General features: G+C 38.9%; 1 protein-coding gene across 2 annotated transcripts; it reads left to right on the top strand.

Moving 5' to 3' along the window:
• Positions 1–22627: 22627 nt before the first annotated feature.
• LOC104107066 (rRNA (cytosine-C(5))-methyltransferase NOP2C) lies at positions 22628–65978 on the top strand. Of its 2 annotated transcripts, XM_009615766.4 has the most exons (13): positions 22628–22783; positions 22863–22981; positions 23432–23792; positions 35480–35627; positions 36477–36614; positions 37983–38045; positions 39721–39842; positions 40533–40743; positions 41240–41451; positions 42607–42707; positions 64771–64852; positions 65041–65102; positions 65623–65978. In XM_009615766.4, the coding sequence occupies exons 1-13, from the start codon at positions 22721–22723 to the stop codon at positions 65738–65740; spliced, it is 1800 nt and encodes a 599-aa protein (XP_009614061.1). In that variant the 5' UTR covers positions 22628–22720; the 3' UTR covers positions 65741–65978. The 2 variants fall into 2 exon arrangements, with proteins under 2 accessions (XP_009614061.1, XP_070037379.1); XM_070181278.1 differs by lacking the exons at positions 64771–64852; positions 65041–65102; positions 65623–65978 and adding an exon at positions 57160–57495.
• The last annotated feature ends 6111 nt before the right edge of the window (positions 65979–72089 follow it).

The following is a 72089-nucleotide window of genomic DNA, read 5'->3' as shown; positions in this document are numbered from 1 at the left end:
CTGTTTAAATTCTCAATTGTGAGAAAAATTAAATTTGTACAATAGTACTAATAGGGAGTCATGTCTGCTAGGCTTATTTAAAAAATAAATAAGTAAATAAATTGTATGAAATTCTCTGTGCATACTTGCCAAATTCGTGTTGTAATTATTGAGTTTTAACCTACGAGATAGGTGCTCGCCCAGGTGATGTTAAATGTGACTCGTTAATTCGGGTAAATAATTACGAGGTCTTCATGCCTCGCATCTCGTTATTAGTATTGTGAAGGTTTGAAATGAGATTTTTGTTAACATGAAGTTAATTGACGATTCTGTAATTGATTATGAACAACTATTAAGACTAGATTTACCCAGAAGGGTCCCCCATTTAGATGGTCAGACGAGTGTGAGTTGAGCTTTCAGAAGCTCAAGACCGCTTTGACTACAACGCTAGTGTTGGTATTACCCACAGGTTCAGGATCGTATATGGTATATTGTGACGCCTCACACATTGGGCTTGGTGCACTATTAATGCAATATGGCAAGATAATTGCATATGCGTCGCGGCAATTGAAAGTTCACGAAAAGAATTATCATGTTCATGACTTAGAATTGGCAGCCATTGTTCATGCGCTAAAGATTTGGAGGCATGACCTCTACGGTGTCTCATGTGAGGTATTTACTGATCATCGTAGCCTTCAGTATCTGTTCAAACAAAAGGATCTTAATTGGAGGTATAAAAGATGGTTGGAGTTGTTGAAAGACTATGATATCACCATTTTGTATCACCCTAGAAAGGCCAATGTGGTGGCCGATGCTTTGAGTAGAAAGGCTGTGAGTATGGGCAGTCTTGCGTATATTCCAGTTGGTGAGAGGCCATTAGCTACAGATGTTCAGACTTTGGCTAATCAGTTCGTGAGGTTATATGTTTCAGAATTCAGTCGGGTTCTAGCTTACATAGTGCGGCACGATGGTGCCAAGCAGGTTACTATTGGAGATGATGGAGTTTTGAGGATGTAGGGTCGTATTTGTGTGCCTAATGTGGATGGAATTTGTGAGTTGATTCTTGAGGAGGCCCACAGTTCCCAGTATTCTGTTCATCCGGGCGCCGCCAAGATATATCAGGACTTGCGGCAGCATTATTGGTGGAGAAGAATGAAAAAGGATATAGTTGCATATGTAGCTCGGTGTCTGAATTGTCAGCAAGTTAAGTACGAGCATCAGAGACCTGGCGGTTTGCTTCAGAAATTAGAAATTCCTGAGTGGTAGTGGGAGCGTATCACTATGGATTTTATTGTTGGGCTCCCACGGACTCATAGAAAATTTGACGCAGTTTGAGTCATTGTGGACAAGTTGATCAAGTCAGCACATTTCATTCCAGTGGCAGTTACCTATTTTTTAGAGAGGTTAGCTGAAATTTACATTTGTGAGATTGTCCGCCTTCACGGGGTGCCCGTGTCTATTATTTCAGATCGAGGTACGCAGTTTAACTCACATTTCTAGAGGGTTGTACAGCATGAGTTAGGCACGCGGGTGGAGTTGAGTACAACATTTCATCCACAGACAGACGGACAGTCAGAGCGCATTATTCAGATATTGAAAGATATGCTTCGCGCTTGTGTTATAGACTTTGGAGGTTCTTGGGATCATTTCTTGCCACTTGCGGAGTTTGCCCATAATAATAGCTACCGGTCGAGCATTCAGATGGCTCCATATGAGGCATTATACGGAAGGCGATGCCGATCGCCAGTTGGTTGGTTTGAACTGGGATAGGCTCGGTAGTTGGGTACCGATTTGGTACATGATGCCTTGGATAAGGTCAAGATTATTCAGGATCGACTTCGCACAGCTCAGTCTAGGCAAAAGAGTTATGCCGACTGTAAAGTTTGTGATATTGCATTTATGGTTGGAGAAAGAATATTGCTCCGGGTTTCACCTATAAAAGGTGTAATGAGGTTCGGAAAGAAGGGCAAGTTGAGCCCTAGATATATCAAACCCTTTGAAATTCTTGGAAGGGTGGGTGGAGTAGCCTACAGGCTTGCATTACCACTTAGTTTATCAGCGGTTCATCCGGTGTTCTATGTGTCTATGCTCCGGAAATATCATGGTGATCCATCCCATGTGTTAGATTTCAGCTCTGTCCAGCTGGATAAGGATTTGACTTACGAGGAGGAGCCGGTGGCAATTCTAGCCCGGCAAGTTCGCCAGTTGAGATCAAAGAGTTACCCTTCAGTTCGAGTGGAGTGGAGAGGTCAGCCTATTGAGGCAGCTACTTGGGAGTCCTAGTCCGATATGCGGAGTAGATATCCTCACTGTTTTACCAGCCCAAGTACTTTTCTATGTCCGTTCAAGGACGAACGATTGTTTTAGATATGGAGAATGTGATGACCCAAAAGGTCATCTTATGTTTTAGAACTCAAATCTGCGCTCTTAAGCCTTAAAATCTCATTTTTACCCTCCTCAATTTGCGTGTACAGTCCGAGCATGTTTCTGGAAAGCTTTTATGTTGAAAATTAATGAAAAAAAGATTTTATGCCTTAAAAGTTAATTTTAATTGACTTCGGTCAACATTTTTGGTAAACGGGTCCGAATCCATATTTTGACGATTCCGGTGGGCCCGTATCGAATTATGGGACCTGGGCGTATGCCCGAAATCGAATTCGGAGGTCCCTAGCTCAAGTTATGAATTTTTTATAAAAATTAAAAGTTTGGAAATTATTTATTTTTAAGAATTGATTGATATTTGAAAATGTTAGTATCGGGTCCGTATTTTAGTTCCGGAGCCCGGTAATGGTTCATTATGATATTTAAGACCTGTCTGTGAAATTTGGTGAGAAACGGAGTTGATTTGACGTGATTTTGACGTCCAGTTGAGAAAATAGAAATTTTAAAGTGTTCTTGAAAATTTTATTCGATTTGGTGCTAAATTCGGAGTTCTAGGTGTTATTTTGGCGATTTGATCACGCGAGCAGGTCTGTATGATGTTTTTAGACTTGTGTGCATGTTTGGTTTGGAGCCTCGAGGGCTCGGATGAGTTTCGGATAGGCTACGGGGTGATTTGCACTTAGAAAATTTGAGATTTGTGCTGCAGCAGCTGTTCTGGTGTGCCCTTCTTCGCGCTTGCGTAGGTAGTGGTCACGACCCAAACTAACCCCTGTCGTGATGACGCCTATCGTGGAACTAGCCAAGCCGACTCATTTCCAAAACAAACTGATATTTTCATTTCAAAGATAATTTCAATGTCATTTAACATAAAAACTTTCATAAAGGAGTTCAAATCAAAATAAAAGTGCGGAAGGAAAAGCCCAACATCGGGGTGTCACTAGTCAGGAGCATCTACTACAATCTGTCTAGCAATATCAAGGCTAACTCGCCGCTACCGTGTCCAGCTACACCTGAATCTGCACATAAGGTGCGGGGAGTAACGTGAGTACGCCAACTCAGTAAGTAACAACAATAAATAAAGACTGAGCAGTAGTGACGAGCAATAAATCATATAACGTTCATATCATGAAATCTCAGTAAAATACCTTGTGCTTTATAAAATCAGGATTTGAATCAAAATATCTCGTTTAAACCCAGTTCCAGTAAAAATAATCATTTAAGGATATTTTTCAACAGATTTTAAACAGAGGAAAAATGCAAAGGTGAGCAAAATGATGAAATCATAAACAGCCCCTCGGGCAAAACATCACTCATATACAGCCCCTCGGGCATACCTCACAATCACTCTTGCCACTCAGGCATACCTCACAATCACTCATGCCTCCTAGTCACTCAGCACTCAGCACTCGGCACTCGGCACTCGGCACTCGGCACTTGCACTCAGTAGGTACCTGCGCTCACTGGGGGTGTGTACAGACTCCGGAGGGGCTCCTTCAGCCCAAGCGCTATAATCTGCACGGACAACTCACGTGCTATAATAATAAAATATGTTGCGGGCGGGCAGCCCCGATCCACACTCATCCTCACAATCAGGCCCTCGGTCGATATCAACATGCTGCGGCGTGCAGCCTAATCCCATAAATATCCTCACAAATCAGGCCCTCGGCCTTACTCAGTCATAAACCTCTCAAGCCACTCGGGCATTTCAGTAAAATAAGGCATTCGGCCCAAAACATTTATATGCATCAAAATAGAGTCATAAAAGTGAGTTATGCGGTAAACAAGTATAAACATGACTGAGTAAAAATTTTCAATCGAAAACAATGAGAGGATAGTAAGAAAAAGTCCCTAAGGGTCCAAATAGTACTGGCGCAAGGCCCAAACATGGCATTCAGTCCAATTTATAGAAACTCTTCTAAAACATATAAGTATCATATAGTTTCAACAAAGTATGCAACTTTACAGTTGCTACGGGACGGACCAAGTCACAATCCCCAACAGTGCATGCCCACACGCCCGTCACCTATCATGTGCGTCACTAAAAATAGTAGAATGATATAAAAAATACGGGGTTTCGTACCCTCAGGACTAGATTTACAATCGTTACTTACTTCAAGCCGCGAAATTCTTATTCTGCAATGTCCTTTCCTCGTGAATTGGTCTCCAAACGCCTCGAATCTGGTCATAAATAATTCGTTTCAGTCAATAAAATTCATTGAAATTAATTCCATAAGATAATAATGATTTTCCATAAAAATCCGAAAATTAGCTCAAAAATCGCCCGTGGGGCCAACGTCTCGGAACTCGACAAAAGTGACAAAATCTGGAAACCCATTCAACCACTAGTCTAACCGTACCAATTTTACCAAAATCCGACCCCAACTCGACCCTCAAATCTTCAATTTAAACCATGAGGGTTTTCAAATTTTTCCCAACTCAATTCACCAATTAAATGATAAAAACAACCATGGATTCGGGTAATTTAACCAATATTGAGTTAAGAACACTTACCATGTTGTTTCCTCTTAAAAGCACCCAAAATCGCCTCAAATCCGAGCTCCAAATCGTCAAAAACTGAAAATGGGAACTCACTGCCGAGGCTTTTCTTATTCGCGAACGCGGTCAGTGCCTCGCGTTCGCGAAGCACAAAATAGCTCCCGTCCAAATTCCTTCTTCTAAGCGAACTCGTTCAACCTATCACGAACACGATGCTTCGTTCCCCCTCACTACGCGAACGTGACACCCCCCTACGCGAACGCGTAGACCAATTGCCTGGGGTCTTCGGCTGCTTCCTCTCTTCTTCGCGAATGCGTAACACCTCTCGCGTTCGCGATGCACACCCAGTCCACCCTTCGCGAACGCGTGCTTCTCTTCGCGATCGCGAAGAGCAAATATTGCCAGCCTCTCAGTTCCTGTTCGCGAACGCGAAGCTCCACTCGCGAAAGCAATGAAGGAAACCAGATGGTGCATCAGAAAACTTCCAGCAGAGTTCCAAGTCCAAAATTCAACCCGTTAACCATCCGAAACTCACCCGAGCCCCTCGGGACCTCAACCAAATATACAAACAAGTCCTAAAACATCATACGGACTTAGTCGAACCCTCAAATCACCTCAAACAACGCTAAAACCATGAATTACACCCCAATTCAAGCCTAATGAACTTTTAAATTTCTAATTTCTACAAACGACTCCGGAACCTATCAAATCACGTCCAATTGACCTCAAATTTTGCACACATGTCATAAATGACATAACAGATGTATTCCAATTTTCAGAATCTGATTCCGATCCCCGATATCAAAAAGTCAACCCCCTGTCAAACCTCTCAAAAAAGTAAACTTTCGGCATTTCAAGCCTAATTCGTCTACGGACTTCCAAATAATATTTCGGACACGCTCCTAAGCCCAAAATGACCATAAGGAGTTATTGGAATCATCAAAATTCAAATCTCAGATCGTTTACACATAGGTCAACATCCGATTGACTTTTCCAACTAAAGTTTCTACTTAAGAGATTAAGTGTCTCAATTCACTCTGAAACCACTCTGGTCCCGAACCAACTAACCCGATATAATATAATATAGCTGAATAACACAAAAAGAAGTAGAAATGGGGAAAACGGGGCTATAACTCTTGAAACGACCGACCGGGTCATTACATCCTCCCCCTCTTAAATATCCGTTCGTCCTCGAACGGGTCTAGAAATATACCTGGAGTCTCGAATAGGCGTGGATATCTGCTCCGTATCTCTCGCTCGGTCCAGGGGGCCTCTTCCACAGGCTGACCTCTCCATTGTACCTTCACTAAAGCTATATCCTTTGACCTCAACCTTCGAACATGCCGATCCAAAATAGCCACCTGCTCCACATCATAAGTCATATCACCCTACAACTGAACCGTGCTGAAATCCAAAATATGGGACGGATCTCTAATATATTTCCGGAGCATGGAAACATGAAACACTGGATGCACACTCGACAAGCTGGGTGGCAAGGCAAGCTTATAAGCCACCTCCCCTATTCTCTGAAGCACCTCAAAAGGCCCAATGAACCGGGGGCTCAACTTGCCCCTCTTCCCAAACCTCATAACACCCTTCATGGGTGATACCTTCAGCAAAACCTTCTCCCTAACCATAAAAGACACATCACAGACTTTCCTATCAGTGTAGCTTTTCTGCCTAGACTGCGCCATGCGAAGCCGCTCCTGAATCAATTTCACCTTATCTAATACGTCCTGGACCAAGTCTGTACCTAAGAGCCTAGCCTCACCCGGCTCAAACCATCCAACCGGAGATCTACACCTCCTCACATACAAAACCTTGTACGGAGCCATCTGAATACTCGACTGATAACTGTTGCTATATACAAACTCCGCGAGTGGCAGAAACTGGTCCCATGACCCCCCAAAGTCAATGACACAAGCACGCAACATGTCCTCCAATATCTGAATAGTGTGCTCGAATTGCCCGTCCGTTAGAGGGTGAAAAGTTATGCTCAACTCAACCTGAGTACCCAACTCTCGCTGCACGGCCCTCCAAAATTGCGATGTGAACTGAGTACCCCTATCTGAAATGATGGAAACTGGGACACCATGCAGGCGAACGATCTCTCGGATGTAAATCTCAGCCAACTGCTCTGAAGAGTAAATAGTACCAACTGGAATGAAGTGCGCGGACTTGGTCAGCCGATCCACAATAACCCAAATAGCATTGAACTTCCTCGAAGTTCGTGGGAGCCCAACTACAAAGTCCATGGTGATTTGCTCCCACTTCCACTCTAGGATCTCTAATCTCTGAAGCAAGCCACCCAGTCTCTGATGCTCATACTTAACCTGCTGACAGTTGAGACACCGAGCCACAAAGCCAACTGTATCATTCTTCATCCGCCTCCACCAGTAGTGCTGCCTAAAATCTTGGTACATCTTCGCAGCACCCGGATGGATGGAATACCGCGACTTGTGGGCCTCCTCAAGAATCAACTCTCGAAGTCCATCTACATTAGGCACACATATCCGGCCCTGCATTCTCAGCACGCCGTCGTCACCAATAGTCACATCCCTAGCATCACCTCTCTGAACCCTATCCTGAAGAACGAGCAAGTGTGGGTCATCATACTGACGCCCCCTGATACGGTCATAAAGAGAAGACCTGGAGACCACACAAGCCAATACCTGACTAGGCTCCGAAATATCCAATCTGACAAGCTAGCCCACTAAGGCCTGAACATCCAATGCCAAAGGTCTCTCTGCTGCTGGAAGATATGCTAAACTCCCTAAACTCTCTGCCCGACGACTCAAAGCATAGGCCACCACATTGGCCTTCCCCGGATGGTACAAAATAGTGATATCATAGTCCTTAAGAAGCTCCAACCATCTCCGCTGACGCAAATTAAGATCCTTCTGCTTTAACATATACTGCAGACTCTGGTGATCAGTATAGATCTCACAATGAACCCCATACAAATAATGATGCCAAATCTTCAAGGCGTGAACAATGGCTGCTAACTCAAGATCATGGACATGATAGTTCTTCTCATGGGTCTTCAACTGGCGCGAGGCATAGGCGATCACTCTACCCTCCTGCATCAAAACACAACCAATGCCTATCCTCGAGGCATCACAATACACGGTGTAAGAACCTGAAGCTGATGGCAGAACTAACACTGGAGTTGTGGTCAAAGCAGTCTTGAGCTTCTGAAAGCTCTTCTCACACTCATCCAACCACCTGAATGGAGCACCCTTTTGGGTCAATTTGGTCAAGGGAGATGCAATAGATGAAAATTTCTCCACAAAGCGACGGTAGTAACCCGCCAAACCAAGAAAGCTCCTAATCTCCGTGGCTGAGGACGGTCTAGGCCAACTCTGCACCGCCTCTATCTTCTTTGGATCCACCTGAATACCCTCGCTGGACACCACATGTCCCAAGAATGCTACTAAATTGAGCCAAAACTCACACTTGGAGAACTTTGCATAAAATTTCTCCTCCCTCAATCTCTGTAATACAATCCTCAAATGCTGAGCGTCCTTCTCCTGGCTACGAAAGTACACCAGGATGTCATCAATGAATACAATGATGAAAGAGTCCAAATAAGGCTGGAATACACTGTTCATCAAATGCATGAACGCTGCTGGGGCATTGGTCAGCCCAAAAGACATCACCAAGAACTCATAATGGCCATATCGGGTCCTGAAAGATGTCTTAAGAATATCTGAATCCCGAATCTTCAGCTGATGATAACCGGACCTCAAATCAATCTTAGAGAACACCCTCGCTCCCTGAAGCTGGTCGAATAAATCATCAATACGAGGCAAAGGATACTTGTTCTTGACTGTGACATTGTTCAACTGCCTGTAATCAATACACATTCTCATGGAACCATCCTTCTTTTTCATAAATAGAACCTGTGCACCCCAAGGTGACACACTAGGCCGAATAAACCCCTTATAAAGGAGTTCCTGAAGCTGTTCTTTCAATTCCTTCAACTCTGCCGGTGCCATACGATACGGTAGAATAGAAATAGGCTGAGTGCCCGGCACCAAATCAATACCAAAGTCAATATCCCTGTTAGGCGGCATGCCTGACAGGTCTGCAGGAAACACATCCGGAAAATCGCGTACCACCGGAACAGAATCAATGAAAGGAGTCTCTGCACTAACATCTCTCACAAAAGCCAAATAGGATAGGCAACCCTTCTCAACCATACGCTCAGCCTTCAAATATGAAACCACCCTACTTGGTACATAATCTACAGAACCGCTCCACTCAACCCTCGGAATTCCCGGCATAGCCAACGTCATCGTCTTAGCGTGACAATCTAGAACAACATGACATGGAGATAACCAATCCATACCCAATATCACATCAAAGTCGACCATACTAAGCAGTAAAAGGTCCACTTGGGTCTCCAGACCCCCAATAGTCACCACACATGACCGGTATACGTGGTCCATAATAATAGTATCGCCCACAGGAGTAGATATATGTACAGATGAAACTAAAGACTCACGAGGCATATCTAGAAAATGGGCAAAATACAAGGAAACATATGAATATGTGGAACCAGGGTCAAATAATACTAAGGCATCTCTGTGGCAAACTGAGACAATACTTGTAATCACAGCACCTGAAGCAATAGCATCTGGTCTAGCAGGGAGAGCATAGAAACGGGCCTGACCACACCCTGATATGCCTCCCCCTCTAGGGCGACCCCTAGCTGACTCACCTCCACCTCGAGCTGACAGGGCGGGTGGTGAGGTAACTGGTGTTGTAGTCGGAGGCTGACTCCTCTATTGAGATAGACCTCCATGATGATGAGGACACTGCCTCCACATATGCCCAAGCTCCCCACACTCAAAACAACTCCCTGGTGCTGGCGGCGAAAACTGAAGGGAACCCTTAGCACCGGATGACTAGTAGAAGAACCTGGCATGGAAGAGCCCTGAACAGGTGGAGCATGTGACGAACTCTGAACTGGAAGGGCACTAAGTGATGAGTGGCCCTGATGAGAACTGTGAGAACCATGGACAGATGATGCACCCCGATGAAATGGACGAGCTGACTGAGCCTGCCTGAAATGACGACCTCTACCGTGTTGGAACTGACCCCCAAAAGGAGCACCACTGAATCCACCCTGACCACGAGGCCTCTTGGCCTCCCTCTCAAACTTTCCTGACTGCGAACTATCTCAATCTGCCGAGAAATGTCGACAACCTCATCAAAGGTAACACTCGAAAGCCGCTCCCTGGTCATGAGCAATTGTAGCTGATAAGTAAGGCCATTAATAAACCTCATGATCCTCTCTTTGTCCGTGGGAACCAACCAGATAGCATGACAGGCCAACTTAGAGAATCGCATCTCATACTGTGTCACAGACATATCACCCTAGTGAAGCCGCTCAGACTGTCTGCGCAGCTCCTCTCTGAGGGATAGAGGCACAAACTTCTCCAAAAAGACCACGGAGAACTGTTGCCAAGTAAGGAGTGCTACGCCAATAGGCCTACGCCTCTCGTAAGTCTCCCACAATCTGAGTGCAGCCCCCCAAAAAACTGAAAGGTAGTGAATAAGACCCCACAAGTCTTCAAAATACTAGTAGTACGGAGTATCCCCTGACACCTGTCTAAAATGTCCTGAGCATCCTCTCTCTCTGTGCCACTGAAAGGTGGTGGCTGAAGTCTTCCAAACCTCTCCAACCTACGCTGACCATCCTCAGGCATAACAGGAACCACATAATCCTGAGCAACAGTAACCGGCTAGGCTGGTGGTGCCTCCGGTGTCTGAAGTCCCTGAATAACCTGCTCAAATGTGCGAGCGATGGGAGTCTGAGTGCTTCCCCTGGCCTGAGAAGTGGTTGCGGCCGTCGAAATAGAGACCGCATGAGCAAGGCCGGTACATGCTGTCAGAATCTGAGCTAGGGCCTCCTGAAGGTCTGGAATCACAATAGGCACAGGTGGTGCCTAAGCTGGTGCATCAACAACTGGAACCTGGTCCTGATCTGGGACAACCGGTGGATCAGCAGGTACTGCCCCAGCTGTTGTACGGGCTGCACCTCTGCCCCTACCACGGCCTCTACCGCGGCCTTGGCCTCTAGCGGCCCTGGCTGGTGGTACTGGTGGCTAGCCATCCTGACCGGTAGTACGAGTCCTCACCATTTGTGAGAGAATGAAACAACAAATGTTTAGTTACTAGAATCAACAGATTCGCACGACAAGAATTCAAGAATGTGGAAATTTTTCCTAAAGGTTCTGTAGCCTCTCGAAGATAAGTACATGCGTCTCCATATCGATCCGCAAGACTCTACTAAACCCGCTTATGACTCATGAGACCTATGTAACCTAGGCTCTGATACCAATCTGTCATGACCCAAACTAACGCCTGTCATGATAGCGCCTATCGTGGAACTAGTCAAGCCGACTCATTTACAAAGCAAACCGATATTTTCATTTCAAAGATAATTTCAATGTCATTTAACATAAAAACCTTCGTAAAGGAGTTCAAATCAAAATAAAAGTGCGGAAGGAAAGGCCCGACATCGGGGTGTCACTAGTCATGAGCATCTACTACAATCTGTCTAACAATATCAAGGCTAACATAGCCTGGAAAATAGCTAAATACAACTAGAGGAAGATAAGAGGGAGAAGAACAGGGGCCGCGATCGCCAAACAGCTACCTTGCTATCTCCAAGAAAATCTGAAACCAGAACACTCAGTAATCGCTACCATGTCCAGCTACACCTGAATCTGCACACAAGGTGTAGGGAGTAATGTGAGTACGCCAACTCAGTAAGTAACAACAATAAATAAAGATTGAGCAGTAGTGACGAGCAATAAAGAGTATAGCATTCATATTATGAAATCTAAGTAAAATACCTCGTGCTTTTTAAAATCAGGATTTGAATCAAAATATCTCGTTTAAACCCAGTTCTAGTAAAAATAAAAATTTAAGGATATTTTTCAACAGATTTCAAACAGAGGAAAAATGCAAAGGTGAGCAAAATGATGAAATCATAAACAGCCCCTCAGGCAAAACATCAATCATATACAGCTCCTCGGGCAAACCTCATAGTCACCCGTGCCACTCGGGCATACCTCACAATCACTCTTGCCACTCGGGCATACCTCACAATCACTCATGCCTCCTAGTCACTCAGCACTCGGCACTCGCACTCACTAGGTACCTGCGCTCATTGGGGGTGTGCACAGACTCCGGAGGGGCTCCTTCAGCCCAAGCGCTATAATCTGCAAGGACAACTCACGTGTTGCACGGACAACTCACGTGCTATAATAATAAAGTATGTTGTGGGCGGGCAGCCCCGATCCACACTCATCCTCACAATCAGGCCCTCGGCCGATATCAACATGTTGCGGCGTGTAGCCCGATCCCATAAATATCCTCACAAATCAGGCCCTCGGCCTCACTCAATCATAAACCTCTCAAGCCACTCGAGCATTTCAGTAAAACAGGGCATTCGGACCAAAATATTTATATGCATCAAAATAGAGTCATAAAACTGAGTTATGCGGTAAACAAGTATAAACATGACCGAGTATAAATTTTCAATCGAAAACAATGAGAGGATAGTAAGAAAAATCCCCTAAGGGTCCAAACAGTACTGGCGCAAGGCCCAAACATGGCATTCATCCCAATTTACAGAAACTCTTCTAAAACATATAAGTATCATATAGTTTCAACAAAGTATGCAACTTTACAGTTGCTACGAGACGGACCAAGTCACAATCCCCAACAGTGCATGCCCACATGCCCGTCACCTAGCATGTGCATCACTAAAAATAGTAGAATGATACAAAAAAATCCGGGGTTTCGTACCCTAAGGACTAGATTTACAATCGTTACTTACTTCAAGCCACGAAATTCTTATTCTGTAATGTCCTTTCCTCGTGAATTGGCCTCCAAACGCTTCAAATCTGGTCATAAATAATTCGTTTCAGTCAATAAAATTTATTGGAATTAATTCCATAAGATAATAATGATTTTCCATAAAAATCCGAAAATTAGCTCAAAAATTGCCTGTGGGACCCACGTCTCGAAACTTGACAAAAGTTATAAAATCCGGAAACCCATTCAACCACGAGTCTAACCATACTAATTTTACCAAAATCCGACCCCAACTCGACTCCCAAATCTTCAATTTAAACCAAGATGGTTTTCAAATTTTTTCCAACTCAATTTACCAATTAAATGATAAAAACAACCATGGATTCGGGTAATTTAACCAATATTGAGTTAAGAACACTTACCCCGTTGTTTTCTCTAAATATCACCCAAAATCGCCTAAAATCCGAGCTCCAAATCATCAAAAACTTCAGAACTTAAACTCACTGCCGAGGCTTTTCTTCTTCGCGAACGCGGTCAATGCCTCGCATTCGCGAAGCACAAAATAGCTCCCGTCCAAATTCCTCCTTCTACGCGAATGCGTTCAACCCATCGCGAACGCGATGCTTCGTTCCCCCTCACTACGCGAACGCGACACCCCCCCTACGCGAATGCGTAGACCAATTGCTTGGGGTCTTCGACTGCTTCCTCTCTTCTTCGCGAACGCGTAACACCTCTCGCGTTCGCGATGCACACCCAGTCCACCCTTCATGAACGCGTGCTTCTCTTCGCGAACGTGAAGAGAAAATATTGCTATCCTCTCAGTTCCTCTTCGTGAACGCGAGGCTCCACTCGCGAATGCGATGAAGGAAACCAGATGGTGCATCAGAAAAATTCCTGCAGAGTTCCAAGTCCAAAATCCAACCCTTTAACCATTGGAAACTCACCCGAGCCCCTCGGGACCTCAACCAAATATACCAACAAGTCCTAAAACATCATACGGACTTAGTCGAACCCTCAAATCACCTCAAATAACGCTAAAACCATGAATTACACCCCAATTCAAGCCTAATGATCTTTTGAATTTCTAATTTATACAAACGACTCTGGAACCTATCAAATCACGTCCGATTGACCTCAAATTTTGCACACAAGTCATAAATAACATAAACAGAGGTATTCCAATTTTAAGAATCGAATTCCAACCCCGATATCAAAAAGTCAACCTCCCCCCGGTCAAATTTCTCAAAAGTCAAACTTCTCAAAAAATTAAACTTTCGGCATTTCAAGTCTAATTCCTCTACGGACTTCCAAATAATATTCCGAACACGCTCCTAAGCCCAAAATTACCATACAGAGCTATTGGAATCATCAAAATTCAAATCCGAGATCGTTTATACCTAGGTCAACTTGAGTGTCGTGAACGCGAAAGATAAAATGGGGGCAGGGGAATTTTCTTTTTCGCGAACGCGAAGGACTGGTCGCGAACGCGATCTGTCTCATGCGAATGCGATAGTTTAAGGGACCTGGGGAAGGGGGGTCATGTTCTTCTACGCGAACGCATCCACTGGGTCGCGAACGCAAAGGCTTGGGGGGAGCTGCCATACGCGAATGCGTAGAAAGACTCGCGAACGCAAAGGCCTTAGGCCACTGTGCATCGCGATCGCTACAGGCCTATCGCGAACGCGATGAAGGCCTATCCAGCGACTTAAAACATACTCTAAACACGGGTTTAAGCCATTTCTTCAACATTTTTCAAGAACCAAACGGGTAGAGGCGATTTTCCAAGAGCCATTTCTTCCCCAAATTGTTGGTAAGTGAATGTAAACCATTTTATTTCAATTACCCATTACATTTCTTGAATTATCAACCTAAAATCTAGAGTTTTCATGGTAGAATTAGGGGTTAGGGTAGAAACTAGGGATTTCGGGAATTTGGGGATTTAGACCTCGATTAGAGGTCAGATTCCAAAACTAATTACATATTCGGGCTTGGGGGTGAATGGGTAAAAGGATTTTGGTCCGAACCTTGGGTTTTGACCAAGCGGGCCCAGGGTCGATATTTCGAATTTTTGGTGGAAAAATTTGGAAAATTTAATTTATGAAATATAATTGATTCCTTTAGCAATATTTGATATTATTGAGTCATTTTTGAATAGATACGAGTGGTTTGGAGGTGAATTCCAAAGAAAAAGCTGTGATTGAGAATTAAGTGGCCTTCGGAGCAAGATAAGTATTGTGTCTAACTTTGGCTTGAGGGAATAGGTATTGTGTGAGTACTTGATACGTGTTTTGTTGTTGAATACGATGTATAGTTGAGGTAACGAGCATCTATGCATTGTGGTCGAGTCATAGCATGCGAGTGATATTCTATTCTTGCAAACTTTGTAGTCTTAAATCTCGTTATCCATACTTATTGTTGTTGTTGAAATGTTGGAAGACTTGTATCCGATTCCACCAAGTTTGATAAAATTGTGAATATTGATTCGAGATTGAGATGTTAAATTGTGAAAGTAATCACTGATGAAATATTGATTTCTTTGTGAAACTTTTCTCTATCCGTTGTTATTGATTATGTGAATTGTGAGGAAGAGTATAAAGCATGAAGGGTGATGCCGTGCATGATTTATTTATATTGTGAGGAAGAGTGTAAAGCACGAAGGGTGATGCCGTGCATTATTTATTTATATTGTGAGGAAGAGTGTAAAGCACGAAGGGTGATGTCGTGCATGATTTATTTTTATCGTGAGGAAGAGTGTAAAGCACGAAGGGTGATGCCGTGCGTGATTTATTTATATGGTAAGGAAGAGTGTAAAGCACGAAGGGTGATGCCGTGCATGAATTAATTATATTGTGAGGAAGAGAGTAAAAGTACGAAGGGTGATGCCGTGCAGTCTTATTTATTATTTGGTGAGGTTGAGAGTAAAAGCACAAAGGGTGATGCCGTGCAGTTTTCCTTTCTAGTTTAATTGCTCAATTCATTTAAGGATTTCCGGTTTAATTCTGCCTTTTAATTATTCTCACTCTTTATGTTGTATTCCCCCACTATATATTCCCTTCCCATTATTTTTGCGTTATTTCTTTATTTACTGTTGTTGCCACTAGCATGATTATACTGTTCAGGTTATATGTGGGTGTCTTGTCCTAGCCTCGTCACTACTTCGCCGAGGTTAGGCTCGACACTTACCAGTACATAGGGTCGGTTGTACTGATGCTGCACTCTGCACTTTCTGTGCAGACTTTGATACCGGCTCGGGTTGATCGAGATTTTTTCTATTGGTCTGTTATCCGGAGACTCAAGGTAGATCAGTCGGCGTTCACAGACCTTGAAGTCCCCGCTTATCTTTTCTGTTTTACTGTTTATTTCATTCAGACATTTGTATTTCTTTCAGATTATTACTTGTAGTAAATTCTAGAATGCTCGTGAATTGTGACTCCAGATTCGAGTGGTAGTAATTAATACAGTTTTATGATATTCTGCACTTATTATATTTCATCTTAGTTAATTATTGTTAATTACTGAATGGAAATAAGAAATTGAGTAATGATTCTCTAACGCTGGCTTACCTAGCAAGTGAAATGTTAGGCGCCATCACGGTCCCGTCGGTGGAAAATTTCGGGTCATGACAATCATCCTCTCTTCCAATGCAGAAATCCATATCTTATCCTTTGTTGCTGTCCAATTAAGGATAATGGGGATCGAATTGTTAACCCTTGTAGCAATATCTATGTTAATTGTAGAGCAACACTCATACAACCAGATTTGCATAGCTAGGGGGAAAACTCGAAGAAGGTAAAAATGCACAGATGGGCTCAACTTATGCCTAGCAGACTGAAGCAAATTTGTATAGGCATCTTTACCCCATCGGTAATTTGCATATTTCCATGAGTCAACCAAATAGAACCGAAAGTGGTATATCAAATCATTCTTTTTCTCTGAAGCAAAGAGGAAGAACTTTACGAGATACAGAATACATAGCTTGACTGCATCCTCGTCATTCACCCAACTACAACCCAACATAATTTGTTGCAGGTACGACTTCTCAACTTTTTCCTTATTTGGGAAATAACTCCTCATTATTTTACTATCATATTTAGGAGTGTACCCAAAGTCTATTACTTTGTAACACATTTGAGGCCGGTAATAAGAGCAAACTCCCTCAGTCCAAAGTTCGCCATTTTAAACAAATTTCAGCTTGAGCAGAGGCGATTTTTGATACATTTTCAAGGAAATGTCATTGGGGGTAAGTGATTCTAACTTGGATTTGGTCTATAAACATAAATATATCATTATTTTCACAATTTAATTAGTGTTTTGAGATTGAAATTTGGAAAAGTTTAGAAATCTCATAGAAACAAAATTTTGAGATTTCGGTATCGATTCGGAGTCGGATTTGAGTGAAACTGGTATGGTTGGACTCGTAATTGAATGGGTTATCAGATTTCATAACTTTCGCCGGATTCCGAGATGTGGGTTCCGTTGGCGAATTTTTAATTAATTTCGGGATCTTTTCTTAAAAATATAATATTTTCTTATAGAATTGATTCCTATAATATTTAGTGATTGTATCGAATTATTTTAGCTAGATTCGAGCCAGACGGAGTTGGATAATCGTGGAAAAGGCCTTATAGTGGATTAAATTGGAGCAAGACGAGGTAAGTCTCTTGTCTAATCTTGTGAGGGGGAAATTACCTCATAGGTGATTAAAATTAAATAATCATTGCTAATTGTGGGGTCTACGTACGCACGAGGTGACGAGAGTCCGTGCGTAGCTACTATTAATGCTAAAGTCCGGGTAGTTTAGGACTCAAAGCATGCCTTACTTGTGTAAATTGTATTCTTTGATTTATTTATATTAATTGATATCTATATGAATATATTGTGAATTGTTAGATAAAGATATTAAAGGATGAAAATCTCATAGGCTTGATTGTCTGTTTAAATCAATTAATTGTTAAAAAAAATTGTTCTCCTCCCAAATTCATCTTATAATGAATATACTCTCCTTCCGGAGGCACATAAAAAAATGTCCTCCTTTCTTGTGGAGCGGGCCGAACGCCTCGGCAGGATAGATGCATCTATGGATCACACCGCACGTCCCTCGGCAGTGTACACGACACTCTGGATCGGGCCGTACGTCCTCGGCAGAAATCGTGCTTAATAATAATAATAATTACACGATACTTTAATAATTTATTTCAGCTTGAGAAGCTAATTAATAAATTGGAAAATCCTTGAAATTTAATGAATTATTATTCTTGCTTGTTTAAGAATTAATTGTTACTCATGTAAATGAGATTTAATTGATAAATTAGAATTTATTCGAATTGAAGGAATTTAATTAATATATTGAGAATTGTTACATTTGAAGGAATTTGATTATTTCTGCTGATTAAATAAATTATTGTAAATTCTGTAAATCATGTTGATTTAAATATTCTAGTTTTATTTCAGTTATTATTACTGACCCATAGTGAGTGTCAAAGTCGGTCATCTCGTCTCTACCACTTCGAGATTATGCTTGATACTTACTGGGTACACGTTGTTTATGTACTCATACTACACTTGCTGCACTTTTTTTGTGCAGGATCTGAGACACGTACTAGTGGAGGACCTATCATCACATACCCACGTCATCCCAAGACATAGTGGTGAGCTGCCTTTCTGAGCCGTTCTGCAGCTACCAGTGTCTCTTCTTATATTTATATTCTGTCTATTTCATTTCAGACAGTATTTGGAGTTTTGTATAATCTACTAGATGCTCATGCACTTGTGACACCGGGTCTTGACACACACATTGGTAGAAGTTGGTATTTTATTATTTTTTTGGAATAAAAGTTTAACCAATGTACGATTGACTTATTAGTTGGCTTGCCTAGCTATAGTGTTGGGCGCCATCACGACCTATAGGTGAAATTGGGTCGTGATAAAATAACTCATATACATAATATCTACAAAAATTTTACAAAGAAAAAACAATTAAATTGGGTTTGAAACAAAATTGAAAAAATTAACATACAACACATGACATATTCATCATTCATACTGGCAGAACAAAAATTAACCAAGAAAACAAACAAACTCATGAAATACATACCACAAATAAATTTTCATCAATTATCATACAACAAATCTGCAATTGCAAAAATATCTAAAAAAGTTAGAAAACAACAACATATATAATGTAGACAAAATTTTTATAATAAAAATAAAATAAAAAATAGGTAGCAAAGTGATTATGAAAATGGCTTTTTACTAAAAGTATAAAACAAATATGGTAATGACCATAATTTTACCTTGTCTAGAAGGTGTTGAGGTATGTGTATAGGAGATTTATGAACCTTCTTCCTTTTTGAAGGCTTGCAAGCAAGACACATGTTTTTTTTTTTCTTTTTTTTTTTTGCAGATTTGGGAATCACTTCTTCCTCCACGAAATCGTCATCACCAACGATTTCTTTGCCCTTCCGATTACTGGTTTAGCAAATGACGATCCTTCAGCAGTATCCCTATCATGCTTCACTTTTTTTCGCACCTCCATTTTAGAGTTATTCTTCACATTATTAATCAAGTTCAAACATTCATTTATCTTCTTTTTTTTTTTTTAAAAAAAGAAGACATTCATTTATACTTCTTTTATAATGTGTACATGTTTTAGGATTTGAGTACCTGTTACTGTCATGGAGACCATCAATCACTAATTTGACCATACAAGAAAAGAAGTTTATATTAGAGGATAATGCGTTCACAAAGTTTTATTTAATAGAAAATAATGCTACTCATCCGATTTAGATATATATGCTCACCTTACCGCTTGTTTGGATGGTTGTTATATATAGTATAATATTGTATTGTATTGTTTTAATATATATAATATTTGGATAGATTTTATTTTTTTGTCGTCGTTTCATGATATCATGCATCAACAATATGAAGAATAAACTTGTAATATTATTAAAAAAAAAGTAAGGTACGAGGTAAAATTATTATATAAAAAGGTAGAGTAAAAGATAAAATATTATTATTTAATAATAAGAAAGGGCAAGATGAGAGAAAAAAAGAAAGAAAATAATGCGACCACACCAAATCGGTCGTTTCATAAAGTGATACTTTTCGTCATTACGTAACGACGGATTTAACAATACGATATAATAAAATTTAAGTAACAATCAAAACAAACATTATATTTAAAGTAACAATAGGATACAATACAACACGTAACAACCATCCAAACAATCGGTTAATCTTTTGGCATTCAAAGAGTAACCTTAACTCCCAAATATACTACTGTTGTCATATGAAGTAAATTTTTCGTTTTCTTAATTCGTTGTTTCTCTTTTATACACCCTTAATTGATTTTTTGTGTTAATTATTTTCTGACATTTTCTTAGAGATAAAAACCTTAAAATACATAGCCATACATAAATTCATTTCTCCTAGAAAAAAGTTGGCTTTATACTAGATGTCTGAATCAATTAATGCAGTAAAGAACCAAACCAGGGTAAAAAGAAATCATCAAAAAGTTATTCTGCACTCTTTTTGGCCAAAGGCCAGAAATAATATGGACATATCATCTATTTTCTAAAGTTTTGTTGAGAAATGTCAAGCTCAAATATAAATTAAAGTTAAAGCTCTTTTGTGAATGACGATAATAATTTATTAATTATAATTAGTAAATTGGTGTATTTGAAAAGCTTGATATTAGGTGAGGTAAAGACTTAAGATTATACTATATCTTATATTTATTGTACTAATATTTAAACTTTAGCTTACAATGAACTTTAAATTTAATTAGAGTGGTGCCCACTTAAAATTTTGGTAAATCAATGACGTAGTGTATCTGCTAGTATTCAAATTGACTATTGCATTATTATAAGACGCTAAGGAAGAAGCTATGGATTGATTAAAATCGGGGTTAAATATATGTATTGTTTGGATTTATATAACTTTCCATCAATATATTTGTCCTATCAATATTTGCTCTATATATTTGAGAATTTTTGTATAGCGTGATATCTTCTTTTGTTAATCTGGCTAAGCATGATAAACAATAGTAATTATTTTTACGATCATATAATTTTTAAATTTTTTTATTTACACCTCAATACATCATATAATAATATTTATTTAACTTTTTTAATTATATATTATTGATATAGGTACATGTGCAATAACGCATAGTTTTTTTAATGAAATGGGATGATTCCTGACCAACTTCACCGAATTTTCATAATAATGATACTTAAGTGAATGTGGAGTGATTTTGTGGTTAGAAAATAAGTTATAATAATTTTACTTTATGAGTTAAGCGACCTTTTGCATATCTAACCCCTAACCCCTTTTTATCTATTATATCAATACAAAGATAAGGTCCCACAGTAATCTACTTTTTCCCTTTGAAATAATGATAAATTTAATTTTGTAATTTGATGGACTTTTACATCCTTAGAAACTAAATTACATCTACATCTTAAACACATAAAAAATAATGACGGATCCAAGAATTTAAGTTCGTGGGTACTGAATTTTTTTTGGGCATAAAGTTATTATCAGCCACATCATATAAAAACATAACTATTTGAATATGATGATGAAAGAAGTTAACAAGAGAACACATAGTATTAATATTATGGACGTTGTAAAACTGGCTATTTTTTTTTATGGGTTTCTCCCTTCGGGAGGAATTACTCGTCTTCAGGAGCGTCGAACTTTTGAGTCCTTTTTCTTTTTCTTTCTTTATAGTGAATTGGATTTTGTAAAATAAGAAAAGATAAAACAAAGTCAGCAATTTTTTTTTTAAGAAAGTAGGTAAAAAAGTGGTTGGTGAAAACTGGAAAGAAAGAAAAGGAGAAAATACCTTGATATTATAAGGAAAAAAAACAGAAATAATTGGCCTATTTTAACATATAAAAACAACGGCGGATCTAAGAATTTAAGTTTGTGGGTACTGAACTTTTTTGGGCATGAAGTTATTATCAATCACATCATATAAAAACATAACTATTTGAACATGATGATGAAAAAAGTTAACAAGAAAACACATAGTATTAATATTAAGGACGTCATAAAACTGCCTATTTATTTTATGGGTTTCTCCCTTCGGAAGGAATTGCTCGTTTACAGGAGCGTCGAACTTTTGAGTCCTTTTTCTTTTTCTTTCTTTATAGTGAATTAGATTTTGTAAAACAAGAAAAGATAAAACAAAGTAAGCAAATACAATTTTAGAAAGTGGGTAAAAAAAGTGTTTGGTGAAAATCGGAAAGAAAAAAAAGGAAAAAATACCTTGATACTATAAGGGAAAAAACAGAAATAATTGACCTGTTTTAAAAGAAGGCTTGATGGGAGAGAGAATCGAACCTTCGCCCTTCACCTTTCATAAAGTTCCGGCGCTCTTCCACAACCAAAGCAGTCATCAAACTTTGTCTCATGGGTGCTTTTGTAATATTTTATATTCGTTTTCTCAACTTTTCTATACAACTATACATACTGTGTGTCGAGGCTAATGGGTGCTCGAGCACCTAAATTTAATTTGTAGATCCATCCCGGCATAATAATATAAATAAATATGCTAACAACTACATAGTATATGATTTTTGGATAATTTGAACAAATTTTTAAGAATATTTGTGTTGTTAAAAGTTTATTTTTTCAAAATATAAAAAATTGATAATATTTAACATGAGATAGAGATTAGTTCCCTAAAAAATATAAGAAAATTAACCTAAATAGCTGTCTATCCAACCATTTAAGCTAAATATAAATAATGGATGTATAATATGTGTATAATTCATGTGTAATTCATATATAATCAAATTTAATCAGTATATAATTTATGTATACCAGTTAGAAAAAGTAAACAGTAAATCCAGTCGGCTATTTTTGTAAAGATGCCCAAAATAAACCTCGTAGGCTCGTGCTTGAACATGACCCGAGTTCTTTAATAGATGACCCGAGATCACATGTTGCGGGTTCGTATATAAACATCGCAACGGTTTGGAAAGCACTTTCCCCCCTTCTCCGCCTGTAAATTGAATGAATGCAGAGAGGGAGGAACTTCATCAAAGCCATTCGTAGAAGCTTTTTCGTTCCCATTTCTCAGGTAACTAACACTCTTTTTCTGCCCTAATCATTGATATATAGCTTATGATGACATTGTGTAAGTGTTCATTCACGTACAGATGGATCAATCCACGCGTTACCGTTACAGCCCAACTTTGAAATGGAACCCTATGGTTGAAGAATACTTCAGTAAAGCATACGGAGCTGAACATTTCTCTCGTATTTCTACTTCACTCACGTAAGCTATTTCTACTGTCACTTTCAGTTTTACACTTTTTCTTTTGTTATATCTGTTAGAAAACCTGTGAATTAACTTGAGTTCTACGTTGAATTGATAGAAAGTAGTTTTTAGATTTGATGAAGTAGAGTTGAGCTCAATCTCTGTGTTTGTAGGTTCTGGTAAAGCAATATAGGGAAAAACGAGGTTGAGCAAAAGAAGATAGTAATAAAAATTAACCTATTGGTAATTAAATTCATTATTCAAGTAAAAAATTGTGGCTTCGGAGTATTTCCTCGTTTGTTATGATTTTTTTAATGGCCTCTTCTTGTTTCCAACATTGTCTCAACACGTTTCTTTGTTTGTGATTGATATTTGAATGCCTTAACTGTAGGCACGAAAAGTGTCACTTATGGTTGCTTTACATGTAGATGTTTCCTTCTAACATACAAATTCGAATGCTTTTCTTAGGCGCCCATCATGTTACTCTTGCATCCGGGTGAATACGCTCAAATCGACAAGTGATGCTGTTATGGAGAAGCTTTTGGAAATTTTTAAGGAAAGAGGAATGCTTGATGTCGCAGTTCAAGAATCTATTATTACACAGAAGCCAGATAATTGTTGTAAGGCAACCTTAGAATGCACTGGAAGTGCAGAATCTCTTAAGGCCATCGAAAGTATTTCAAAGTGTCAATTTCCTGGCATGGACTATGTAGTTTTTGTTAAAGGTTCAGGACCACATGCTATTCATTATGGGTACAATGAAGGCAAACCTCTTAAGGAGGTAATTGTCAGCCGAAAGTGTGCGGAGGCAGTTCTTCGTGGTGCCCAAGTGAGTGAGTTTTTCAGCACTTAAATAAACTTGGTCAGCTATAGGAATTAGTGAATTGGAGAAGTCCATTGTCTTTCTCTCGATTCAATGAGGATGGTAGATACTCCCTCTGTTTCAATTTAGGTGACACTTTACTTATTAGTCTATTCCAAAAAGAATGACACATTTCTATATTTAAAAACAACTTAACTTTAAACTTTTCATTCTACCCACTTTACCCTTAATGAGAAGCTTTTATAACCACACAAATATCATGGCCCTACTAAGCTTTTGCCCCTTAAGTTTTTAGCATCACATGTTTCAAAAATCTTCTTTTTTTCCTTAAACTTTGTGTCAAGTCAAACTATATCATCTAAATTAAAACGGAGGGAGTATATTTCAACCTGTAGATGGGAGGATGAAACCCGAAACAAGATGGCATTTCTAACTTTACCAAGTGATATGTTATGTGTTTAAGTTATTTAGATTGCTGCTTAGCTACATCCCATGCAAATACACGATGCTTTGGTTGGTATATGATAGTGTCTGAAAGTTGTATGTTCTTATCTATTATCTTGTCCTGTCTATTGTGTTAAACACTAGACTGTTTTCCCAGCAACGTACTTGCCTATGCTTTCAACAATATTATAGCCTAAATAAATCTTCCCTTTGGAAATATTTTCATGAAGTACATTGAAAGAACTCAAAAAAAAAAAACGAGGAAAAAGGAAAAAAATTCATCATTAAAGAAGGAACAGTGCTGTTTAGTGCTTTATTCTTCTCTTCTTTCTTTTCTTACTTTATCCTGTTTTATTCAAGGGTGTAAATTTTGACTGCTACTTCAAGAAGTAACTCACCCTTCTTCTCCATTTATCCACTATTTTAATCTGAAGCTATGTAATAGGCTCATTTGTCAGGATATGTGACATCTTGACCTTCAATATCACTTCATGTTATGTATTAGTTTTCTGTCTATAGGGTGCATATGGACAGTAGACACATGTCCTTGCAAGGCTGCAAAATTACCAAAACAATGGCATTGGAAGATCTTTCTTCTTTAATTTGCTAGAATCTTTTCGTAAAGAGTGCACCAACCAACGATTCCACTAGTTATGTAAAAGAGATTCAGTCGATTGAAGTAAAAGGAAAAAATGACTCCTTTTTGCTCTGACTTGGGAAATGGGCCTCAACTTTTTCTCTCTTTAGCTTTTCTTTCCAGCGACATTATTATGAGGGATAAGATTTTCTTCATTTCAGATGACAAATCTTTTCAAGTTACAGATATTAGCGAAAATGATATCAGATGGCTTTCTATTACTGAACGCAGTAGACGTTTTTCCTGCAAAATCACAATTGATGAAGATAACTTGAAGTGGGTATGTGAGAATCTCAAGCAAGCTTCTAGGGGTACTGGGGATCATTACAGAAGATGGGGAAGATTACAACATCCACGTCTCTACAGAGTATATCAAAACTACAATATTCATGGCAGGTTCGTGAGAATAGAAACATGGCTGGGCAACAGGAAGTCGGCGATGATCATTCCAGAAGCTGGGTACAACAAAGGATGGGTAGATATTGCTGAGAAGATATTGCGATTTCTGGGACCTGCTAGAAACCCTAGAATCATTCAGCCACCAACACCTCAACTGAAATCGTATTTTGATGCAGCAAAAATACAGAGTTGGCCGGAAAAAATGGCACTCAACGGAAAATCTGAACAGTGCAGACTCCAACCAGCATCCCCTTAGCAGATGCCTCGTTGGTAGAACTGGTCTCAGGGTAATTCCCATGGACCATAACCTCTTTCTGTTCGAATTCCCTTCTAAGTAAGAGGCAGGCAGAATCAAGATTGGAGACTGGTTTTGGAATGGTCGACACTTGAAGCTCGAATGGTGGTCGCCAAACGCCGGAACTGAACGAGAAAACAAACATTCAGAGCACTTCTGGATAAAAGCCTTCGGCATCCCACTGCATGCTTGGTCCCTGGACACCTTCAAGCTTATTGGTGAAAAATGTGGTGGCTTCATTGGCATTGATGAAGATACAAAATCCAGGAACCATCTTTTTTGGGCCAGAATTTGCATAAGAAACTCAGATCAACAGTCGAGATCAGTGGTGGATTTAGACGTGGGTACATGGAGATATGAGATCAAAATCATACCGGAAAGCCAATCTGCTCCGACGCCGATCGGTAGCTCTATTATGGTCGCTGACAAAGTTGTTGAAGAAGGACCATCGAGCTTTGTGAAACCCTCGCCAGTCGCTTCAACTAGCTGGTCAGATGATAGGCACGTGAGCCCTACAGGCTTTAATTCAAAATTGTCTATTCCTCCTAATGGGCCGACCTAATACCAAAATACAACACCAACTTCAGTTAATAAGGGCAAAGCCAAGTTGGGCCAAGATTACACAGGCCCACTTAAGAAGACCAAAAAGAGGAAGCCCAAAATTGTTTCTAAATGGAAAGTGGTGATTCCAGACCCATGCCTCAGCAGAACTCCCCACTCTATATCGGAGCCCATCTTTGACCCAATATTGGTGGAACTTCAGAGTCTCAAACCCAAATCTCCAGTCAAAGCTGCAATAGAAGTATACTACGATGCCGATGACAAAGCAGAATTCAACCCTTATCCAGTAGCATTGGCGCTGCCTTATCACGTCCAGGAACCATCATTGGTTAGTGACTCAGAATCTGATTTCTCCTCCTTCTCTCTCAGCGAATTTGTCCCTCTTCCATGGCATGACAAGAAGGACCTCAATATGCAATTGATTGATACACCCACTATTGTTGAAACTTCCAAGTGGACAAAAATGGCGATGATAAAAGCATGCAAAGCATTTAGGGTTAATTTTATGGGGTTCGAACACGAAATTCGTGGCGTCATCCTGCGCATGGAGCAGAAAAGACAACTTCAACTTCAACAGCAGAAGAAAAATTCAGCTACTAAAAAAGGGAAAAACAAAGGGGAATGTGAACTTAAAAAACTAAACTGGGTTTGAATGACAGTGCAAGGAAAGGAAGGGGCATGCTTCACCAATCATCTCCTGAATGAGAATCAAAATCCTAAGTTGGAATGTTTGGGCGCTAAATGACAAGAAGAAGAAGAGCACACTCAAATCTCCGATTAAAAAATGGGGAGTGGATGTAGTGTGTTTACATGAGACTAAAATTGAGAATTGGAACTCAAAACTAATAAGGCAATTGTGGCGTAGTCGATCGGTTGCATGGGCTGAACTTCAAGCATCCGGTACCAGAGGGGGTATTCTTATACCAACGAGGCAGAAGAAATTGGAACTGTGTTGATACTCAGACTGGCATTTTCTCAATGTCCTGCAGATTTGAGAGTCTTCAAGAAGATTTTAAATGGGTCTTTACCAGGGGTATATGGACCTCATACCAATTCAGAAAGGGAGGATTTATGGATTAAACTAGCTGGAGTTAGAGGTTTATGGTCTGATCAGTGGGTGATTGCAGGGGATTTCAATGTATGCATATTTGAGAGTGAAAGATTGAATTGCACAAGAAGATCCAGGGCAATGAATTCATTCTCATAAATCATTGATGACTTAGACCTAATTGACCTTCTTTTGTAGGGAGCTCAATACACTTGGTCAAGAGGGGAAACTTCTCTCCAAGCTTCAAGGATTGACAGGTTCTTGATTTCCTCAGTGGAATGAAACATTCAAATCAATAAATCAAGTGGCCCTTCCAAGGGTATTATCAGATCACAAACCAATCTTGTTAGAAAATGGTGACTGGGAAGCCTCTTCATCATATTTCAAATTTGAGAATATGTGGCTTCAAGCGGAGGGGTTCATGGATAGGGTCAAAAATTGTTGGTTGTCATACAGTGTGGTGGGAACTCTAGATTTCATCCTTATTCAGAAGCTAAAGAGTCTTAAAAAAGACATTAGCAACTGGAACAAGGAAACTTTTGGAAAGATTGAGGCTAGGAGAAACAAGGCACTTGATGAACTAAGAATTCTGGACCAAACTTCAGAGAATAGAATCCAATCCCTAGAAGAAAAATTGAAAGCTTTCAACCTGAAGGTGGAGCTGCAGCAGATTGCAATAGCTAAAGAAACCTCTTGGAGACAGAAGTCAAGGTGCTTGTGGCTAAAAGAAGGGGACAAAAATACCAAGTACTTTCAAAGAATGACCAACTACAACAGAAGAAGCAACATTATTGACAGGTTGAAGATAGAGGATGAAACCATTGAGGACAAAGCATTGATCAAGAAGGAAATTCTGGAATTTTATCAGAATCTGTACAATGAAAGTGAACCTTGGAGACCTAATGCTGACTTTGAAGGCATTTCTACACTGAGCTTGGAGGAAAATGATGGGTTGGAATCCTCTTTTGTAGAATCTGAGGTTCTTGAAGCATTGAAATCATGTGCTCCTAACAAAGCTCATGGTCCAGATGGGTTCACTATGGCTTTCTTCCAAAAAGCATGGGATATCATTAAAACAGACATCATGGCTGCACTTTACCATTTCCACCATAATTGTCACATGGTTAGGTCTTGCAATGCCACCTTTATTGCTTTAATTCCAAAAAGAAAAGGTGCCATGGAGCTTAGGGACTACATGCCTATTAGTTTAATCGGCAGCGTATACAAATTGCTCTAAAAAATCCTAGCAGAAAGGCTTAAAAAGGTTGTTGATAAGCTGGTTTCTGGTTTCTGTACTTAATGCCTTCATTAAGTACAGACAGATCACTGGTGCCTCCTTAATTGCTAATGAAGTGCTGGGCTGGAGAATGAAAGGGGGGAACCTGGTGTTCTATGTAAGTTGGACATTGAAAAGGCTTTTGATCAGTTAAGTTGAACTTACCTTTTGAACATACTAAGTAACTAAGGCAAATGGGATTTGGTGGAAAATAGATAAGATGGATGAATTTTTGCATTTCAACTGTTAAATATTCTGTCTTGGTAAATAGGAGCCCTATTGGTTTTTTCTCTCCTAAAAAAGGCCTAAGGCAAGGAGACCCCATCCCCCTTTCCTCTTTATTTTGGCTATGGAAGGACTCACCAAAATGTTGGAGAGGGCTAAGCAACTACAGTGGATACAAGGTTTTCAGGTGGGAAGGAACCCTTGCAGCGCAATCATAGTATCTCACCTGCTTTTTGCAGATGATACTCTTATCTTCTGCGGCAACGAGAGATCACAAGTTTTGAACCTTAACTTAACACTGATGATATTCGAGGCACTCTCTGGACTGCACATTAACATGATAAAAAACATTATCTACCCCGTGAATAATGTTCCTAACATCTGGGAGTTGGCCGACATGAGATGTTGCAACATAGGTACTGTTAGTTTATAGATATGTATAGTGTAGTCTTGTCCCACATTGGAAGAGGAGTAATATCTCCTTGTAGTGTATAGCTATAAATAGGGGCCTCTTGTATTGTATTTATCATCCAATATCAATAACATATTTTCTCCCGTGCCTTTTCACATGGTATCAGAGCATTAGTGAGAAAAGATCGCTGTGCGTCATTCCAGCGTTAACCGGGAAGAAAGAACTTAGTCATCGTGTAATTTTTCCGGTGACCTAAGGCTTGTCTAAGTGAAAGTCACTTTCTGTCGGTGTTGTGCTAAAACCAACACCACCACGAGGTAGATCACCCTCCGACTACCAACCCCTGAAATTTTATCCGGCAGAAAAGCCGCCACGCTCCTCCACGCGCCGGCAACAACTTTTCCGGCGAGGGTTCCGGCCACTTTCCGGCCATTTTTTCGCGAAGCTTCTTCAGGACAGTGTGTTCTCCTCAAAATTCCGAGCCTACCCATCTAATTCAAATCAAATTCCGGCCACTTTTATATTTTTCCGGCGTGAACAGTGACTTTTCTGGCCATTTTTTTGAAAATATTTCTTCAGGACAGCTTGCTCGCAAAGGAATTCCGAGTCTATCCATCCTGGTTACAACAAATTCCGACAACTTTGGAATTTTCCGGCGAGCTACAGTGTTTCCGGCGTGAACAGTGTTCCGGCACAGAACAATATTCTGTTTTCCTGCTGTAAACAGTGTTTTTCAAGCTATTTCTTCAGTTTTCTCACAGGAGTTACTTATTTCCACTATTTCAAGTTAACCCTACTACTACAAATTGTAGCGACATGGGAACCGATGCTTTGAATAGTCGGATGGTTTCTTTAGCAGAGTATATTGAGTTCCTTCATTATAAAGCATGTAAGCAGACATCTTCTGAGATAGCTTCTGTTGTTCAAACAGGTAATAGCGTGACTTGTTTCTCCCAATCTTCATCCTCTGAGTTTTGGGTCATTGATTCAGGTGCATCAGATCATATTTCTGGTAACAAATCTCTTTTCACTACTATTTCGTATTCTCAATCTCTTCCAAAAGTCACAATGGCCAATGGGTCTCAAACCATGGCAACTGCAATAGGTCAAGCAAGCCCACTTCCTTCCTTACCTTTAGATTCAGTCCTTTATGTTCCCAATAGTCCTTTTAATCTCATAGCTGTTAGTCGCTTAGCCAAATCACTTAAATGCGCTGTTTTATTTCTTGATGACCATGTTTTTATACAGGAACGCAGTACGGGGCGGATCATTGGTACCGGGCGTGAATCAAACGGACTTTATTACCTTATCCTTGCTAAATCATATGGACTCACATCTTGTCTTCCTTCTACAACTTGTCCTGTTACTGATTCACCAGATTTATTACATAAACGGTTGGGACATCCCAGTTTGTCAAAACTTCAGAAAATGGTATCTGGTTTATCTCACTTGTCAGCTCTAGAGTGTGAGTCATGTCAGCTCGGTAAGCATACCCGCTCCCATTTCCCTCGACGTCTTGATAATCGAGCAGAGTCACCTTTTACTTTAGTCCATTCAGATATTTGGGGTCCTAGTCGGGTCAGTTCCACCTTAGGATTCCGCTACTTTGTTAGTTTCATTGATGATTATTCTAGGTGCACTTGGATATTTTTGATAAAAAATCGATATGAGCTGTTTTCTATTTTCCAGACCTTCCACACTGAAATTCAAAATCAATTTGGGGTTTCTATTCGCACATTTCGTAGTGATAATCCCCGAGAGTATTTGTCTTCCCCATTTCAGCAGTTTATGAAATCTCATGGGATTATTCATCAAACATCTTGTCTGTACACATCTCAACAAAATGGGGTAGCTGAAAGAAAGAATAGACATCTTATTGAAACTGCTCGTACCCTACTCATACAATCTCATGCTCCGTTGCGTTTTTGGGGATGCCGTTCTTACATCTTGCTATCTTATTAATCGTATGCCATCTTCAGCTATCCAGAACCAAGTTCCATTCTCTGTCATGTTTTCCCATTTACCTTTGTTCTCTCTTCCACCCCGTATCTTTGGAAGCACTTGTTTTGTCCATAACCTTACTCCAGGAACAGATAAGTTAGCTCCTCGTGCTCTTAAGTGCGTATTTCTGGGTTTCTCGAGAACACAAAAGGGGTATCGATGCTACTCTCCTGACCTCCAGCGGTACCTTATGTCCGCTGATGTTACCTTCTTTGAAACCCAATCATACTTCACAGGTTCAGGTCATCACTTAGATATTTCTGAGGTACTACCAGTTTCATCTTTTGGAGATTCAGTCACTCCAGCTCCACCACCTACAGCTCCAGTTGTAGCTCCACCACCTATAGCTCCAGTTGTAGCTCTACCACCTATAGCTCCAGTTCCACCACCTACAGCTCCGGATGTAGCTCCACCACCTATAGCTCCAGTTCCTCCACATAATCCAGTTCAACCTTCTGCAGCTCCACCATTCTTGACTTATCATCGTCGTCCACATCCAGCATCAGGCCCAGGTGATTCACGTCCCGCATCAGATTCTGCACCTACTGCGGACTTGTCTCCTCTTAGTCAACCAATTGCACTCCGCAAAGGTGTACGATCCACACTTAATCCTAATCCCCACTATGTCGGTTTAAGTTATCATCGTTTGTCGTCACCACATTATGCTTTTATATCTTCTTTGTCCACTGTTTCTATCCCTAAGTCTACATGTGAGGCACTATCTCATCCAGGATGGCGACATGCTATGATTGACGAGATGTCTGCTTTACATGCGAGTGACACTTGGGAGCTTGTTCCTCTTCCTGCAGGTAAGTCTACTGTTGGTTGTCGTTGGATTTATGCAGTCAAAGTCGGCCCGGATGGCCAGATTGATCGGCTTAAGGCTCGTCTTGTTGCAAAAGGATATACTCAGATTTTTGGGCTTGATTATAGTGATACTTTCTCTCCCGTGGCTAAAGTAGCATCTATTCGTCTCTTTTTGTCCATGGCTGCTGTACGTCATTGGCCTCTTTATCAGTTAGACATTAAGAATGCTTTTCTCCACGGTGATCTTGAGGAAGAAGTTTATATGGAGCAACCACCTGGTTTTGTTGCTCAGGGGGAGTTTAATGGTTGTGTGTGCAGATTGCGCAAGTCACTATATGGTTTGAAACAGTCCCCTCGAGCTTGGTTTGGTTAGTTCAGCACAATTATTCAGGAGTTCGGCATGACTCGTAGTGAGGCTGATCACTCTGTGTTTTATCGGCATTCTGCTCCTAATCTGTGTATTTATCTAGTGGTTTATGTTGATGATATTGTTGTTACTGGTAATGATCAGGATGGTATTACTAATCTGAAGGAACATCTCTTTCAGCACTTCCAGACTAAGGATCTGGGCAGATTGAAGTATTTTCTAGGTATTGAGGTCGCTCAGTCTAGCTCAGGTATTGTTATTTCACAGCGGAAGTATGCCTTAGACATTCTTGAGGAGACTGGAATGATGGGTTGCAGACCTATTGACTCTCCTATGGATCCGAATGTTAAGCTTCTGCCTGGACATGGGGAGCCTCTTAGAGACCCTACGAGATATAGGAGGTTGGTTGGCAAATTGAATTACCTCACAGTGACTAGACCTGACATTTCTTTTCCGGTGAGTGTTGTACGTCAGTTTATGGATTCTCCATGTGATAGTCACTGGGATGCAGTTGTTCGCATTCTTCGGTATATAAAGTCAGCTCCAGGCAAAGGATTACTATTTGTGGATCGAGGTCACGAGCAGATTGTTGGGTACACAGATGCTGATTGGGCAGGATCACCTTTTGATAGACGTTCTACGTCTGGATATTGTGTTCTAGTAGGAGGTAATTTGGTCTCGTGGAAGAGCAAGAAACAGAATGTAGTTGCTCGATCTAGCGCCGAAGCCGAATATCGGGCCATGGCTATGGCGACGTGTGAGTTAGTTTGGGTCAAGCAGTTGCTCAAGGAGTTAAAGTTCGGAGAAATCAGCAAGATGGAACTAGTGTGTGATAACCAAGCTGCTCTTCATATTGTGTCAAATCCGGTGTTCCATGAGAGGACTAAACACATTGAGATCGACTGTCACTTTGTCAGAGAAAAAATACTTTCAGGAGATATTGTTACAAAGTTTGTAAAGTCGAATGATCAACTAGCAGATATTTTCACTAAGTCTCTTACTGGTTCTCGTATTAGTTACATGTGTAACAAGCTCGGTACATATGATGTGTATGCACCGGCTTGAGGGAGAGTGTTAGTTTATAGATATGTATAGTGTAGTCTTGTCCCACATTGGAAGAGGAGTAATATCTCCTTATAGTGTATAGTTATAAATAGGGCCTCTTGTATTGTATTTATCATCCAATATCAATAACATATTTTCTCCCGTGCCTTCTCACAGGTACCTTGCCTACCACATATCTAGGACTACCATTGGGGGCCAAGTTCAAATCTAATGAAATCTTGAGTGGTATGCTGGAAAAGTTTAAGAAAAGGCTTGCAACATGGCAAATGCAATACCTCTCCATGGGCGGCAGATTAACCCTCATCAACAGTGTCCTAGATAGTCTCCCAACCTACCACATGTCATTGTTCCCGATACCAAGCTCAGTCCTAAAACAGATGGATAAACTTAGGAGAAAATTCTTATGGGAAAGATGCAACACCACACATAAGTTCCTACTCGTAAAATGGTCTAAAATAATTCGGCCAAGATATCAAGGAGGCTTGGGTGTTACAAATTTATATTTGCATAGCAAAGCAATGTTATTGAAGTGGTTGTGGAGATATGGGCAAAAGGAACCTGGACTATGGAAGAACATCATTGACGCTAAGCTAAGTTGCGCGGACTCTTCGATTTTGGTGCCGTCCCCGTCCGGATACGGGACGGATACGGATACAGGGACGTGATATGTCCCGAATACGGTCAACTGACTTCGGACACTTTGACCGGAGTCCATCGACAAATTTGGGAGAAAAATTGAGATTTGATTTCTCAAAATCAAAAATAAAATAGATTTAGAATAATGAAAGAATAATGTCCATCTTGGAAAATGAAAGATTGAATTGTACAATATTAATGTAAGTTTTTCACAGAATATCTCTCAAAATTTACAATATTTTTATAGCTGTATTTTTTATTAGCCGAATTCCCGCACCTGTATCCATATCCGGATCCGCATTCCCGAATCTTAAAATTTAGATTTTTCCGAATCCGATACTCGAATCCGTCCCCGTATCGGATACCCGCACCTGAGTCCGAGTAACTTAGACGCTAAGTATGGGCAACATAATCACTGGTGTACAAAGAAAATAAACACTCCTTATGGCGTTGGCCTATGGAAGAATCTCAGCAAGCACTGGGATGAATTCTTTCAAAATATAACCTTCAAGGTTAGGAAAGGAGATCATGTTAAATTCTAGAAAGACAAGTGGCATGGAGATAATGCCCTGATGGATATATATCCCAATCTATACCAGATTGCACTCAACAAGGAATCCTCTGTTGCTCAGAACAAAGAAAATGGCACATGGTGCCTCCTGTTCAGAAGGAACCTACAGGACTGGGAGATTAGTGACCTACTAACTATGTTCAACTCTTTAGAAGGCCACATCAGTGATGTTCAGCAGCCAGACAAACTAAGATGGAAACACTCTAAGGGGGGCAAATACACAGTTCAAGATGGTTACAAACACTTGTGTTCCCAGAATGGTATGATAGATAACTAGCCTTGGAAACATATCTGGAGAACTAAGGCGCTTGCCAAGGTGAATTGCTTCACCTGGATAGCTCTAAAGGGGGTATGTCTCACTCAAGACAACTTAAGCAAGAGTAACATTACACTTTTTAATAGATGTTACATGTGTCAACAAAATTCAGAAAGTGTCAATCATCTTTTCCTCCATTGCGCAGTTGCAAGTGAAATCTGGAATCTCTTCGCCTCTATTTTTGGTCTGAAATGGGTTATGCCTCAGACAATAAAGCAAGCATATGAAAGTTGATGTTTTTGGAGAGTTAACAAAACCATCAAGAGGATCTGGAGAATGTTTCCAGCAGTAATTTTTTGGTGTATCTGGACAAAAAGAAATCAGGTGTTTTGATGGCATCTCAACTCCAACCTACTCCCTCAAGACTATTTGCTTAGTTAATCTATTTAGCTGGATTTATCTTTCCCCTGTAGCTAGTGCAGACCACCTTGTAGATTTAATTAGCTCCCTGTTCTTAGCATGGATTTTTGTATTGGAGCTAGTTATCTACCTTTCTGTACCTTTTGCATCTTCTTGATGCCTATTAATGAATCACCCTTACTTCATAAAAAAAAATAGTGCACCAACTTTAGTTAAATTACAAATATTGCACCCTAACACTTTAATCTTATCTTTTACTTATCATGTTCCCAGGTTTATGTGCCTGGTGTTTTGGCATGCAGTGCTCATGTCGAAAGAGGTGATGCAGTTGCAGTTTCAGTTGCTTTGGAACAGTCTGCTCCGGATGGTGGATGGGGTGTTGCAATGACACGTGGCACTGTTCTACAAGGATCACAAACAGGTAATCTAACTTCTTTTTTTGCACCTTTTCACATTAAATCAAGCGTTTTCTCTGATGTTCTACACTGAATACCCCAATGGAATTAGTGTGTTTTCTCTATGGAAAGCTTGCTGAGAAACTTAGTATTTCTTTGACATAAACTTGACATGTGTGTTTAACTGCAAAATACATTTTGGTCTTGCTTCTGGCTTTTCCCCATTTCACTTTTGCCCAAATATGACTGGGCATCAGTAAGTTTCTGATTTTATATGGCTAACACCTGCCTCAACTAATAGTTAGAGCTGGGGTTAAGCCAGTTGGTTTCAATGCAGAAAAGGTTTCATTTATCGGGGTGATGGCATGTGATTAATATACATAATCCAGATATTTATTTCTCTATAAACGAGAAATTCCGTAATGTGATGGTCAATGTGACTCCTTTTTTGGTGAATTTCTTGCAAAACGAAAATCTAGTTATGCAGTAAGTTTGAACCACAACAGCAACAAACCCAGTGTAATTTGAACCATTGGCTTCATTTCACCCTGATGTACTACTCATCCTCCTTATCACATGGGTATGGTGGGATATCCTGCATTCTTCTGGTTAAACACCAAGATGCTTTTTCATCTAATCTGATTTTTGGATACAAGTTTGCTATGGTCTTTTTCTTTATTACTTATTAAGAAAAAGGTGTGCGGTGGTCATTCTTAAATATATACTAAATCTGCTTGATTTGCCGAAGTGTTGTTTCTCTGTCTCACACACACAATCAACTTTTGCATTATATAAATCTATTGTATCTTTATATTATTGCTAAGTTGTATGACATCCTTCCAGCCAATAGAGTGACCAATCTCAGTGTTGTTTAGATCCTTATTATTTTGAAAGAGATGGCTTCTACATTGGCCAAGGAACAGCAATGATGTCAAGAGCTGGGTTATTTCGTGTATCTGAAGGAGTTGCGGTGGATATGAAGGAAAGAGTATTTAGACTGCCCTCCTTTTATGGTATAAATTTCTCGCCTTTTCCAGTATTATGGAAATCATTTACAGGATATTATGTGTATATATTTTTATGGAAAACTTTTTGTCATCCCACTTGATGATGAGAATCTGCTTCAACTTAATAAGTGTTTTTACCATCTAGTTCTTAAAAATATTTGCAGTGGAGCATTTTTAAAGTTGCTACTTAATTCTAGTCTGACAATGATGTCTCTGCCTTAATCTTTGGGGTAACTGTATTAGTTTTGTTTGCCGTTTCTCATCCAAGTTGAGAATTACTGCGGCACGTTTACACTATTGGCTGGTATTTTAAGTCTGCCATGGTTCTGAATGAGCAAATTTAACACACTCAAGTTCACAATGGCGGACGTGATGTAAGATGTCTGTGAGATCTGAAGTGTAGTATACTAGTATGGCTTTTGTTTGTTCGTTTGGTGCATAGAATCTAAGAGTATTGAAAGTTGTTGATGCATGTGATGACTAATTAGATCTCATCCTTTTATCAAGAAGTGTGAAAAAGACAATATTTCGTGTGATTTGCTAATTTTGCTTTAGGAAGCTTTAGTTTTTCGCCTTTCCAAAATTGTAGTGTTCAGAATGTCGAGAAATTTGCTGGCGTTTTGGAAGAGGAATTAAGACCAATTTTGTGGTTAGGCCGAGGATTGATTTTACATGAATGATATTTTGCCATTAGAGACCCTTCAAAGCTCTCTCTAAATATGTCTGCCATGATTGTCAGTTGCCTATTCATTTTCCTGAAAATGGACAAGGGAGAATAGGTCCCATTGGTGGTCGAAAAGTAGTGTGCATAATAATTTCTGGTCACTTTCGCTGGAGAGTAGAAAGTTTCCATTGCTAGATGGAGAAGTTAAAGGCTTTGGTCACTGTAAGAAGATAAGGCTATTTAGAGGGATGCCATATTTGCAAATTTTCAGCACAATTGGTTAGAGTCTGACGCTATTGCAAAGTCACTATCTTCCTGCAGATAGAGCTTGGGTAGATGCTACTGTCGCTTCCATTTGGTGTAATGAAAATGTAATCCTTTAATAGTCTAGAGCTGTCAGAGGCGCAGAAGGATGGGAAAGTCCATTAACTTCAACTTTTGTTGTTATCAGTGTCCTCAGCAGTCCTTCCTCTGATCTTTAAAGCTATCTTTATTTATGACAAAGGAAATACTTTGTACACTTCTCATCTCTATGAGTGATTTTTCATTGTTGTCTATTGTTTCTTGACACCGTGATTTTGTGTGTGAAAGAAACAACGAACAGGAAACATTATACGCATGATTATACTCATGTTTTTGGATTGTCTGTGAAAAGCAACTTCTTTTAGTAGTTCTGAATACAGTGTTTGATTATAATATCTTGCTTTCAGATTTGCTTGAGGGTGAGATTTTTCTTCAGAACCTGCCAAGCATAATAACTGCACACGCCTTAGGTATGTTCATAGTTTCTTAGACATTCTCTGTTTTGTGTAACGGTTCTGTATCATCATATTATATGCACGGTAGAGATTCTTACGGTAGCTCATGGATTTTGACCTTTTGTTTTTGTTCCTTCTTATATGCTGCAAGTTTTGAAACCCAAGGCTCAAAGAGTAAATCCTGAATCTCCAAGGGGTTGCATTTGCTCGAAATCTTGTTTAGATGCACTCTAAGTTTTGCTTCCGAATGTTTGTTATTTAGTTTTGTCTTTTGTGCCCAGCTAAAACTCTTCCAGCTTGTAGTGTGGTTTATATTACTGCATCCTCAATTTTCAATATCATCACGAAGTGACTCGTAGAATTCTTGAGCATTTACTTGAAGTATCACAATATACTTTCGTTAACACCTGTTGGTGAATGCACATTATGTCATGAAAATGATGATTAAGTTATTCTTTTTGCAAGATATCATATTCTATAGCCTATGATATCCTGCAAAAAGAATAACTATATAACCTACTTGGAGTGATAGTTCAGTGATGGGACGCATGAAGCAGAAGTGGAAGTAAAATTGATACACCAGTCATCCCCAAGAGAGATAGTTTTATATACCTTGGATCTATAATACAAGGCAACGGGGAGATTATCGAGGATGTTACACATCGTATTGGAGCGGGGTGGATGAAATGGAGGCTTGCATCTGGGATTTTGTGCCACCGAGACTTAAGGGCAAGTTATGCAGAGTGGTGGTTAGGCCAACTATGTTGTACGGGGATGTGTGTTGGCCCGTCAAGAAGTCCCATGTCCAGAAGATGAAATTAGTTGAAATGAGGACGTTGAGATGGATGTGTGGATATATCAGGAAGGACAAAATAGGAACGAAGTGATTAGGGACATAGTGGGAATGGCCCCTGTGTAGAACAAGTTGCGGGAATCGAGGCTGACATGGTTCGGGCATGTGAAGAGGTTAGATATAGCTGTCCCGGTTAGGAGGTGTGAGAGGTTGACCATGGAGGGTCTGAGGAAGGGTAGGGGTAGGCCTAAAAAGTAATAGGGTAAGGTGGTTAGGCAGCACATGTCACTACTTCAGCTTACCGAGGACATAACCCTTGATAAGAAGGTGTGGAGCACAAGTATTAGGGTTGAAGGTTGACAGATAGTCGCGAGTCTCTCCTAGGCTTACCAGTAATACTAGTTCTATTGTTGTATTTTCTTATTCCTAGTTCGTTATTAGCACATGTTGTGTCATTTGCTTCCGTTACCTTGTTGTTGCAATTGTTTGTTGCTTTAGTTTCACTATTCCTTGAGCCGAGGGTCTACCGGAAACAACCTCTCTATCTTCATAAGGTAGGGGTAAGGTCTGTGTACACATTACCCTCCCTAGGCTCTACTTGTGGGATTACACTGGGTTTGTTGTTGTTGCTGTTGTCTTAATCTATAGCCTAATATATTTTACCTTTTGGAAAATGGAACACTGGTTTTGTGCTAAGTTACCTTGCTCTATGTCATCTATTTGTAACAACTTGAGATTGTATTCCTCTTTCTTTCTATGAAAGAAGTTTCTTCTTCTCTCTCTTTCCTTTTGACATTCTAATACAACTTATCACGTATGTTCTGCAAAAGTAGCTTGGTTAAGTGTTTTTCTCAACCCAAATGACACGTTTCTTCTTCCCACAACCAATTGTCCTAGATCCTCAACCAGGAGAGAGAGTATTGGACCTGTGTGCAGCTCCAGGGGGCAAAACCACAGCAATAGCAATCCTTATGAAGGACAAAGGGGAGGTTGTTGCTGTTGACAGATCTCATAATAAGGTGCACCTTTTGAACTTGGCAGGTGATTATAAGCGTATTATTTTTCTATAATATTTGCAAATATTTTAACTTAATAGTATTTTGGATTCCTTGATTCTAACCAAAAAGATTTGATAGTATTTTGGATTCCTTGATTCTAACCAAAAAGATTTGACATGGAAGGTTGTCACCTGGGTTAAAGGTGTCCTTAAATTGCTGGAACTTGCACCATTGCAGTCAGATCAATATATTGATTTTAAGTATTTGCTCAAATGCTGTAGCATTTTATGTCGAGTAATAGAAAGAATGACATGTAAGGTGACATATCTTACTTGAAGAAAATTTATACAATGGTATATGCTTTATATAAGTGACACTTGTTCAGATGCTGCTTTTTTGACTTGGAGAAATCCAGGTATCACTGTCCTATGATTGGCAGTAGAAGAATTAGCCTTTTTGACTCTTATTGACAAACCTTCCAGCCTTGATAGGAAGGCCCACCTAGTGCTTTCTTTTGAGGTTAAAAGCGCATGCTCGTCATTTCATAATTGGTAAATAAACTACATGAGTTAATACATAAAACGATTCCTATGACTAAGAACAAACTGTGAATTTTTGCACTAGTCCAGTTCAAAAGTCAAACTTCTTTCCATTTTTTGGATTGTATAGAAGAGGGACAAATTTTGCTGGTCTAATTGTGTTATGATACAGGTGCTTGGAATTCAGAAATTGGCGGCTGAAATGGGTTTAAGTTGTATAACTACATATAAGCTTGACGCACTGAAGTCTGTTTGTGATGGAGCTGAATCTGATAATTTGCCTAACGCATGCTGTAGTGAGGATGTTCAAAACATGCAAAAATCAGATTTATTATCCACTGATATAGATGGATCTGATGAAAAGTTACTATCTCAAAAGAATTGTGAGTACTCTGAAAACTTTCAATTTGAGCATGCTATTTTTCTGGTTTGGGATGAGTTGTTAATGTGGTATTCTGTTTGTTGTATGAAAAGATGACTTTGGTCTCTTCTTTTAGCCTGTTCAAGAGGTTTTGGCATCTCTCCTACTGGTTTATTTTTTTGGGGTCTTGTGAAACAGTAACCCCCCACTATAGTGATTCCACTACATTGATGTGCGTTGACCTTGCCATTGCCTGCCTAGCGACGTGTAATTAAATTAAGTAGGCTGATGTCTGTATACAGTTTATTTAAGGAAATTATGATGGGTATGAATTGTTTACATGTGCCATTTACATGTGTGTGTAAATTCATCAGACTGGTTTGCTAGTCCTTTGAAGAGTGCTAGCTCATAATTCTCTTAATTCAAGAACATTTTCACAAGCTCATGATCTGTAAATTCAGTATAAAAATGTTTACTGAAAGTTCCAATTAACTAGAGTAACTAAAAGAATCTTTCAGTCAATGACTTGCAGCTGAAGGATGGTCAGTACACTAGCAAAGCTGAACTGCGGAAACGTATCAGGAAACTCAAAAATGGGCCAGGAAGAAATCACACTGCAGGTGGGAGGGTTGAAAAGTCTAAAGGTTTTTCTCCCAATAGCTTTGATCGTGTGCTCCTTGATGCTCCTTGCTCTGCATTAGGTTTAAGACCTCGTCTCTTTGCTGGAGAGGTAAGACAGCTGCTGAATTGTCTCATTTCCATAGTATTCTTGCTCGTTTTCCTATGATTAAAGTTTCTCTACCATTTTATTCTGTTGGAATTTGGATGAAATAGAATTTTCTGCTTATGTAGGAATGGTTATGAGATGCACGCGGATAATCAGATAAATGTGGACGGGTTGTTATTTTTTCTGTCTGTCTTGTTTTGGACTATTGTATGATGTATAGATAGCAAATGGCTTATGCTGTCCTCCTTTAACATAAAAGCTTAATAATTGAGAATGAGTGTTACTGTAGGATAAGATTATGAAAAGAAGTGGGATAGTAAAAAACTAAAAGATCTTGTGGAGATGAGGAAAGGAATAAAACTTGTTAATTATATTTTGTGTAGGCTCTCTTTTATTTTATATTAACATGATTTGGTTAAAGTACCCAAAGCAAATGATGCTTTCCATGAATTTTATTAAGGGGTGGATCACTATCTTTTAATTTCCCTCTTCCCTTTAGTAAAAGATGACTGACTCTTAAAGTAATAGCTGGTCAAACCGTTTATCTTCTTGGGATGGTGACATCATGTCAAGCAATTCAGTTATGAAAGTGGATCACTATCTTTTAATTTCCCTCTTCCCTTTAGTAAAAGATGACTGACTCTTAAAGTAATAGCTGGTCAAACCGTTTATCTTCTTGGGATGGTGACATCATGTCAAGCAATTCAGTTATGAAAGTGGATCACTATCTTTTAATTTCCCTCTTCCCTTTAGTAAAAGATGACTGACTCTTAAAGTAATAGCTGGTCAAACCGTTTATCTTCTTGGGATGGTGACATCATGTCAAGCAATTCAGTTATGAAAGTGAATCAGTGGTACCTTCTTGAGGTAAAAATTAATTAATCCAATGACATGCAGATATTCTTAGACATCCTATTTTCCATTTAATGATGAGATTGAAAATGTCTTTCTTGTCTGGAAGTATCCGATGGATTGAGATGGAGACGAGGCTCTGATCAACTACACGAATTTTAATCAGAGAAAGTTTATTCCTATTTCCTGCATATTTCAACACTACTCCTCAAAAGTTATCCCCTTTTCATAGTAAGTTTGAGAAGACATTTCTGTTGTTATATGGAGGACAACTGATTCATAAAATGTTTCTCTTGTTATATCCAGGAGACAATTGATTCGTTGAGTAGTCATGCCAAATATCAGAGACGAATGTTTGACCAGGCTGTACAGCTTGTTCGCCCAGGTGGAGTTATTGTCTATTCCACGTAAGTACAACCATGTATCTCCTTATCAAAAAGTACAAACATGGATTTAAACTTTTTTAATGAGACTTGAGACTAATTCCATTATTGAGATTATTACAGCGAATTTCATCACTGCTTTTGTTGAGTTAGAATTATCATTCCGTCCGTCCTTTTTCTACTTAACTGACCTTGATACCAACTCTACATCTCTTTATGTTAATCTGAATTTCTCACTTTTTGGATCATGACAAATCACGAGCTCCCTGTCTGCAGTCTTTTCAACTTGTTCCTTTGTTCTCGTGACTGACTTAGTACTAGATCCTAATTCTTTTTCATGCTAGAGGCTGTGGTTTCAGAAAGTATTAGATGTGGCCTGACATTGATTTTGAAACAGTCCGCTAAAACATATATGCGTAACAAGGTTCTTAGTTTTCCTTTATCTTTAGGCATGGCTGTTTATACAAATCCATGAAGGGGTTTGTCACAAATAGCCGTTCCAGAATGTGGACTCATGTCCTAATGTGTAAATACACGAGTACAGACCAAATTTCAATGAGACATTAAGGTGGACTTATGTCTTAGTGTTGAATACATGAACACAGACCAGATTTCAGTGAGATATTGAAGTTTGGAAGACTTCATTTGACAAATTAATAATTAGGACAGCACAAGTTATATGATAAGAAATCAATTTCACAGATATCCAAATATTATGCACGAGTCTAACACAAATGTTCACAATGTGTTTTTGAATTATGAAGGTGATAGAGAGAACCTCTAGCTGTGTGAAAGTCATCCCATGGATTATTTAGCAGCTGCTAAATTCTCTGTGAATGCAATATGCAAATTGTGATGCGCTTTTTTTTTTTTTTTTTTTTTGCGTCCAAAGAAAATTTAGTGGGTTCGTGTGCACTTGCACTACCTCCATCCCCGCAAGAGATGAATTTGTTTTACTTAGTTAGAGAACTCTTTAGAATAATGTTAAATGTGAATAGTGAAGTTGCTAAAATCAATCACATCTTTTTAAGACAAAGCTACGCTGCTGTGCGTAGCTATTTCCAGAAGCTTTCTAAATTTTCAGCTCCATGAGATGCCTTCACCCTAGCTACGGTGCTTGACCAGGTTTGACTTCACTTAAGTAATGTGAGAAATCACGGGAGAATATATTATTGATATTAAATACTCAATATAATACAAGAGGTCATATTTATAGCTATAGTCTACAAAGTACATATTACTCCCATTCCAATGTGGGACTACACATAACTAACACTCCCCCTCAAGCCAGTGCATAAACATCATATGTACCGAGCTTGTTACATATGTAACTAATATGAGAACCAGTAAGAGACTTAGTAAAAATATTTGCTAGTTGATCATTCGACTTTACAAACTTTGTAACAATATTTCCTGAAAGTATTTTTTCTCTGACAAAGTGACAATCGATCTCAATGTGTTTAGTCCTCTCGTGGAACACCAGATTTGACGCAATATGAAGAGCAGCTTGGTTATCACACACCAATTCCATCTTGCTGATTTCTCCGAACTTTAACTCCTTGAGCAACTGCTTGACCCAAACTAACTCACACGTTGCCATAGCCATGGCCCGATATTCGGCTTCGGCGCTAGATCGAGCAACTACATTTTGTTTCTTGCTCTTCCACGAGACCAAATTACCTCCTACTAGAACACAATATCCAGACGTAGAACGTCTATCAAAAGGTGATCCTGCCCAATCAGTATCTGTGTACCCAACAATTTGCTCGTGGCCTCGATTCTCGAATAGTAATCCTTTGCTTGGAGCTGACTTTATATACCGAAGAATGCGAACAACTGCATCCCAGTGACTATCACAGGGGAATCCATAAACTGACTTACAACACTCACCGGAAAAGAAATGTCAGGTTTAGTCACTGTGAGGTAATTCAATTTGCCAACCAACCTCTTATATCTCGTAGGGTTTCTAAGAGGCTCCCCCTGTCCAGGCAGAAGCTTAGCATTCGGATCCATAGGAGAGTCAATAGGTCTGCAACCCATCATTCCAGCCTCCTCAAGAATGTCTAAGGCATACAACTGCATCCCAGTGACTATCACAGGGGAATCCATAAACTGACTTACAACACTCACCGGAAAAGAAATGTCAGGTTTAGTCACTGTGAGGTAATTCAATTTGCCAACCAACCTCCTATATCTCGTAGGGTCTCTAAGAGGCTTCCCCTGTCCAGGCAGAAGCTTAGCATTCGGATCCATAGGAGAGTCAATAGCTCTGCAACCCATCATTCCAGCCTCCTCAAGAATGTCTAAGGCATACTTCTGCTGTGAAATAACAATATCTGAGCTAGACTGAGCAACCTCAATACCTAAAAAATACTTCAATATGCCCAGATCCTTAGTCTGGAAGTGCTAAAAGAGATGCTGCTTCAGATTAGTAATACCATCCTGATCATTGTCAGTAATAATAATATCATCAACATAAACCACTAGATAAATACACAGATTAGGAGCATAATGCCGATAAAACACAGAGTGATCAGCCTCACTACGAGTCATGCCGAACTCCTGAATAATTGTGCTGAACTTACCAAACCAAGCTCGAGGGGACTGTTTCAAACCATATAGTGACCTGCGCAATCTGCACACACAACCATTAAACTCCCCCTGAGCAACAAAACCAGGTAGTTGCTCCATATAAACTTCTTCCTCAAGATCACCGTGGAGAAAAGCATTCTTAATGTCTAACTGATAAAGAGGCCAATGACGTACAACAACCATGGACAAAAAGAGACGAACAAATGCTACTTTAGCCACGGGAGAGAAAGTATCACTATAATCAAGCCCAAAAATCTGAGTATATCCTTTTGCAACAAGACGTGCCTTAAGCCGATCAACCCGGCCATCCGGGCCGACTTTGACTGCATAAACCCAACGACAACCAACAGTAGACTTACCTGCAGGAAGAGGAACAAGCTCCCAAGTGCGACTCGCATGTAAAGCAGACATCTCGTCAATCATAGCCTGTCGCCATCCTGGATGAGATAGTGCCTCACCCGTAGACTTAGGGATATAAACAGTGGACAAAGAAGATATAAAAGCATAATGAGGGGACGACAGACGATGATAACTTAAACCGACATAGTGGGGATTAGGCCTAAGTGTGGATCGTACATCTTTGCGGGGTGCAATTGGTTGACTAAGAGGAGACAAGTCCGCAGTAGGTGCAGAATCTTATGCATGGCGTGAACCACCTGAGCCTAATGTTGGATGTGGACGACGATGATAAGTCAAGAGTGGTGGAGTTACAGAAGGTTGAACTGGATTATGTGGAGGAACTAGAGCTATAGGTGGTGGAGCTTCAACTGGAGCTGCAGGTGGTGGAACTGGAGATGTAGAGGAAGATGAATGGGAGATAGTGACTGTATCTCCAGAAGATGAAACTGGTAGTACCTCAGAAATATCTAAGTGATAACCTGAACCTATAAAGTATGATTGGGTTCCAAAGAAGGTAACATCAGCGAACATAAGGTACCATTGGAGGTCAGGAGAGTAGCATCGATACCCCTTTTGTGTTCTCGAGTAACCCAGAAATACGCACTTAATAGCACGAGGGGCTAACTTATTTGTTCATGGAGTAAGGTTATGGACAAAACAAGTGCTTCCAAAGATACGGGGTGGAAGAGATAACAAAGGTAAGTGGGGAAACATGACAAAGAATGGAACTTGGTTCTGGATAGCTGAAGATGCCATACGATTAATAAGATAGCAAGATGTAAGAACTGCATCCCCCAAAAACGCAACAGAGCATGAGATTGTGTGAGTAGGGTACGAGCAGTTTCAATAAGATGTCTATTCTTTCTTTCAGCTACCCCATTTTGTTGAGATGTGTATGGACAAGATGCTTGATGAATAATCCCATGAGATTTCATAAACTGCTGAAATGGGGAAGACAAATACTCTCGGGCATTATCACTACGAAATGTGCGAATAGATATCCCAAATTGATTTTGAATTTCAGCGTGGAAGGTCTGGAAAATAGAAAACAATTTAGATCAATTTTTTATCAAAAATATCCAAGTGCACATGGAATAATCATCAATGAAACTAACAAAGTAGCGGAATCCCAAGGTGGAACTGACCTGACTAGGACCCCAAATATCTGAATGGACTAAAGTAAAAGGTGACTGCTCGATTATCAAGACGCCGAGGGAAATGGGAGAGAGTATGCTTACCGAGCTGACATGACTCACACTCTAGAGCTGACAAGTGAGATAAACCATATACCATTTTCTGAAGTTTTGACAAACTGGGATGTCCCAACTGTTTATGTAATAAATCTGGTGAATCAGTAACAGGACAAGTTGTTGAAGGAAGACAAGATGTGAGTCCATGTGATTTAGCAAGGATAAGGTAATAAAGTCCGTTTGATTCACGCCCGGTACCAATAATCCGCCCCGTAATGCGTTCTTGTATAAAAACATGGTCATCAAGAAATAAAACAGCGCATTTAAGTGATTTGGCTAAGCGACTAACAACTATGAGATTAAAAGGACTATTGGGAACATAATGGACTGAATCTAAAGGTAAGAAAGGAAGTGGGCTTGCTTGACCTATTGTAGTTGCCATGGTTTGAGACCCATTGGCCATTGTGACTCTTGGAAGAGATTGAGAATACGAAGTAGTAGTGAAAAGAGATTTGTTACCAGAAATATGATCTGATGCACCTGAATCAGTGACCCAAAACTCCGAGGATAAGATTGGGAGAAACAAGTCACGCTATTACCTGTTAGAACAACATAAGCTATCTTAGAAGATGTCTGCTTACATGCTTTGTGCTGAAGGAACTCAATATAATCTGCTACAGAAACCATCTGACTATTCAAAGTATCGGCTCCCATGTCGCTACAATTTGTAGTGGTAGGGTTAACTTGAAATAGTGGAAATAAGTAACTCCTATGGGAAAACTGAAGAAATAGCTGGGAAAACACTGCTTACAGCAGAAAACAGAAAATTATTTTGCGACGGAAATACTGTTCACATCGGAAAACACTGTAGCTCGCCGGAAAATTGTAAAGTTGTCGGAACCAGGATGGATAAACTCAGAATTACCTTGCGAGCAAGCTGTCCTGAAGAAATGTTTTCAAACAAAATGGCCGGAAAAGTCATTGTTCACGCCGGAAAAATATAAAAGTGGTCAGAATTTGATTTGAATTAGATTGGTAGGCTCAGAATTGTAAGGAGAGCATACTGTCCTGAAGAAGCTTCGCGAAAAAATGGCCGGAACCTTCGCCGGAAAAGTTGTTGCCGGCGCGTAGCAGCTTTTCTGCCAAATAAATTTTCAGGGGTTGGTCGTCGGAGGGTGATCTACCTCGTGGTGGTGTTGGTTTTAGCACAACACCGACAGAAAGTGACTTTCATGTAGACATGCCTTAGGTCACCGGAAAAATTGCACGATGACTAAGTTTTTTCTTTCCGGTTAACGCTGGAATGACGCACATCGATCTTTTCTCACTAATGCTCTGATACCATGTGAGAAAGTACAGGAGAAAATATATTATTGATATTAGATATTCAATATAATACAAGAGGTCCTATTTATAACTATCAAAGTACATATTACTCCCATTCCAATGTGGGACTACACATAACTAACAAGTAAAAATAGGGTCCAGGTAATATTATTTGTTATCCTACGGTCAAAACACAAACACAACATTTTATTTTCAAAAACCTACGCACAAAACCTACGCACACACCTCTCTCTCTCACCTTTGCACTCCTACGCACAAATGCACCTCCTCCGTCACTTCTTCTTCTTCTCCGGTCAGAATCCGACAACTCTAAGAATCTCAGGTATGTTTCAATCTCTTCTCTCTCGTTTCTCCATTCACTCGCTGGTACATCTCCTCTTGAGGTTGACGTTGATTACCCTTCATCTTTTGCTCAGAACCCAAGACATGAATACCTTCCACATCATGTATGTGCCGCGACGCTTGAGTTTGTTGAAGTTGCGCTTTTGCAAGTTGATTCATAGTGGTGGTCAACTCGGCAATGGCTTGACCATGATCTTGCAACTCCCTGTTGAGGTGAATCATATTCGGATCCTCTTGAGGCATATTTGCTCGGGATTACCAAGCGGATGATGTCTCCGCCATCTCATCAAGTATGGCACAAGCCTCCTGGTAAGGCGTGGTCATTAAGTTTCCACCTGCAAGTTGGTTCCCTAAACATTGATTGGTTGTGTTAATAGAAGTTTTTTTTTTTTTTTTGATGAAGTAAGAGAATTTCATTAAAGACATCAAGAAGATGCATAGCAAAAGAAACCCATGTTAAAACTAAGGAGCAGACACAATCCAAAAAATGATCACAACTAGATACAGGTGCCTGATTAAGCCAAGTAAAAAGGTTAAATAAACATTTAGCTCTAAGAGCATGATTTGGAGTTTATATCCCATCAAAACATAAGCTTTCCCTTTCGGTCCATATACACCAGAAAATAGAAGCAGGGACCAAAAGCCAAGTTCTTTTGATGGATTTGCCAACTCTCCAAGAGCACCAGTTTTCGTAGGCCTCTTTAATACTATTAGGCATGACCCAGGCTAGTCCAAAAATTGAAAAGAACATCACAAATCTGCTGCAATTGCACAATGGAGAAAAAGATGCCTCACACTCTCTGCCTTCATCTGACACATGCAGCACCTATTGACAATGTAGATGTTCCTCCGACTTAGATTATCTTGAGTGAGACATGCTTCATATAAGGTTATCCAAGTGAAGCCAATTACTTTAGGTGGAAGTTTAGTTCTTTAGATGAGTTTCCATGGCCAGTTGTCGATCAACTCCTTGTTTGAGCACAAATGTGCATAACCTTTCTTGACAGTGAATATCCCATCATGTCGGCCATCCCATAATAGTCTGTCTGTTTCCTAAGGTTTGATAGCGACCCCTGCTAGCTTAGATTGAAGCTCCAGATAGTCATTTAGCTCCCAGTCCTGGAAGTTTCTCCTTGTTTGTAGGTCCCATGAGTTGTTGTGCCATATTTGACCCACTGTGTAGTTTTGATTGCTAGCTATGAGATATAAATTTGGGTAGTCTTCTTTCGGAGTCTGGTTCCCTAACTACTTATCCTTCCGGAATGATACATGTGCTCCATGCCATAGTTTTATTGAAGATTTGAGCTGGAATTCACCCCATATGCTTGAGATATGCTTCCAGCGACCAGTGCCATGTGGTAATCTGCACCACATCTTTCCACATCCCAGTGTTCTCCATGTTGTGCCTCCAATGCCACTTCATTAGCATGCTCTTGTTGTGCAATGCTAGGTCTTTTATGCCCAATCCTCCATGCTCCTTTGGCAGAATCACTCTTGGCCATTTCACCAGATGAAATTTGTTGTTTTGACTATTTCATTCCCACATAAAGTTTCTTCTAATCTTGTCTAGCCTTTTCTGCACCCTGGCTGGTATAGGAAATGGGGACATGACGTATGTTGTTATGTTGTCCAGGACACTGTTAATGAGTGTTATTCTGCCCCCGAGTGAAAGATACTGCATTTGCCAAGTTTCAAGCCTTTTTTTCAAATTTCTCTACTACCCCATTCCAGATATCTTGTGACTTGACTTTGGCTCCAAGTGATAGACCCAAATATGTTGTGGGAAAAGATCCCACATTGCAACCCATTAGCTCTGCTAGCTCCTCCATATTTGGGACTGTTTACGGGGTAAATAGTGCTCTTCAATCTGTTCATGTAGAGGCCGGATATAGCTTCAAAAATCATGAGTGTGAGGTTAAGATAGAGCACATGCGTCAGCTCCACAGAAAATAAGCAGGTCATCTGCATACAAGAGATGAGAGCCACTAATTGAGTTCCCAACAGAACTTCCACCTTGAAACCCTCCAACCAGTGTATTTGGTTTGCTTTGTCAAGCATTTTGCTAAATGCTCCAACAAGGGGATCCTCTCTTACCCTTTTTGTTCATTTTGCTAAGGCCTTCCATTGCCAAAGTGAACAAAAAGGTTGAGAGCGGATCCCCTTGTCTCAATTCTTTCTGTGGGGAGAAGAAACCAACATGACCTCCATTGACAAGAACTGAATACTTCACAGTGGTTACACAAAACTTGATCCACCTGATCCAACCTGCACCAAACCCTATCTTCCCAAGTATATTGAATAGGTAAGACCAGTTTAGCTGGTCAAAGGCCTTTTCAATATCAAGTTTGAAAAGGAGACCTGACTGCCCTGATTTCTGTCTCCAGTCTAGTACCTCATTAGCAGTTAGTGCAACAGTGATTTGTCTTGTTTTGATGAATGCATTTTGATGCCCTGAGACAAGCTTCCCAATGACTCTTTTCAGTCCTTGAGTTCTATTGCACCTTTCTTCTTAGGAATCAGTGCAATAAAAGAGGCATTGCATGACCTGACCATCTGTCCATTTTGGTGAAAGTGTTGGAGTGCTCCCATAATATCTTTAATTATCTCCCATGATTTCTGATAAAATGCCATGGTGTAACCATCTGGACCTGGAGCTTTGTCTGAAGCACACTCTTTAATGACTGCTATAACCTCATTTTCTGTAAATGTTCTCTCCAGCCACACTTTTTCTTCCCCTGTGATTGTTGCAACATCATCAAACCTTGCTGTAGGTCTCCAATTCTCATTTTCTGTGTAGAGTTGCTGATAGAAACTAAGAATTTCACCCTTGATGAGATCTTTGTCTTCTGTAATTTCATCCCCTACTTTGAGTCTGTCAATTCCATTTGATCTTCTGTTTGCATTAGCCCTTTTCTGAAAAAACTTTGTGTTCCTGTCGCCTTCTTTGAGTCACAAGCATCTTGATTTTTGCCTCCACGATATTTCTTCTGCTTTGGCCATTTATTCCACTTCCATTTTTAGGCTTATGATCTTCTCTTTCTCTTCCCGAGTTTGTATTCTACCTTTAGTGTTCTGTTGCAATGTGAGAAGGTCTTCTAGTGCTTTTCTTTTCTTAAGCCTATCAATCTCAATTCCTCCTTATTCCAGATGGTAAGATCTTTTTTGAGTAGCTTGAGTTTTTGTGTAACAGTGAAGTCGGGATGGCCACTGACTTCATAGCTCTGCCCACCATGCCTTGACTTTATTCATGAAGCCCTTCATCCCCAACCATATGTTCTCACATTTAAAGTAAGAAGGGTTAGTGTTCCGGTCACCACATTCTAGCATCAGTGGAATGTGATCAGAGATGACATTAGGGAGAGCAATCTGATTGATTTTGCTAAAGGAATCATTCCATTCATTTGAGATAAAAAATCTATCTATTCTAGATGCTTGAATGATGTCCTCCCCTCTAGTCCATGTGTAAAAAGTCCCCTGCAAAGGAAGATCCACCAAGCAAAGATCTTGAATTACATTTGAAAAATTTCGCATGGCCCTGGATCTTTTCACACAATTGAGTCTCTCATTTTCGAATCTGCATACATTAAAGTCCCCCCTTATCACCCACTGATTAGGCCAAATCCCTCTTATGGCTCCAAGTTCACTCCACAACTCTTCCCTTTCAATGTTAGTGTGCGGCCCATAGACCCCTGTGTAAAGCACCAACTGAAGGCCTCATTTAGACTTTCCAACATACAAGAGAGAGAGTAAATCCCCTGCTGTATTTGAGTGCAATTCCACTGTCTTCTATCCCACATGATGATGATCCCACCCCTAGTACCACTGGCTTTGAGTTCAGCCCAATTGACCCATCTGTTGCCCCAAATCTGCCTGGCTAAGAATCTGTTCCTCTTCTAATTTAGTTTCTTGAAGACAGAGAACATCTGGTTTCCACTCACTGATTAATGATTTAAGAGTGTCCCTCTTCCCATTATTATTCAACCCCTTTATGTTCCAGCTTAAAATCTCAACTTTCATCTGGAAAATGATTGGTATTTCCTATCCCTGTTCTTCTCTCACCCCATCATAATTCACCGAGCAAATCAATCTCTTGACAGTTTCTCCCTTCGTCTTCTTTGTTTTCTTGCTCCTATCCCTTGCTTTTGATTACCAGTTGTTGTCTTCTTTGTTCCATTCTCATAATCATGTCGAAGATTTCATGCTCAAAACCCTTTACGTTGATTCCAAACACCTTGCATGCTTTCCCATCACCAATTTGGTCCACTTGGATATTTCAATTATAAAAGGATTCTGAATTCTCTGGTCTACAGAGTCGTACCATGGAGAGATGGACAGTCGCTGAAAGAGAGAGAAGAATGAGCAGAATCAGTGTCACTTACCAATGGTGAAGTGATCCCCATAGTTGGCGCAGGTAGAAGAAGAGGGTAACTCCTTTCCTCTGCTTCATCATCTGCTTCCAGGTGTTGTTCTGTATCTTTTGGTTGGTGAAAATCTGACGAGGATTTGATATGAGGAGTGGGTAATATAATAGATTGGCTATGGATTGGTGTAGTGGTAATTGGGCCTTTATATTTCCAGATTTGTTTGGGCCTTTTATAAATAAATTTCTCCTTTCTTTTTTCCCTGTTTTTTGGGCTTTTAAAATAGTATGCGTGGTCCAAATTTTTTGTACCCGAAGGCCCAGCATTATCCGGTTTAAATGAAAATTGAACCGGCATCGATTCTTTGCAAAAGTTGTCCATCAATTTTGAATCCCTGTTAGGTCTGACCCCCACGTGATACTTCACATGCTTGTCAATAGACTTGACAATAGGTTTGGTGGGGTTTGAGGTGTTCTTTCCCTGACCCATCCCCTTCAGAGAAACAACGACCTTCTTTCCGGCGATTCGTACGTACTCATCTGGTAAGATTGCTCTTTCATATCTCCAATCACCCACTTCTACCTCCACCTTGTGGAATCTCTGCTAACGATTCTTTCACGCAGATCCGTGCCCATATCAAATTGGTTCTTGATTTTGTATCTATGTCAATTCCAACAAAGCCTCCACATAATTCCCGATAGACCGGAAGGTGCTTTTTGACCAGACATTTAACGGGATACCAAAGGCTCTAACCTATTTTTGATCTGAGCGTGGCTTTGCCATGTTAGACCCAGTCACCGACGACCACCATTTAAGTGATAACTTTCTTTATTCCGAAACCACTCCCCTGCTTTAACTCTCTCGGCTTCCTGCTGTGATGGCAGTTGAAAAAGGAATTGATTGTGAGTTAGACTTGTTACACTGATTCTTGCTGTGACTTGCCATCTCCTAACGAACTAGTTCCGTAACACCTATGGTGATGGTGAAGGACTGAATGGGTTGTTGCGAGTACCAATTAGGACAGTAGATGAAAGATTGAGTGCTGTTGCTTGCGTCTGGTATGATTTTGACTGTATTATCCTCCACCACAACTTTCCCACGGTAAAAGGTTTGTTGCAATATGTTCTCGGTCATATCGTTGTTAGGACATTCCTTCACCACGGTTCTATAGCGTTCCCAAATTTCATTTAGTGGCTCATTTGGTTCTTGCTTGAATGCCAAGATTTCATCCCTCAAAGTAGCCATGTGCCAGGGTGAGAAGAATTTGGCAATAAACTTCTCTGCCAACTCATCCCAAGTATGGATAGAATGGTTCGGTAAGCGCTCTAGCCAATCCAAAGCCTTTCCCCTTAGGGAGAAAGGAAATAACCTCAATTTCAAAGCGTCCTCGGACACATTTGTTTGCTTACTTCCCCAACAAGCATCTACGAATCCCTTTTAAGTGCTTGTATGCATTTTGATGAGGTGCTCCGGTGAAGTAGCCTCTTTGCTCAAGCAAGGTAAGCATGACATTTGTAATTTGCAAATTGCCCGCATTAATGCGAGGGGGGACAATTGTACTTGCATAGCCATCATTTAATGCGACATATTGTTGAGCCGGTTAGCCATGTGGAGGTGGTGGTGGTGGAGGCGGCGGAGGGTGGTTTTGGTTTTGCCCTCGACCACGGCGGTTTCCTTGAACCGGAGCCGCTTCTTCATCTACCATATCTTCTTCAATGGCCCCAAGAGGCAAATCACCAAGGTCATTGTTGTTCGCCATTGGTAACCTATAACAAGCACATACGAATCAAAGTATCACGAAGTAAAGATAAGAACTCAAGAAAACACACAATTACAAAGTAACACAAGAACACCGTACTCCCCAGCAACGACGCCAAATATTGGTGACGTCCAATCCTGCACCTGTAAAGGAAGTGTAGCACGATCGTTAGCAATAATAAACCCAACAAAGGTTGGGGTCGAATCCCACAAGGAGTAGGTGTGTGTTAGAGTGTCCAAATGTGTATAAACTTGATAATTCTTAATGTAATCTTCAAACAAAAGGTGGTTGTTCAATTAATTTAAAAGTTACTTCTAAAATTACTATGTAAACTAGTCTAGGAATTTTATCGAACACTTAGAATACAAGTAAAGATATAGTTGTAACAAATAAGAGAATGCGCTAAGATTGTTCCCCTTCGTGTAGGCTATGCTTTTGGGTATACAAATATTCAATTCTAGTTAATTAAGCATGTATTATGACCTCAATTTCTATTCTACCAACTTAATGTCTTCCAACACTTGAGGTTTTTACCTCAAGTTGCTCTTCCAAGTCAACTAAGGCTCAATGATAAGCAATTGATTAATCCAAGTAGAAATCACACTATTCCTAGCTAGATTTCATTAATCAAGTGATTAACCCACTTAATTCCTTGCTAATTACCTTGTACCTAAGCAAAATTCCACTTTTCCTAGATAGAACAAGCAAAATAGGCATGTATTTAGTGTTTGCAACCACAATCAATCGATAAAGCATGGAATAATTAGATAACACAAAGCTTGATCAAACTTGAGAGTAAAATTAATAACCCAAAAACATCACCACACTTAGGTTTCACAATCCTAGCTTAATAAACTTAGCTAGACATATTAAAGAAGGAAAATACAAAAAGAGATGGAAATCTAAGCATAATAGCTAAAGAGGAAAGAAAGATTGTGTAAAACAATGGTGACGTCACCCAAAATCCCAAAGAGGAAATCCCAAAAGATGCTACATAAGTATTCTTCCAAAAAGATCCCCTAGAGTGACTTAAAATAACTATTTATACCAAGTCCCACAAGTAGACAAAATTGCCCTTCGGATGGCATAGCTACGCAAAAGGTGGTGCGTAGCTACGCCCAACAACTCTCTCTTGTAATGCTTCAGGTCTTCAGTTGATGTAGGTAAGGAGCGTAGCTACGCATGGCAACATAGCTAATTCCAGAACACTATAAAATCTTCAGCTTCTAATGCCTCAGTAGCATAGCTACGCACATCTTCCGCTTTTCTTTATCGCTGAATACATATGTAGCCCTTCAAACTTGTCCCATATTTCCACCTAGACACTTAAACTAAAGCTTGTATCTATTGGCAGTGTTATCAAAGACGAAAAGCGCAAAAAAGCTCCACGGCCCATTGGGGCTTTAAGCGCAAAGGGCAAATAAAGCGCGGACTTTAATGAAAAAAGGCGCAACTGGAGCAAAAAGTAAAAATATGTATATGTAGTCCAAGACCAATAATTATAAGCATGAACAACAAATATATGGACAAAAAAAGTTGAAGAAAAAATAACGATAAAGTGAAATATCAATTGTTCAGTGTCGCATTTTCAGGATTATACTCATGGGCAAGGAAAGTATGCTTTAGAGCCTTGATGCGACACTGAAGCGCCCGCAAAGCGAGGCGAAACGCTCAACATGTTTTGAGCCTCGCTTTAGGGCTTAAGCGAGCCTTTGACAACACTGCCTATGGGACACTTAATCTCTATTGAAACTGTCTTATTAGGCATAATTTGCTGAGGTGGCACAATACGTGCATAACACAGATTTTTGGAGTGTGGAATGCCATACCTTTTAATTTTTTGATTTTTTTTCTTGTCACCCCTCCCTTCGCCGCCGCCATCATCACATACCATTAGCACCACTACCTTCACCCAATATCAAACACTACCCTAATCCTTCTACCTAGTCTCTATCCTCTCTACCTTAGCAGGCGACTGCAGTGGCAGCACTGAAGCACTACATGAGAACCTTTAACGGAGCCATCGCCAAATACCGACAATAGCTGACTGCAACTGGATAAGGACAATAAAATTTTTCCGAATATATAGGTCCCCAAGCCTTCCAAAATCAGCACATATCTCGATTTCCAAGCAAGACAAAGCTCCAATCAATTTTCCCAGCTTCAATTTAATTTCTGAATGAATTTCCACCATTAGAATCTTCAACTCGAATTCCCAACACTGAAGGTTTTTTTTCCTTGAAAAATTTCACCTCCAAATTCATAACCACAATGTTACAACTCGAAATTCTATCTCAGTAACGTTTCAGATCAATTTTCTAGTCAAACGGTAATCCGAGGCTTAAAATCAAACTTGGAACCATGACTTAAACAAGATTAACGGAAGGAAAGCTACCAAAATAATCGTGTACTCTTTTTTGTTATGATATTTGAAAATGAAAGACAGAGAGAAATTTGATGGTGTTGTGTGGATTTTGAAGGTGCAGTTCAGTGGGTGTCTACAATGGAGGAGTTCGGTGGCGTGAAGAAGGAGACGGTGGTCTCCATGTTTTTCTTCTTTTTTTCCTTTTTTCTTTCTGATGTGTCCTTCAGTGATTGGTGATTTTCTCCATATCATCGGCGTGTGATCCACACATTTTATATCTTTAGTTTATTGTTTGCAAGGTGTTTAATAGGTACAATTTTAATAGAGATCAAGTGCCTAATAAGTACAAGTCTTAGTATAAGTGTCTAGGTGGAAATATGAGACAAGTTTGAGGGGATCTGTATGTATTCAACCTTTCTTTATTTTCATTCTTTTAACACTTTTAAACTTCCATTCACCATTCTCATGCATGTTTTTGATACTTTTCTTTTCCTCTTGGCTCTTTAATCACTTCACACCCTGTAACTTCATCATTTAAAGCATAATTAATCAATTAATTCCAACAAACAGAGCATAAAACTCTATCAAAACACTAGAAAAATTAGTTGAAATGCTAACTTATCAAACATCAACTACTACTTCCTCCCTCCCAATTTATTTGACACTCTTTCCAATTTAGGACATCCAAAGATGTTTGACACTATTCCATTTCTATGCAATTTTTTACAATTTTCAAGAATTTGAATTCGTTAACTTGTTCAGATTTTCTGTAAATTTGAAAGACTGCACCTCCTTGGTGCAGTTGTTATATATACAAAATTTGTTACCTTCTCCCAAAAAAAAAAAAAATTGTTCAGATTTTAGGACTTCAGCGTGATATTTTCTCCATCGAAATCTAACTTTGCAGCCATTACTTTAATATTTTCTTTCTCTACCACTATATAATATACAAGTCAAAAATTAACATTTTAAACTCCATTTGCAGCCATTGGAAGGGGAGCCTTAGCTTAACTAAAGTTGCTGCCATGTGACCAAGAGGTCACGGGTTCAAGCTGTGGAAACAGCCTCTTGCAGAAATGCAGGTTAAGGCTGCGTACAATAGACCTTTGTGGTCCGGCCCTTCCCCGGACCTCGCGCATAGCGGGAGTTTAGTGCACCGGGTTGCCCCTTTTAAACTCCATTTGCAGTCAAATACCGCCATATAAAATGGATTGGAAAGACCATTAGTATATATCGTTTGAATTCTTGAATGAAAAGTTTGCACTTATTGAAAGGGTTCCAAGAAAACTGGGATGGATCACGGATATAAAAGAATGATGACCAAGTAAATAAGGACGGAGGTGTTAGTAACCCTTAGACAACTTGTCCTAATTTTAAAAAAAAACCTTCCACAGACTTGACAGCTATTCCGAATGGGGCAATTGTACTTGGTAGTTGTCTCATTTTGTTAGCCATAGAAAGTCCATACTTTTTTTGGTCAAATAAATTTTTTATTCAACCAAGTAAAGATTTATACACAGCTAACTCTTTTGGACTCAAGAGTTAGTTCTCTAGGAAGATTAAAACTATACTCTAATTCTATCTATGCAGGGTAACAATTCAATCTATCTAATATACTCTTCCATTTACAATTTCTCTGCCCTTTAACATGTAACTGTATAACTATTTCCTTCACCCTCTGCCTAGCCTCTTGCTTCCTTTGTTGAAATCTTCTTGCATTTCTCTCTGCCCAGATATGATACACAGTTGCTGCAAAGAGAAATCCTAGAATATGAGCCCTTGGTCTGTTGTTGATCCTGCTTGCTACCCAAGTGACTTCCTCCTGCCAAGTGCCAATGTTCCTTCTTATTCCCAACCAGCCTAGGAGAGTATTCCACACCTGATGTGAATAAGGACAGTCTAATAGGATATGCTCCTAGGTTTCCTCTGTGTCAGATTCACACAGTACACACTCTTTTTCAACCTGTATTCCCCATCTCTCTAACCTGTCAACAGTAGATAGCCTGTGCTGGATTGCTAACCAGAGAATGAATTGATGCCTGGGAATAATACTTTGCACCAAAACTGTTTTCTTCCAATCTACTTTCTGAAACTGAGGAGTGAAGAATTGATATGCTTTCTTAATGCTGAACTTTCCCTGTATTTCAAAGCTTTTTAACAGTACCTCAGGGTCACCATGATTCACTAGCCAGCTCTTTGCTTCCAATATCTTCCTAACTAGCCAACAAGCTTGGTTAGGAATAGGAATTTGCACTAGATCTCTCTGCTTTATATAGAAACAGTGGATCCATTTTACCCATAGGCTATCCTTTTTTTGAGTAACAGCCCATAGAAGCTTACAGATTGCTGATTTGTTCCATCTATAGAATTCCAGAATATTTAATCCTCCAGCAGACCTAGGCATGCACAGTTTTTCCCAAGCTACTAGCGCTTTTCTGGAAACCTCATTTGTACCTGTCCATAGGAATGTTCTCATACATTTGTTACCATAGCGATGATCTTTTTTGGCAGTAGAAAGATTTGAGCCCAGTAAGTCTGCATCTCAAATAATACACTTTTAATCGGTTGCAGTCTCCCACTGTAAGATAGAAATTTAGTAGACCAGCATCTAATCTTTGCAATCATCTTTTCTACTAGTGGCAAACATTGGTGTATTTTGAGTTTCCTTGAAGATAGTGGTACTCCTAGGTATCTAAATGGCATTTCCCCAGCAGAGAAGCCCATCTCCTGAATGATCTGGTGCTTGAATTCACTGGACACCCCTGCTACATAGAGTGAACTTTATCAATATTGGCTTTAAGCCCAGAAACTCCAGACAAGTGATTAAATGCCTGTAACATTAACTGGATGGAGATTCTATCTGCCCTGCAGCACATTAGCAAATCATCCGCAAAACAAATGTGTACTAGATCCAACTTTGAGCATCTGGGATGGTAGTTGAAATCAGGGTTTTGTTTCAAGTTCTTCAGGGATCTATTCAAATACTCCATAGCCAGGACAAATAGGTAAGGGGACATTGGATCCCCCTATCTTAGTCCGTTTTTTGCCTGAAACCTTGTGGTCAATCCACCATTAATCAATAGTGAATAGCTGACAGTTGAAACACAAGCCATGATCCAGTTGACCATCTTCAAAGGGAAACCAAATTCAAGCAACACCATCTATAGGAATCCCCACTCCACTGAGTCATAAGCCTTATGTTTATTTTGACAATACATCTAGGTGACACCCCTTTCCTAGAGTATCCTTTGACCAATTCATGGGCTATTATTACATTGTCCAGAATACTTCTCCCCTCAATAAAGGCTGATTGAGATGGACCTACAATGAGATCCACTACTCTCTTCAATCTAGTAGTCAAGATTTTAGCAATTAGCTTGTATAGAGTTGAACAACAAGCTATTGATCTAAATTCTTTGACCATAGTAGGAGCTGAAACTTTAGGTACCAGTGTCAGAGTGGTACAATTAATCTCTTTTAGAAGTTGTCCATTTTCAAAAAACTGTAGTATTGCTGTTATTACCTTTGCTCCAATAGTATCCCAGTATGCTTTTAAAAAACTCAGCTGGGAAGCCATCTATGCCTGGAGCTTTGTCATTTGGTAGTTCCTTGAGAGCCTGTATCACATCCTCCCTAGTCACAGGTTTAACCAGGTCCTGTTGCTGTGCTGCAGATAGACAAGGTCCATTTCTTGCTACAGCTATGTCAATACAAGGTAGCTCTGTTGCAGAGGTGCCTAATAAACTCTTGAAGAATGTGATGAATTCCTGTTGGACTGACTTTGGATCAGTGATTAAAACTCCCTGTTCATTCTGAATGGAAGAAATTCTGTTTCTACCCTGTCTAGCTTTCATGTGAGCATGAAAGAATTTGGTATTTGAGTCACCAGAGGAGATCCATGTAGCCCTGGATTTCTGTTTGAGGACTCTTTCATGAATGACATCCCATTTTTCCATCTCCATCAATGTCTCTTTTTCCTCATTTATAAGCCTGCTATTGAATAAGTCTTCTGCAAGATTGTCTTGGATATCACCTAGCTTTTGTTTCAGATTAAGCAATCTGCATTCTAATGAGGAGTATTCTTTATTCAAATGCTTAGCTTCTAACTCCACCAATTTCAGTTTCTGCCATATACATACAGTGACCTCTGATATTCTGCTGCCACACATTTTGGACAATTATCTTGAATGCTTCTTGTTGTAGCAGAACATTGAGAAGTCTGAAGGGGCTTTTCAGGTATTGTCTAGCAACTACAGTGTTGATCACTATAGGAGAATGATCTGAGCACTCAGGGTTGAGATAATTGGCTTCAATACTGCTGTTGTCTGTAACCACTCAGCATTACCAAACACCAATCAATATGGTTGTATATCCTGTCAGGGACATCTTGTTTATTACACCAAGAGAATTGCCAGCCTTTCCTAGTCACTTGTCCCACCCCCAAATCAGTAATGCAATTTTGGAAGTCAATTGTTTCAGTAGGATGGACTAGTACCGCATTGACTCTATCATCACTATGTAGAAGAGTATTGAAATCTCCCAATATGATCCAAGGGCCATTTATAGTTCCTTTTAGTCTTCTTAACTGTTCCCACAATGGTTTCTCTTCAGTGATAGTATTATACCCATAGATATAGGTTAATTCACAATTAAACTGAGATAACCTATCCACAATATGACAGTGAATCAACTGGCAGAACTAGAGAGGATAGTCACTGCAACTGTTGCTCTTCTCCAGCCAATCCAAATCCTTCCATTAGGTGCATGAGCACAATCTGTATAAAAATCCCATTCCACCCCAAATCTCCTAGTAACTTTTGTAACTTTATGTTGTTTTACTCGTAGTCTCTTTAAATTTCCCAGCTGTCTGGGGAGTTGTATTAATTGGAAGAAGTGTACAAGAGGGGGACTAGACCTTACCTCCAACAATACAACAATAGGATAAAACGTTATCCTACAAAAATCAGGGTAGTGGTGGGCAAGAATAACCATACCCTGCGAATCGATAATGTGATTTAGCTAACAAAAGAATTGGCCTTGTCGAACCTTGATCTTAAGCTTGGCATCTGCCCAGTGTTTTGGAGAGCGAGAAGCGGAAAAAAGCGAGGAGGCCTCGCTTCACCGAAGTACGAAATTTTTTTCAGATTACAGAGTATTTCAAAAAGTGAAGCGAAGCACGCGCTTTTTTCATGTGAAGCGCAATATAACACATAAATAGAAAAAATTAAATAGGCATAGATAAATGACCAAGAACTCAATAAAAATAACATTTTAAGCAAATGTTTCAATTATAAATTAAGAAGTAAATAACAGATACTAAAACTAGATAGTCATTAATCCTCAAAAAGTCAACATATTAAGCAAATGCAAAACCAAATCACAAAAGGAACTGTTAAAACATGGCATAACAGTGACCAGCAGAAAACAGAGCAGTGAACAGCAAACAGCAGAAATTAAAAAAAAAAAAAAAAAAACAGAGCACAAGCATAAATTAGAAAACAGGGGTGAACAGAGAAATAAGAACTGAAAAAAATAGAAAAGAGGGGCAACTTCTCTATATCGCTTTAGGGCAGGGGTGATCCTTCTTCTGCACCTTTTTCTGAACTCGTGGTGGTTGTATCTACTCCGGTTGATTCTCTTTTCCAGTCTTCAGTATAGTGCTCAAATTGGACACAATTCTGACAGAACTTAGGCCTCCACTCATATTCAATGTCTTGATTCCAAATGTTGCCATCAGATTTTTCAATGGTTACCTTGTCTGGCAGTGGTTGAGTTATGTCCATCTTAATGAGAATTCTGGCATATGAGATCCTATCACCTTTGGCAGTCAATTTATCAGTACATATTGGTCGACCCAAATAGCTGGCAAGTCGACCCAAGTTCTCTTCAGTCCAGCATTGTAAAGGCAATTTAGGGAATGACACCCATAGAGGAACAAATCTCAGAGGCTCCTTGTTCAATTTAAAATCTGGTACCCATTCCTTTAGTATTATCGGTCTGCTGTTGAAGGTGTAAGGCCCATTTTGAAGTAAGATGTGCTTATCTTCCTCCGAGTCAAACTTGAAAATGAAGTACCCATCGTCATGGAGGAATACTCTCGGAGTTGAAAAAAAATGCCACACTCCATAGACAAACTGTAACATCTCCTTAAACGCAGGAGTGCCACCCAAAACATAACCAATTAATGCACTTCAACATTTCCTACTATGTTCCTCCATTTTTGTTTCATTTAGCTTCACAACTTTGACTCCATTTTTAATGACTGGGGGAGGGGGGGACTTCAATTGCATGCCTAGGTTTTGAGCTCGATTGTTTTTAACCACATCCGCCATAGTAGGAATTTCAGATCCAGAGTTTACCTTGGTAGGGCTTGGCGCAGGTTGTGCAATGGGGAAATTCAGCCGTCGAGCAGTAGTATTAGTTGTCTCATCCTTATGTATCGGTACCGGCGACTGGATCTCCTGTGGCACACGACTTGGACCTTCTGCTCCCGGCACCCAGTTGATCAATTGCAATGGAACCAGAGCTTGGGGAACGCCTGACTGAAGGGTAATTACCCTCACATCATCATCTATCTTCGTCGCAGGGATTGGAGCTTGAGTTGCCTGTCGTTTCCGGCGCGGCATCGCGGGGAGCGCACGTTAGCACACCTTTGCTTAACTTGCGCCTGCAGAGCTTCTCTCTCCTCTCTCTAAATGTTGCTCTTGCAAATTATTTCAGTTTCACTGTTATTCTTTCCCAAGTGGTATAATATTACTTTTAAGTCCATACTTGTTAAGAGTGTAGATGATGGACCTTCTCAAAAAGAGTGTAAATCGTTGAATCTAGACATCCTTAATGGTGGTTGTGATTACACGGAAGTTGGTTGGAGATATTATGTTTGGCCAAAGTGAAAACTGCTAAATATGCTTGCTTGCTCTTAACCACTTGATTGAGCACCAAAACTTCCTCTTCCCTTTAATTTAGACATGACTCATGAGCACACTGTGCTCTACACATAGTGTCTGCTGAGGATAGAAGTTCCTCTTTGGGAGCCAGATTAACTTATATTAAGATGTGATAAGATTCTTCATCAGCTAGAGAAGATTGTGCTGATTGTAGTTATGCCTTTCAGTTGCAATTTACTGATAAGGAGATGGGAGATGAGGTTTCAGAGAAGGAGTGGGTTGTGAGTAGATCTGATGGCTTTTCAGGAAAGTGCATGTTTGGCCTTTTAAGGACCTAGGGTTGCCCAGAGGTCACATGAGGTTTTCTTGTTTGATTGTTTTTGGAACATAATTCAAGTTTTAGCTTCCTTTACTTGAAAAAACGTAATGTATATGGGTTCTCTACTGCTTCCAGAGTTCTTTAAGTGCATATGTTTTTCTTTTGTGTTGTCTGAGTGGGGTAGCACCTGTAGTATTAATTAATGGAGTTCTTACTTTCTGAGAGCAGGGGCGAAGCTACACTCTGGTAAAATATTAGGTTTTAGAGGTATATAACATACATTGAACACTCTTTGTCGGAAATTTTGTTTACTTCTTTTAAGTTTGAACATCCTATGGGAAATTCCTGGCTTCGCCTGACAGTAATACCTCCATGCTCCCCCACATTTTTTGCTCATTTTTGAGACAAGCATTTAATGTCATGCGCTTTAATTATGTAGACTTAATGGAGTGGTCGACTGATTCTTCCAATACTTAGTCATATGTTTAATAGCCTGAACAACTGATGTTACTGCTTCCAACTTCAGATGTACAATAAACCCTGGTGAGAATGAAGCGTTGGTTCGATATGCATTGGACACACACAAGTTTCTCTCGTTAGCATCACAGGTTAGCTTAAAAGCTTGCATATTCATTTAAAACAATACTTCCAGTAAATTTATATTAAAGGAATTGTTTGCTGTGTAGAAATCATTGAGGATGTATAGTGAGAAATTACTTTTCATCAATATACTCATCAAGATTTTCTAGCTTACCATTGATCTTACTTATATTTCTAAATCATGTGTTTCTTTCAGCATCCAAAAATTGGAGGACCCGGCCTCACTGGTAGTTGTCAATTGCCTGACGGATTTATTGAGTAAGCATCTTTCCATTTCATAGTGTTTGCTTTGCAAGACGTAGTTGTCACTTGTGTGTTGAAAAACTGTATAAACAGTTTATACCCATGACATGTGCTTTAGCTAGTTAAGCTCATTTTGTTCGTTCTGCTGTCATTCTCGTATGTTCTTATAAGATGGATGTGTTGGTGTCTATTGAGTAATTCCTAAAATATGTATGGCGAAGCTTGAATGTGTGTGCATGCCAAACAAAGATTGTAACAACTAAAAGATAAAGAAAGAACCTTTGAGTCATCTCTATTTTTTCTAAATTTTAACTGCCTAGACTAGTAGCAGAACAGAGATTAATATAGATACAGAATTTCTGCAATGGCTGTACGTTTATTTGAAAGGTAGTAGTTTTTCCATCGTCATTGTAGGAACGGCATCATATAAACATCATGGTGTGATGCTGTTTCTTGTGCGGAAACTCATCAGTATATGTTGCATTATATATCATGATTGGTGGTATTGACATCACCGCTGCTTTTAAATTTCCAGGGAATGGTTAAAGCCCGGCGAGGAAAATCGTGTTCAGAGATTTGATCCGTCATCCGACCTTGATACGATAGGATTTTTCATAGCCAAGTTCAGTGTTGGACACAAACATCTGAGTTGAATGTGACGTAACACTAACTCTGGGAACAGGTGATTTGGCAATGAAATTACATGAACTTCGATGATGCAAGTTCAGGCCCAATGTAGTAACTTGTTAGATTGCAGAATCAGTTAGTGAAACTTTGAATGCACGATAGACTAGCCATATACTGAGACCTGTAAGAGAACTGACAATCTTATATTTTGTTGGTATTTGAACTACTCTTGCCAAATTCTGGCAACTTCCAAGGATTAAACAACTCACTGATTGCACTAAAGAATGCTTAATCGTGATTACGACTTCCGCAGCTAGATATTGTGTTCATTGGAGACGGCTAAAGTTGCTAGTTCCGCATTGAAGATACTATCGAGCAAAAGACATAAGTATAGAGAAATTATTAAATAGAAAATGACTTGACAAATCCAATAAATTCCGCTCGTAATTGAATGGATAATACAACGAAACTTTGTGAAATTGTTTTTTACTCGCTACAAGTATTTCGCTCTAGCTCTCTAGTTCTCTTGGCTATCATTACATTTTTTGACTCGTGGAAAGTGGAAAGGCAGAAGCGTCTCTTTTGAAAGGAGTCAATAAAAAATCAAAATATGGGCTAACTTAAACTAATTTAAAACTTAAATCGAATTTTCTATTCTTACGCATTCTGAGTCTTTGCGAAATACTTAAACTATTGAAGACAAATCCAGTGAAATTGTACACGTCTGAGGGTAATGTATACACAAATTTTACCCTACCTTATGAAGGAAGAGAAGTTGTTTCTGATACAATATATATTATATTAAAAGGACGAAAGACCCTTAGCGAAATGTTATTCGTCTTTTTTATCCTTGGTAAGTACATTTTATGTTGGATAAATTCGTAATTTTAATACAAAAAGGTATTTTGAGAAAAACAAAATTAAATTGCCCAACAATTTATGTCACTTTAGGTTTTAGCATTATATTTTTCTACCGTAATTAGTGTCCTTTTAGATTAGGATTGTTTAAACAGAATTGTCGAGCAATTAATGTTAGTCTTCTTTTATCATAATTAAAGCCACATTTTGGTCTTCTAGAATTCTAAACCAAAAGTACATAAGGAACAACAATTAATGACACTAGATTTAGTATTCTTTTAGTATAATAATAATTTCAGTAGGTTACAAAGTTAATTTTTTGTTGTCTAGAATTTTAAACCAAAACGAAATCAGAAGCAACATTTATTTTTGCTTTAGGCTTGGTATTCTTTTACCAAAATCGAACAAGAAGCATCAATTAATGTTAGTTTAGATTTAGTCTTCTTTTACTAAAATTGCCGTAGGATACACACACAAAAAAAATTGTAACCGTTTAGAATAAGGAGCTAAACGCTTCTATAAAAGGAGTCAGTATTTCATATTTTTTTATCATAAAGTCTTGATAATGTGGACGTGTGTCGAAGTAATTTTTTTGGGCTTGTCAGTTTTGATTTTTATTTATGATATCCCATGTACCAATATCAGTTTAAAATTATCTCCACTAAATAGTTATTTACCTTTTTTCATTGGAGCTTAATTAAAAATCCGTAATGTATGTCTTTCTGTTGTGTGTTGCACAAACTTTTTTGGTTAAACCTACCTGAGTAGTCAAGTTTTTATTTTTCTTTATACCTGATTTTTAAGTTTCTTCCTCTTTTCTTAATGTTTTTTTTGTAACTGAATGAGCGGTACCGATATCTATTTGATGTGAAAAAGTATTTGCTAATGTATGTCTTTCTGTTATGTGTTGCACAAATATTTTTGGTTAAACCTACATGAGTAGTTAAGTTTTTTTTTTCTTTCTGGTTTTTAAGTTTCTTACTCTTTTCTTAATGTCTTTTGTAATTAAATGAGCGGTACTGATATCTATTTGATCTGAAATAGTATTTGCTAAATAATTAAATATATAGAAATATAAAAAATTATCATTTGTTGAAATAATTAAAAAAAATGATGACAATTAGTTAAGAACAGATTTCCTCTATAAGTTAGAATATGTTTTTTTTATTAAAATTAGGACACAAAGGATGATATCTTTCTTCTTTCATAGGTCAACGAAACAAATTGCATCTTGCTGAGCCTTAAGTTTCTTTTTCTCATAAAAGGAAATATTTTGTTTCGATTGTTCATGCTTATAGAATGCGTAACATTTTGTGACTTTTTATCTATAATATTCAATTTTAAGCCACAAAATTTTATTAAAATTTGAAAATTTAAGGAGCCTAGCAGTTGAAGAAAAGAAAAGGAAATAATATTCATTAAACATGTCTTGAAATATAAACTTTTGTTCTTTGATAGATCAAAACTTCGAGTAATATGATGGATTATTAAAGAATATTAAATGTCAATTTGTTAGACTGACTTGACTTGTAAGAAAAATAATCACCAAGATTGAAGAATAGAAAAAATAAATACAAAATTAAATAAATAAATTTTCATAGCTAACTTTAGGGGCGCAATAAAATTAATGGTCTAAAGCCAAACTATAATAAGAGACCTTAATTGTTTTCATGAAATTCATGTACTAACGAGAAAAATTAAAAAATATTTACTTTCCCGTTTATGAATCAATCAAAAGAGGCAAGAAAAATAGTTATTTTAGAAAAAGTGAATTGACGTTGAAAAGTTAAATCATTAGAAGTATAAAAATAAATATACGTAGAGGAGGGAAAATAATTAATAAGATAAGAAAATTTTATCATAATTTATTCACTCATTCGAATAACCTTAGCCAAATCTAAAAAAACATATAATTTTAAAAATATTTCACCAAGGATAATCATACATACTATATGATATATATATATATATATATATATATATATATATATATATATATATATATATATATATAACATTTATTGTTTGGAATAGTATTTTTTACACCAAGAACGTCGTCTATAAAGAGATATTAGATTATATATAAAAATATAACATATCATAATTATCTTTGTACAATAAAATATATATAAATACAAAAATTATATAATTAACCTATCTAAATTCTTAATCTTTGCAAGTTCAGAACATATCTAATATATAACTCTGCATTCGACAATTTTGTCAATATAACATTTATTTTTTAATCAAATACATTTTTCACTATCTCGACGTCAATTGCTATTACACATAATTATTTTTTACTCTAAATTTTATACAATTATTTATGATAGACGCGAAAAATACGTGCAACATACGTACACTAAATCTAGTGAAAATAAACGTAATTGAATGGATAAAAATTTGAAACAAACAAGGTGAAATCTTATTCTATCTTCCGAAAGGAAACATATTACATATCCATCCACCCCAAGTTTTGGGGTCGATTTCAACCACCAAAGGCTGGATTATACAGTCAACTTTGTTTTTCACAGCTTCTTCGAATTAAGCCATTGATTCCATCATGTTTTTTTCTTAACTTTGGAACCTTTTCATGGAATGTAAAATTATAGTTAATTGTTTCATAAAATATTATATTAACTACTTAAGTTCTACAGATAATTAATAAAATATTTTTTCCTTAATTTGTAAAATATATCACCATAAACAAATTTGTTATTTTGTTATACGTTTTCATATATAGTTTATAGAGACTAATCTAACACGACATATTAACTATAAATGTTAAAAAACCAAGGTGTGAGACTTTTTATTTATATACTAATTTCAATAATCTTAGACTTGGGATCAGTAACTAGGCTCAGGGGCAATCGGGTAAAAATGACGTGTGGTAGCCACTAAATAAAGTGGTGTTTATTTTTTATCCATCAATTCTAATGTTGAGCAAAAATAATCACTACTTTATTAAAATTAATATGAAAAGATATTTTTACCCTTTCTTCTATTTCTTTTATTCCAAAACCCCTCCTTTATACGCTTCTCTCATTTAAGTTCAGAGCCAAAATTTCATAGGCAAAATTTCGCTCCCTCAATATCGTTCCTGCATGCAACTCTCTTCTCTCGATTGAAGTTCAGAGCCAAAATTTCGCTTCCTCAATATCGCTCCTGCCCAGCCCACAACAATTTTCTGCGTATACTTTGTCCAACTTAATCTCTTCTCCTTTGTCATCTTCTCTGCAGCGAACCAACGTACTGGTATGTTTTCGATTTTGCTTTTATGCATTTTTCTTTTTGTATATCTCTAATCGTGATCAATGCTGTATTTGTCATCAAGTATGTGTGAAATGTCCAAAATAATGATTAGAACTTGATTCGCTGAGGAATAAGGTGCATGTTTTTGTGAGAAAGTTATTGAGAACCTTTTGGTATTGAAATGTGTTTGTGGTTCAATCAATATATTGATTATGTAAGGACATTTAAGAAAAATAGTCCTAAAAATTTGTAAGCTAACTGTGTTTAGGAATTTTAGTTAACTGTGCTTCTATTAAAGATGCACCTATTAGGTCCTGGATTTTAGTTTTTTAGTTTAAATATTAAGGACATTTCAGAAAAATAGTTCTACGAATTTGTAAGCTAATTTTAGTTAATTGTGCTTCTATTAAATATGCATCTAATTAGGTCCTGAATTTTAGTTTTTTAGTTTAAATATTAAGGACATTTTATAAAAATAGTCCTAAGAATTTGTAAGCTAATTTTAGTTAATTGGGCTTCTATTAAAGATGCATCTAATTAGGTCCTGGATTTTAGTTTTTAGTTTAAATATTAAGGACATTTCAGAAAAATAGTCCTAAGAATTTGTAAGCTAAGTTTAGTTAATTGTGCTTCTATTAAAGATGCATCTAATTAGGTCCTGGATTTTAATTTTTTAGTTTAAATATTAAGGACATTTTAGAAAAATAGTCCTAAGAATTTGTAAGCTAATTTTAGTTAATTATTCTTCTATTAAAAATGCATCTAATTAGGTCCTGGATTTTAGTGTGCATGTGCCATTATCTCAAGATCAAAGTTCAATGCCTTCAACACAATTTGATGAAGTCTTGCTTAAGAAAATTGTTAACGTAGGTTTTTTATGTTTGAATACCATTAGTTTTTTATTTGCTTATTTTTGCTTAAGAGACTTTTTTATTTTTATGGTTTTTGATTCAGAGATTATCGGAGAAGTTCAAAAAAGATATGGAGGTAGAATGTACTAGAATACATGTCCTTATTTTTTGAACTTGTAACTCTAAGTTCAGGACTACATGTCCTTATTTTTTGAACTTGGAACTCTAAGTTAAGGACTACATGTCCTTAATTTCTGTGCTTGTAACTCTAAGTTAAGGACCAAGTGTCCTTAATTTGTGAGCTTGTAACTTGAAGTTTAGGACTACCTATCCTTAACTTTTTAACTTGTAACTCTAAGTTCAGGACTACATGTCCTTAACTTTTTAACTTGTAACTCTAAGTTCAGGACTACATATCCTTAATTTCTGTGCTTGTAACTCTAAGTTAAGGACCAAGTGTCCTTAATTTGTGAGCTTGTAACTTGAAGTTTAGGACTACCTGTCCTTAACTTCTTAACTTGTAACTCTAAGTTCAGGACTACACGTCCTTAACTTTTTAACTTGTAGCTCTAAGTTCAAGACTACATTTCCTTAACTTTTTAGCTTGTAACTCTAAGTTCAAGACTACCTGTCCTTAACTTTTTAACTTGTAACTCTAAGTTCAGGACTACATGTCCTTAACTTTATAACTTGTAACTCTAAATTCAGGACTACATGTCCTTATTTTTTTAACTTGGAACTCTAAGTTCATGACTACCTGTCCTTAATTTCTGTGCTTGTAACTTGAAGTTTAGGACTATTTGTCCTTGACTTTTTAACTTGTAACTCTAAGTTCAGGACTGCATGTCCTTAATTTCTGTGCTTGTAACTCTAAGTTAAGGACCAAGTGTCCTTAATTTGTGAGCTTGCAACTTGAAGTTTAGGACTACCTGCCCTTAACTTTTTAACTTGTAACTCTAAGTTCAGGACTACATGTCCTTAACTTTTTAACTTGTAACTCTAAGTTCAGGACTACATGTCCTTAACTTTATGACTTGTAACTCTAAGTTCAGGACTACATGTCCTTATTTTTTTTAAGTTGGAACTCTAAGTTCAGGACTACCTGTCCTTAATTTCTGTGCTTGTAACTTGAAGTTTAGGACTATGTGTCCTTAACTTTTTAACTTGTAACTCTAAGTTCAGGACTACATGTCCTTATTTTATGAACTTGGAACTCTAAGTTCAGGACTAACTGTCCTTAATTTCTGTGCTTGTAACTCTAAGTTAAAGACCAAGTATTCTTAATTTGTGAGCTTGTAACTTAAAATTTAGGACTACCTGTCCTTAACTTTTTAACTTGTAACTCTAAGTTCAGGACTACATGTCCTTAATTTCTGTTCTTGTAACTCTAAGTTAAGGAACGCTTGTCCATAAT

Source organism: Nicotiana tomentosiformis, chromosome 7 (genome assembly GCF_000390325.3).
Source record: "Nicotiana tomentosiformis chromosome 7, ASM39032v3, whole genome shotgun sequence".
Taxonomy (NCBI): Eukaryota; Viridiplantae; Streptophyta; class Magnoliopsida; order Solanales; family Solanaceae; genus Nicotiana; species Nicotiana tomentosiformis.
The sequence above is the reverse complement of the archived record's forward strand: the minus strand, read 5'-3'. Positions and strand labels throughout refer to the sequence as shown.

Excerpts from the sequence above, each read along its gene's own strand:
- LOC104107066 (XM_009615766.4), top strand. The coding sequence starts at position 22,721 with ATGCAGAGAGGGAGGAACTTCATCAAAGCCATTCGTAGAAGCTTTTTC. Across the intron at positions 23,793-35,479 it reads CAGTTCTTCGTGGTGCCCAA|GTTTATGTGCCTGGTGTTTT; the intron begins GTGAGTGAGTTT and ends TCATGTTCCCAG. Across the intron at positions 40,744-41,239 it reads GTTACTATCTCAAAAGAATT|TCAATGACTTGCAGCTGAAG; the intron begins GTGAGTACTCTG and ends AGAATCTTTCAG.